This window comes from Phragmites australis, chromosome 3 (assembly GCF_958298935.1).
Source record: "Phragmites australis chromosome 3, lpPhrAust1.1, whole genome shotgun sequence".
In the NCBI taxonomy this organism is placed as follows: Eukaryota; Viridiplantae; Streptophyta; class Magnoliopsida; order Poales; family Poaceae; genus Phragmites; species Phragmites australis.
Window position 1 is genome coordinate 24,164,975 of NC_084923.1, and position 72,089 is coordinate 24,237,063.

The window sequence follows — 72,089 nt, forward strand, 5'->3', positions numbered from 1 at the left end:
CGCCACTCCACACCAAGTCGGTGGGTCAACAAGTATGAGTCACTAAGGCTCATGGTGCTAGCGAGTCACAAAGACTCTAAGGTCCTGGTGTACCACTTGGTACAATGTAGGATCACTCCTTGATCCTCTCACGCTACTACAAAAATGATTTAATAGGATGCCCCCCTATACAGACACCTATTTGGAGCCATTTGTGCAAAGGGTATCACAGTTCTAAACTAGAACCGTCTAAAAAATAGCGTAGAGTAGTTTCCATGAAGTGGGATATTTTAGTATAGACAATTCTTAAATAAGAACCGTCTATACTAGTTATGTAGATGGCTCCTAAATGTGTCCGTCTGTAGAAAATGATATAGTTTAGATGGTTCCAATACAACCAGAGCGTCCCGCTTTGCATCTCCCCACGCGTAGATAGTTCAGATGGTTCCAACACAACCAAGCATCCTGCTTTGCACGCATTCACTACGTCCCCAGAACCTTCTCCCATGAAAAGCTTATCCTTGTCTCCCACCTCTTCCTAGAGCACCCCTAAGATCTGGCCCCCTCCCTCCCCTTCCTCCACCTCTACATGGGGCCCTTAGGCCCCCCCCCCTTGCATGGAGGATGGCACGGAGGTCGTTGTGCTTGCTTCTCTGCCTTGCGACAGCCTTCACTGTTGTGTTCACCATCGGCCCTTCGGCATTGTAGGAGGAGCAGGTGAGTATAGTTGAAATAAATCTCCCTCTCCCTCCCCTTGTTTCCCTCTTTTGTGATGATGAGATCCAACCAGATGCTAGAGCTCCGCCCACCTCCACCATGAATTGGCTTCCTCCGCATCTTTACACTAAAAATCCATCCACCTCCTTTGCAGATCCACTCAACCCGCTCATCCCCTCTGCAGATCCGCCAACCCCACCGCGAATCCACCCACCTCCACCACATTTCAGCCATTGTGCCTTGGTGTCAGGTCGCAGGAGGCCTTCATGGTGTCTGGTCTATTTTTCGTATGTGTATGTGTTAGGTATGTGCTGGTCCCCACTGGCAAGCCAGCCGTCCGGCATCATGGGCTCTTCCACCATGGTACCGGTCCTCGTCGGTGGCACCTCTTCGTGGCCAATGGTGAAAATAGACATCATGATTCATCTATATGAATGACTAACCTGAGGACATGCTTTGTTGTTTTTTTTTGTCTTGCAGGATGAGGCATAACGTAACAAGACGGATTTGTGTGCCTCACCAGGCAACATTGTGCCTTGAGGCTCAGCTTTCCTGATTGGAGAATGGAGATCAATGGTGATGGATTAGCTGGACGACCTACAAAGGCTTGAGGCTCAGCAAGTTGCTGACTTGCATGGATCCCAGGAATTACTTAAAGCAAGGCTAATCACCAACTTGCAAAACTCCAATAGGTTTAGTATTTATAAAATACTTATTGTGCATATCTTGGTGAGTCAACTTAACAAAAAGGTTTTTGTTTGGTGACTAAGCTCTCCATTGATGTTTCAGGGCCCTCATAGGTGATTCTATCACAACCATGAGCCACAGGGACCTTAAGCAGCTGGAGGCTAGGTTGGACAAAGGCATGGAAAAGATTAGAGCTAGAAAGGTACCATGCATGTGTTATAATCACACATTGACTTTTGTGCTTCAAAGAACTATTTCGTTTGCCTAACGCATGAGCATTTCATTACCTGTAGAATGAATTGTTGTCTTCTGAAGTCGAGTATATGTAGAGAAGGGACCTTTTGATGAATCAGAATTTGTTGTAGCTCGTAGTGCCTGTTGAAGATACTTGTTCATTTCTCATGAACATACGATAGGTTTGCCAAATTTATATTGTCTGCATAGTATGGATTTGATGTAATCAGAGAGCAGATCAATGCAATCAATGTATGGGTCACACTTGTAATCAGAGAGCAGATCAATGCAATTGATGTAATCAGAGATCAAATTTATACCATCTGCATATTTATTTTGTTTTACTTTCTTGTCTTAGTACAGACGGTTCTGAATTGGAACCATCTGTACTAATCATTTGTACAAACGATTCTAAAACATTAGAAGAGTCTATACAAATGATTAGTACAGATGGTTCCAATTTAGAATCGTCTGTACTAATGATTTGTACAGAAGGTTCCATTTAGAACCATCTTTACTGATGATTTGTACAGACGGTTTAAAAACCATATGTACAAATCTGATTTGTACAGACTCTTTTCTACTGACGGTTTAAAAAAGTGTCTCATACTGGGTTTCCAAACCGTCTGTACCAATCATTTCTCTAGTAGTGTTTCTCTAGTAGTGTCTCTAGTAGTGCAACAACTCTCTTTGGGCCTAATAGCACTAATCACTCCCTTAATCTTGTGCTTAATTATCTTGGATGATCACTTTTAGCACTTTAGTGGCTTGATTGTCTTCTCAAGTGTCTATGAGCTTCTTTAGACTCTAGCCCACTCAAATGACCGAGTGTGTGTGGGGGGAGAGGGGTTATAGCCTCAAACCCACGAACTAGCCATTGCCCCAACAACTCTATAAGACACTAAATACAGGATGATCCGACATCAGCAGTAGTACAAACACCAGACCATCTGACGTGTATATCATAAAAAACTAGCCATTGGAGTTAGCTGTTGGACCCACACTCAAACTCATTGTGAACACCAGATGCTTTGGTGTAACCTTGTACTCCATCACTAGTCTATTCGGTATGTAGATTTCAGTCGACCGAGCCACATCTCACTGTGCATTTGTTTGGTATATAAACTTCTGTTCACTAGACCATCTGGTCTGTACAACTCATATCTTCACTAAAAACCTTCTAGAAAATTATAGCGAACATGACCCTTTTAGGGCATGTATGTGATTTTGGTGATTAATGACAACATAGTTAATGGGACTAATATATTTGTCAAGTATATGCCTTAGTAGGTCTCATGGATGCAATACATGAAGAAGCCACCGAGTCAAACTCAAGAATGGTTGAATTGGACGAGTTCAGAAGAAAATGTACTCATCGGATGGTCTGATGCTTAGAAAGAAGAACTCACAGGATGGTCTGGTGCTCAATGAAGTGTTTGTCTCAAAGAAGAAAAGTGAAGGTTATACACATCGGAGCATTTTTGTCTCAGAAGAGGTTCTGCAATTTAACACATCGGATGGTTCGGTGTGAAGGAGAAATGCACATTAGAGCATTTACCAGGAGCATGTTTTTCAGTGCAGAAGAGTTTTGAACTCACCGAATGATCCGACGATGAAGAGAAGAATACACCAAAGGCTTCACTAGAGGATTTTCTAGAAGGTTTTAAGAGGTTTGAGAAGTTGTACACACCGGATAGTCCGGTGATCAGAGGGATTATACACACCGGGCTAATGCATAGTGAGAAGTGGCTCGGCTAGGCTCAAGTCAACACACCAGATTGTTTGATGATCGAGTTAAAGGTTACACCAGAATATCTGGTCTTCATAAATGGATTTGAGTGGAGTTCTAATGGCAAGTTTCACCGTTGTACACACTGGATGGTCTAGTGTTGGTATTCCTATTGACACCAGATCATCTGGTGTTCACAATCTTTTGTGACCATTGGAGCAATGGCTAGTGCGCAGGTTTGAGGCTATAAATACCTACCACTCAGCTATTTGAGCGTGCTGCAGTCCATGAAAGCTCATAGACACTTGAGAAGTCATCCAAGCCACCAAAGTGCTAAAAGTGATCATCCAAGGCAATTAAGCATAAGATTAGAGAGTGATTAGTGCAAATAGGTCTAGGGAGAGTTGTGTTTAAGTGTTGCTGCGTAGAGAGGGGATCAAGGAGTGATCCTAGCTTGTACTGAGAGGTACGTCAACGCCTTGGAGTCTTGGTGACCCGTCGACACCTTGGTCCTTGGTGGCTCAAACTTGTTGACCCTCCGACTTGGTGTGGAGTGGCAGCAAGACTCTTGTACGGGGACACGGAGACCCTTACCTTGATGACTCAAGCTCTGAAGTGAAGACGGTGGATAGTGACCGAAATAGAGGCTTTGTCAGGGGTGAATCTCTGACAGTGATTCTGGGTTGTATCGGACGAATGACGTGTGATCTATGTTATGGGGCATGTGCTTGTGCTTATCTAAGAACACGAGTGTTTATCCAGGTTCAGACCCCCCTTGGGGTAATAGCCCTTGGGGTAAGGCACCAAGGAGTAAAAACTCTGATTGTAACTTTTGTTCTATAATATATTTGAATGAAGCCCCCATTCTGCTTTTTGCTCTCTGATGAGTTTGGGTCGTTTGTGGTTGTAGAGTTCCTAGAGTGTCCGAACCATCCACCTGTACCAAGCCCCCATCTATGCTGATCAGCCCCCAAGCTCTCGACGGACCCCCGACCATCCCCACCGACGATCCCACTGACCAGCGTATTTTGGAGGCGGCGGCCGAATGTAAGCTGGGGTCGCCGAGCGATCTTCAAGGTGTGTTATTCCGACCACCTGAGACACATGCTGGTCCCAAGTTACCCATGCAGAACTTGACTAGCTAACTCCTATGTGGCGACCTAGTCCTTGACCAACCTATTGGGAGGAGCTACTCGCGGTGCAGAGGGATCTAGAGTGGATGACCAGGGAAAGTGTCCTATAGAGAGAGGAATTTTTCGACCGCCTTCACCATTGTCAGGAGGATCCGTTCACGGCCCGGAAAGACCTAGAGCTGATGACCAAGGAGAGCGACAAGCGACGAGTGACATTCTATAACCAACTCAACCAAGCCTTTGCCTCCTTCGACTCATTTTTTTCGGTCCACCGGTGTTCAGGTCTGTCCGACACCCGGGAACACCATTACTGGTCATATCGAGTGGTTTCTGGTGGCCTCCGAGGAGGTAGGTGGCCTCGAGTAGAGGATGAGCGAGACCATCAGTAACCACCTTTTTAAGGTCGGGGTCTCCGACGCCTTCCTTGTCCTCGCCTGCATCTGCGACCACTTTCCCGACCTAGACCTCATGCCGACAGTCACTGCCGGTTTTGAAGGTACCTGGTTGACCACAGAGGAGCTCGATGCCCATGCTGACTTATTTTTGCATGCCGTTTGTTCCTACATTTGGACCATCTGGTTTGATCCGCTTAGGGGTATTTTTGGGTCCTAGGAGGAATGTCTTGAGGTCATTTGGAATCAGCCCCCGGGCTTTATCTGAGTGGTCATTTCATAATGAAAAATACTTGTATTCATGAGGAATTCTTTCATGTTTGGGCGATGAATAGCCTCAGAGTGTATGTAATGCTTCGGGAGGATCGCGTCGACCCACTCGACAAGCCTTTTAGCACCAAGGATGACCTTTTAGCATGATAAGCTTTTCTGTGGCGACCAGCACTCGATCCGAGTTGGGACTTGTGGCATCACAGTTGTTAACCCCTGGACATCATACGACCGGTCAACTTTTGGATCTCGATCCCAATCATCAAGAGCGAGTGGGCTAAACAGACCTGGCTGCAAGAAAACAAATCACATATCCTAGTAATTCTAGCCCCCGACTGTCTGGTCGGAGGAAAAACTACCGACCAGGCGGTCAAGTTCTTAAAACAGGAAATCTTACAATTCGGTGGGAGATTGTGTTTTCCTGTGAAATCCTGCAAAATAGAAAGCTTTGTTTCTTAGGCTTTAAATACATACAAGTTATGTTCCATGCTCATCTAGAAGGTCCTGCAAAATAGACAAACAGGCTCGTCGCCGAGCAGCCTTATACATAGAACTGGTGCTTCGCGAGTTGTGTAATTTGCGGCCAACCACTCTGGCAAAATCCGACCCTGTGAGGCTGGGAAACTGAAGGTCACCAATGACCCGCATTCAGTCTCGTGCTTGGTTGTCGCGGCCGCGGCTAAGGCCTTGTTAGGACCTAGCTACTCGAGCCATAGAGCACGCTTGCAAAACTCTTTGCTTGAGTTTTCATCGTTGTCTTTGCCAAGCCATCTGGTTAGGCTCGACTAGCTGGCCATCTGAGATGACCAGCATGCAACCACTGACTAGTGAATCAAGTTTCATTGTCCGTATTTATGCGACTTGGACTGCCAAGGTGCACTACTAGCGCTCGCATGGACTTTAATCATTGTTGTGACGGTGATCTCCCTAATAGGCTCGGTTTTGATCCACTACGTGAATTTGTTGATTGCCACGCGTAGGAATTTAAAACCGCCTGAGGCTTTTGGGAATGGTCCCATGATGTCAAGCCCCCAAACAGCGAAAGGCTGAGAGTGTGGTATGGGTTGCAGTGCCTGGGCTGGTTGGTCGGTATTTTGGCTGTGGTACTGGCACGACTCGCACCGTTTCACCTGCTCGCAAGCATCCTAGAGTGCGGTGTGAGGTTCAGCCTCCATGCATGCCTTCGAGGATGTTAGGGAACGTTGTGCTCGCCCCATCCTGAGCGATGTATTTTAGTAAAGAGTCATTGCTCCCTTGGTGGTAGATGCGTCCCTCTACCAAGGAGGAATCTCGCGGTCTACCCGCGTGACCCTTTCTACTGACACATCGTCATCAAGGGCTGCTTGATTCTGAAGGAAGTCCAAGATCTGATCCATCCAGGTCGTACCCGAATCAAGCAGGACGACCACATGATGACCACCCGAGGTCGATGGCACCGAGGGAGGCGTTGCCTCCAAAGGTGTTGCCTCTGGTGTTCTGTTTCCCAGTGGATCATCCCTTCCACGTTGGCCCGAGACCAATATGGGTGTTCGTGTGAATCTTTTTTCAAAGACTACAACCGGGGCAGGTTCGCAAGAAGAGGCTAGATAGACTAGCGAATCGGCCAAGGAGGTAGTCCTTGCGAGGGACGTGTGTGACTTCCTGCTCGATGGCGCGTCGCTCTAGCTTTCTCGCTTTGGAGCGGTATGTCGCCATCGTCTGGTCCGAGCACTAGAAAATCCTTTTGGCACTAGGATCACACTCAGTAGCGAGTCCCTCATCCCTAGTAGCTGTTTCTCACTTCGCGCGGGTGCTGCTGGCGTTCCAGATAAGAGGCCCTCATACTCTGCAATGCTATTATTAATTGGAAAAAACATAATTGAACCATGTACGTGATGATGCAGGGTCCTATGCTCATTCGTTCTTGGTCGGAGGAAGCGTGCCTCGCTTAGCGACCAGTACCTTGCCCATGGTGCCTTGAAATCCTGCAAGGTATGACAAGGATTCCCTCTTCCTACCGATGGGTGGTCAGTACCGGGGGAGGAGACGGTTATCTTTTTGAGATCCTGGTATCTAACTGGAAGTGGTTGTTACCCATGTCAGAAGTGCAAAGTGTCGACCCTTTTGTTTGTCCTCGGGTTGAACCTGCTCGAAGAAACAACACATCCAATTAGTTTCTCGGTACTCTTTTACCTAATTAGATCATACCTGGCTAATGGTTTCAGTTTGCGCCACAAGGCTGGGTGTTGGCCATCCCGACGTGGTGAGCACTCTTCCGGGTGGGGCTACTGTTGATGAGGCTGGTTCCCCGGGGCTTGCGGTCTATGAGCCCACGTCAGCGTCGGGAACATAGATGCCTCTGCTGCTCTTCGTCGAATACTGAAGCCTTCGGATCCTGATCCAATGTCCAGAATCTGGAACACATCAGGTTCGTCTGGGTTGTGTCTAATGAAGAACGCCTCTCCATGACTCCGATCCTTGGGATGTGATTCATCAGCCATTAGGGATTCGAGTATGGATCGCCTAGAACGATTAACAGCACTTACCAAAATGCTAAAATGCACCCCCTACTTGGTGTGCCAAATGTCAGGGGTGGATCCCTGACAATGATTCCGGGGTGTATCAAACAATGGGCATGTGATCTTGTTCTGGGGCATGTGCTTGTGCTAATCTAAGAACACTAGAGTTTATCCAGGTTCAGGCCCCCCTTGGGATAATAGCCCTACATCATGTGTATTCAAAACACTTTTACATCCATAAAGTAAGCAAAACCGGTGGTCACTCCATACTCTTTCAATTTTCAACAATTCAGAGTGGAAACTTACGCTCTAATGGCCCTAATGGCCATTAAGGCCATGCCCACTTTCTGCTTCCGAAGATGCCCCGCCATAAACCCAAGCCACCAGTGCTTATTCCCTTATCTTCTCTCTCTCTCTCTCTCTCTCTCTCTCTCTCTCTCTCTCTCTCTCTCTCCCCACATAGCCGCCACATCACCCATTTAGCTTATGTGTCAGTGCAGTCAACAGTGCCCAGTCGGTGCCATCTCTTAGCCTCATCTTCCCATGCAGTTTCGTTGTTCAAAACGGCCTCAAATATAAATCTTGACAATACCAAAGTTGTAGGTATTGTTAAGAGCTTTGATGTGCACCTATGGAAGTCTGCATTTGGATAATGGATGTAGGAGTTATTACCCCTGAGATCAGTGCTGTGCAGATAAGGCTGAATTCAAACAGTTTATCTTGTGACGCATTTTTGAAAATCAAGATGTCATTTTTAGAAGTACCAATGAATACCAAAGTTGTAGATCTTTTTGAGTAATACAATATAGAGTCAAAAAAAAAATCCAATTTGGAGTTCAGATAGTGGAGAAATCATCCTCAAACCTGATCTATCCGTTTTGTCTTCCACTCGTTCATTTCGTCTTCCACCTCTAGCCGTTTCCTCTCCTCACTTCGTAGCCAGCCACACCTAGCCCTATAAATAGGAGTTTCACACCCTCCCCTACCCCTTCCCATTCCCCCCAATCCATAGCCACATCTACCATCCTGCCTGCGCGCCGTTCGTCGTCGTAGACAGCCATGTCATCGCCGGTTGGCATCCGTATTACCGACGATCCGTCTAGCCAAATACCTTGATCTTTTGCCCCATGTTTTCCATTACCATGTCCCAATACAGTTTGTCCAGAGGAGTACAAATGACGCCAGGATCTACGTCACCGTCTGTGTTGCTCTACGTATGCTTGCATCTAGGGCACGAATCAAAGAATCCATCAGCATTCCTGATGATTCAGCTAAGATCCAACCGTGCCACCCACGTCAAAGTGTGTCCCATCATCTCTTCTATAAGACCATAGGAGGGCTTTCTCGGATCAGCAGCGATGCAATGGGAACATGAGGCGGACCTCCAACACTGTAGTTGCCACTGATGTTGCTATTCGAAACCGTGATAATCACCTCCCCGACAATCACAACAACGTGAGTACCAGCCCCTTCCCCTCCTCCTTTCCCTTGTGTTGTTTTACCATGTGATCGCTAGCCAAACCCCCATCCCCACGGATCCATCGTCGCACTGCCATGGTCTTCGCCGTCATTGACAGGCGCACTATCGCGAATGGCATTGATCTTCCTCGGCCGATCAGAGGTTGGATCGCCATGCCCTTTGACCAGAACATGCCCCTAGATGTTTTCCATGCCCTCACCAACCATATCAGCTATTAGAGCCCTGACAATACTAGAATTCACGTTGGTGTTGTTGTTGCCCCTGTGTGGATGAGTTCTACGAGTGCATTGTAGGTTAAGTTCATGTTCCCCATTTATCTAGTGACCATATGGGTACACTGACCATTCATGGTGTGTCCCATAAAGCCCTCTATCTGGCCCTAGGGCCACTTCTCCTTTCGTGCAGTGAGGTAGCCGGATCATGGATGCCAATCGCAGCATGCCGCATCTGTCATCTAGGGTGTGTTTGGTTGCCTGCATGCCCTCAGTCTGACTGTATGAGTCATACAGGCTGAGTTGAGACAGGCTGGTGAGATGCAGTAGGGTCTGTTTGGTTGGCTGCATGTGTTCAGTCTGGTTGAGAAGAGATTGTGTTTGGTTGTCTGCATGAGTATATGTTGCATTACAAAAGAACTCATTTTTTTATCAAATAACCTATTTTGAAAATATTTTTATAAATTAGTACATCACTGGATAAGAATATTAGTGAATTTTTTATAATTTTTAGAGAATTTTAATTAAATATTGACTTAGGCTTTTTAGATCAAACTAATTAAAATGGGTTGCTAGTGAGCTCTAGTTTGCTCACGAAAATATTTAGAATTTTTGAATCACTCTTGTACCCCTAAATAAAATCTAAAGTTAAATAAAAAAAACAGTGTTTTTGCATCCAGCCAGCAGGCCCGGCGCGTACGCCCGATTCCGACGTACGCGCGGAGCCCGGCTCGCTGGATGCATTTGCACGGGAGGGTGCAGGCTAGAGAGCAGGTCCAGGCAACCAAACGAGCGGCTGAGCACTAGCAACTGCATCGACGGATGCTTGCACGCGCGGAGCGGAGCAACCAAACACGTCCCTATCTTGTCTCCTCAGACCAATCTCCTTCTGAGGAGATGTTCTATCCAAACCTATGTGATATCATTGTGTTCCTAAGAAATATGAACATTTCTATTCAGTTGGTTTCTCAAAGTTCTAAGCCAATCTCTGGGAACACACGCGTCTTCTTTGTTATGTCTGTGCATGATCACCATCGAAGCTGAGAACGTTCATCTCTATTTTGCCGTTGCCTCGGAACTTCTCCAACAAGACCAACCATAAAACCGATCTTGTCTTCTCGCATTCTACACCCGTGCTCTACTTGATTTGTTGAAACAGCATTGCTGCCCAACGTCAACATCAGTGATCGCTGTCGTCGTCGCCATCTAATCGTGCACTTCTTTGCCTTCAGCTCGCCGGTGTGTGTGTCCTTTTGTACCCCGGATCAAGCTAAGCCCTCCCTTAGTTCATGGCTGCACGGTGACCCCGTTTGCGCCATCTCTGTCAACCCCATGCCTTTCCCCCACAGACGACGCCAAGAGCCCACCACCGGCCAACTCCTCCACACCGAACTCCCCTGCTCTACTCTCTGATCTCTCTCTTGGTGAGAATCCCAAACAACCCCTCAATAAATCCTTTATTTCTATCTTTACTTTCCTATTTAGGATGTTCAAATCTTATTTAGTGAATTTCATTCAAATCCAAGCAGCACTCCATGAATTCGTCTAATCTCGTATCCTATCCAACCATAGAGTTTTTATGATGTGATGCCTTTGTTTGATGTACTATTCTTAGTTGTTTGTGTTTTCTCTTTTGTCGGTTGTTCTTGTGAGTAGACGACTACGTTTCGAAGTAGTATGAGGATCTCCAGGAGCAACAGTTCAAGATTCGATGAGCTATAAGGCTGAGGCTTCGAGATATGCAAGAACTAAGTTTATAAACATCACTAAGCAGCCGGCAGGCAAGTGTCCTTGAACATCTTGCACCTATTTTATGATTTATATGTTAGTTGTTTATCCTTCATTCATGCTTGTCTAAATTGGAACTTATGATTAGGGTTTACTAGCATTTGTATGATTATCCTTGTCGCTATTGAATGTGTCATGGGAAATGAAGGGTAGATATGCTAGTTACTGTCATTGGTTGGGTTATGAGTTAAACTTGACTAATGATTATGTAATATGAACCGGGAATGGTAATATTTGGTAGCAACATGGTAAAGGGATCCTAACAGGATGGATGTTTGATGATGGTGCGGGAATGCACATGTGCGAGGAATGCTTAGTTGGTTTGTGGTTGTTTCTGTGTGGGATCCTAAGGACCTGTTCTTGAAGCCTGTAACCTGGCTAAATAGCGCAACCACGAGACCTATATGGGTATGGCTTGGTCTATCAATTAGCCACCCCTCTGATTCTGTGAGCACCATTAGTCTGTTGAGTGGCACAAGAGGGTCTTCTGCAGCAATGGAATCACTGTTAGCGGTGAAACCTTAGTGGGTGTTTGCTGGTTGACGGGAGCTTTGTAAAGGCCCTGTAGTGATCTCCTGGTGACACACCATAGGAAGTGTGTAAGTGTTTGGCCAGCACAACAACATGGAGACTATCACCTGGTAATGCGGGTGATGAAATCATGACTCGTGTGTAAAGTGTGCAAACTCTGCAGAGTATCAAACTAATCGATTAGCCGTGCTCATAGTCAATATCTGCTTGGACTTCTTCTTAGGTTTTGAGAGTCGGATGGTATCTGATGAGTTGTTCTTCTTGTTTAAGTGGTATCTTCAAACTTAGTAATTAGGATGCCTGTTATTGGAGTTATAGGTTAAGGTAGCTTAGTGCAGTAAACCAGTGTCTAACATTTACTTGATGTTGGAGCAGAAGATCATCTTGCCCCAGGAAGTACAGTGAGAGTTTCTTCTAAGGAGAAGACTCAAGCTTGGAGACGAAGTTTGAGAGGAAGGAACACCACAAATGTATTGATAGTAAAAATATGGACCAGACTAGGGGGAGTATCACAAGAAGGTTTGTGATTGTGCTCCTTCGGGCTGTGTTGAGCGTTCTCTCCTGCTCAGATGACCATGGCCCCTTATTTATAGGGTTAGGCGTAGCTTAGCGTACAAGTTACCGCTATGTGCAGAATATCCAAAATCTAGCCGAGTTACATGGCCTATCCTGGATAACTACTTTTTACCCTACATAGAAGATAAATATCTACTATGGTAACTATTAGGATGCCTGTAGCCAGAGGGGTGAGCTTTTCACCAATTGTGGCCTGACGCCGTGATGTTAGGGGTGTCAGGATAACCTCCATTGTACCAGGGTGTCAGGACGGTGCCCAGTAGTCTAGGTAATTAATGCAAGTCACTTCCTTGCAAGCAAAGGATGACTGGCATTCCTCTCCTGGCAGATCTTTCTTGAGACCTGATGGCTTGCCCCATAGCCTTCGGGAAGCCTACCCGAGCCCCGGAGATAGGGGCTCCGAGGGGAGGCATGGCTCCGGGAGATGAAGGCTTCGGGAGGCATGGCTCTGGGAAATGGAGGCTTCGGGAGGCATGGCTTCAGGAGATGGAGGCTTCGGGAGTCATGGCTCTGGGAGGTGGTTACTCCGAAGCCTGAAAGTCAAAAAGCGGCCTTCAACGGGCGTGGGCCCATGGGCATGGGCTAGCGAAGCCAAGGGGCCATCGGGGGTCCTTAACAATGACCCCCAATAGTAGCCCCTCGCGAGGGCGTCCAGCGGAGCTATCGGGCTAGCGGTTCTTTTAGAGCAGGGCCTCTGGCGGTCCCTGGCTTGCTGTTGATGGCTCATGGTCCCTAATATCGCTTGGCTTGCTTGGGATAATTCGACCCACTTGATCTGAACGGTCCGTTCGATGACGCTGGTGACAAGGGGCATTGAATGCGCCCTGTGAGAAAGGTGAGATTACGCCTTGTCAGGCGGATGTGGGACGCATGGCGTCCAGTGGTTAGGGGGTCACGGGGGGGGGGGGGGTTTGCTTCCCCATGATCGTGGCCTGGCAGGCGAAGGGATATGGCATACGCTCATTTTTCTAGGTGGGGGGGGGGGGGCTAATCTCTCCCTTACCTTTATAAGGGAGGGATTACCCTGAGCGGCCTTTTCGCTCGCGCCTTGTTCTCGTCTGCCCTTTGCCTCCAGTTGTCATTGCTTTGCGCGTGTGTCTGTCGATTGCTACTCTTCTTTCTTCTCTGTTGTCCAGTGCCTTTTGCTGTCTTCCTGTCTGTATGGCTGGCTCGGGTGCCCTGGGTGGAGTAGGAACTCAGGCGGCGTACAAAACCGTCGATGCGACCGCGATGGGGTCCCTCAAGTGGTGCTGGTTCACCCGTTGTTGATGGGGCTGCCACCTCGAGTGGAGCTCCGCCGCGCCAGCAGGAGTCATCCCCAGCAGACCATCGTGCTGGGGGTGTCTACCATCAATGATGAGGAGCTTGATCGGATGGTTAGAGAGGGGAAGATTCTCTCAAGAGCCGTTGTTCGGCCTCCGCTAGACGAGGAGGTCCCGGATCCTCGAGGAGGTGCTCCACCACTACTATGTGGAGCTTCCACAGCTCCATGCCAACGCCATTGCCCTCTTGGCCACCTTTGAGTGGGGCATACGGGTGGAGGGATGCGAAGGGAGGGCGGACTTCTTTGCGGCCCTCCATTTTGCTAGCTTTTAGGCGAAGATGATCAAGGGTGAGGGGACGAAGAGGTCCCTCAGCTTTGGTAGTGTTAATTTCTAGATACGGTCGCATTATCGTGATGCCTTCACAACGAAGGCTATTAACGATCGGTGGTATATCGGCTGGTTGCAACGGTGGTTTTATTACAACGTTGGCCTTGCATCCCCCCTTCACTCCACAAACTAAGATATCACATATGTCCCGGAGCCAGAGACGGGGATCACAGACGGATGAGCATGCGTGATCTCGTGGAGGAGTTCACCATGTTGTGCATTCGGCCCCTTCAAATGGGCTGGGACTGCGCCTTCGAGCAAGGTGCGGAAGAGTGGCCGCGGGTGTACTCCAGCCCACCCGTCAGCTCTGGTGAGTCCTCTTTGTTGTCTTGTTTTTGATTTGCAGATGTGAGCTGCATTTTTCTTTCAGAGAGGTGTCTTCCCCTGGAGCGCGTGGTGGAGATTGCCAAGGTGATCCTGGGTCGACCTACTCACAAGGAGGGGGAGTGGCGGGTGGCTCTGACACAGAGTTGGGAGCAGTACAACCGCGTCTGCTTTTATCTCGGAGTGGGGGATCTGGCGTGGTGGGATCTGCTGGAGCCTAAGGCTGCAAGGAAACAAATGAGTGCCACTCCCGCGATCCGTGCGAAGCCGCTCCGTGCCCAGCAGCCTTCTGTCTCTGGAGGTTCATGATTTATTGGGTCCGGTGTCTGGTTCTGAGTAGCTTATTTTTTCCTTTTCCTTCTTCTGTTGTGCCTTGTAGCAAGTAATTTTGACGAGGCCATTTGGAGACAGGGGGCGCCAGGCCTTTTCCACGGCCCGTGATGAGGTTGACGGCCTTCGTCAAGCCTTGGAGGAGGCCTGAAAGTAGGTGGAGTCTTTGGAGGGTCGTCTTCAGGAGGACATGGCGCTTCATGAGCGTGAGGAGGGTCTCTGATGGGAGGAGGCTTTGAAGTGGGAGCACATGGAGGCTGAGGTGCAAAAGGTTATCGAAGGCCTTCGGGAGGCCAGGGAGTTCGCTGATGCGGCCCGGGTGTTAGCCGAAGGTGATGTTGGACACGTCGGGTTGTAGTGAGCGAGGTGCGGTGAGAGCTGGAGGCGGCTTAGGCATCGGAGGGAGTACTGCGCTCGGAGTGCCAGCTGTTAGCTGTACTTGCGTTGGAGGTTGCCCGGATCACCTCCGATGCCCTAAGCGGCCTTGGGGCCAGGTGTCCACCACTACCTTCCGACTCGGAGGCGTCGGTGATGCCGCTCTTCTGGATTCAGTCTGCCGTGAAGGTAATGGTTAGGGCTGCGGAGAAATCCGCGAAGTCTAGCGCATGCATAGCCGTGGTGCTACAGCTGACCCTGCTGCACCAAGCGAGGGTTTGTCCTCTCGAAGTACTGGAGCAGCCAGTGCTAGACTCCGTGATTGTGAGTTTTCAGCCCGAGGCACCTTCGGTGGAGATCCGCGCGACTTTGGAGAACTTCTGTCATAACTTGTGGGTAAGGCATGGCTGGGGCGTGACGCTGCACTACATGACAGGTCAGGTGACTCTAGGTGCCCCAAAAGGTCTTCGTCTGGGTTCTTCGTCGGGAGGTCTGACCCCTCATCCGGAGCCTGCAGGCGCGCCGTGGCCCTTTGCAGGCCCCTCGCTTCGCGTCGTTGCCTCGCATGAGCAGTCTTTATGTATGGATGCCCTGGAGGTGTAGTTCTTTCTTTCCAAAGGGGGTCAAAGTCTTAGTATGTTGACTACCCCCTTCTGCTTTATGTATTCGGGCTTTTTTCTTATCTAAATGGAGTCATGTCTGCCTTCTTGTGGTTCGCCTGTGTTGTTCTGGAGTGTTCGTGCCTTTGAGGCTAACTGGAGTTCGATCTGTGTGTATAGATGCGGTGGCCCAAAGCCGGAGGAGGCCTCGCTCGTATCTGAGATGGTGCCTCTAAGGAGGGATCAAGTGTGTCCAGAGCGTCCGGGGCCACTACGTTTGTCCGACGGCAAAGTCACTTTGTTATGCCCCGTGATTCTGAGGGACATGTGGATTTGAAGGTGGCCACCGATGTCTTGGTCAAGGTCGAGCCAGAGGACCCCCTTGTGTCCAGATCGGATGTATGTTTTGTTGTGAAGGATGACTTTGTGCAACTCAAACAGCCCGGGACGTTGCTGGTTTGTGCTTCTTCCAATGCCTTGTCTTCCCTTGAGATTCTGATGGAAGGGTGCCTTTGGAAATTCTTGAGCCTATCCTGGCCGAGGTGAAGGTGGAGGAGGTGCAGGCTACGGAGTCCCCACCGGAAGAGCAGGAGGAGGATAAGCTGGATTTCTCAGCCTTCGACTCGTATCCCTTCCCAGCGGGCCCGTCGTCTTCCTGAGGCCGAGGGGGCTTTGCTTTAGGCAGTGGTTCCCTCCGTGGAGGGGATTCGTGTCGACCCTAGGTCCCGTGGTGTTTCTAGGAGATGTGGCGGTCGAGTGCCCTCGTCCTCCCATAGTGTTCCAGGGAGGCGTAATAGGTTAGCAAGTTTTCTAGGCATAGATTCGATGTACAGTGGTTAGCTGAGTGCAGACTCTTCGTATGCCGTTTTTGAATAAATATGCGTTGTGTTAGCTTTGTTTTTATAATTTATTGCATCAATGCTTTGTTATCGTATCAAAGTTTCACCGATGCCCCCTATCCCATCCCTTCAGATTTTACGGCTTGTTAGTGGCTACGGGGCGCGAGATTTGAGGGGTACATTGTAGCGTTAGGTGTGATCAGGGAAGATACCGTAAGGGTGAGACGATTTTGGCAAAAAGACTTTTAGTCTTCAAGGTGCTGGAGGATCAATACTTTGTATGGATCCTTTTTGGCACGGAGGCTAGGCCTTCAAGATGCTGGGGAGGTTATCTCTTTGCCATGTAGGTCAGCTAGGTCTTAAAGATGACAGAGGGTCTTATGCCTATCTGGCACAGAGGCAATGCCTTCAATATGTTGGAGCGGTCTTTGCCTCTCCACAACGTAGGTTAGCTAGACCTTAAAGATGGCAGAGGGATATATGCCTGTCTAGCACGAAGACTTAAGCCTTCAAGATGCTGGAGCAGTCTTTGCCTCTCCACCACGTAGATCAGCCAGGCCTTAAAGATGGTGGAGGGATATACTTCTCTGGCACGAAGGCACTGCCTTCAAGATGCTGGAGGGATTTTTTTCTCTTGTCACGGAGGCAATGCCTTCAAGATATCAGAGGGTTTTACCCCTTCAGCACGGAGGCAGTGTGTCGGTGACATGGGAACCAGGGGTCTCCGAGTCCCGAGGCCAGGACAGAGAATGCCACGTAGCGCCATCCCTCGGGAACCATCTCCCCAAGGGCCGAGAAGAGCCAGTTCCGGGAGGGGTGCTCGGGGCCATGAACAGTGGTCCCCGAGTGCCCAGAGTTCCCCGAGGACCCAAGAAAAGCCAGTTCCGAGAGGGGTGATCGGGGCCATGAACAGTAGTCCCCGAGTACCCGGAGTTCCCCGAGGACCCGAGAAGAACTAGTTCTGGGAGGGGTGCTCAGGGCCATGAACAGTGGTCCCCAAGTACCCGGAGTTCCCCGAGGACCCGAGAGAAGACAAATCCGGGAGAGGGTGCTCGGGGCCAAGAACAGTTGGTCTCCGAGTACCCAGAGTTCCCCGAGGACCTGAGAAGCCCCTTGCTGGTGGACCCCACGAAGGCTCCACGGTGAGGTGTCAATCGATGGGAGGCCCGATGCTGCATTTAAGAGGGAGCGTAGCCAGTCACATCCAACCACTCCCCCCATGCATGTTGTACTAAGTATGTCAGTCCCTGCCACCGCCTGGCAGGAAGGCATGGGGACATTTAATGCGAGGGGTCCCATCGTGCGTCACCCTGCGGGGCCCATAAGGGAAACGGCTTGGAGATATCCTCACTGGGGTTGAGGCATATCATCTACCCCCCTGTTGTGTCAGATCTACTCCGACCGAGCGAGCATGCGGGGCAGTTCGGCGGTTGCCCGGTGGGCCCCCCTACACCTGCTAAAAGTTGGGCGTAATGGGCGACGGGACTAGCTGAAGGTGCATTTTCAACCCCTGTAACATCAAACTGTAGCCCCATGACGGTTGCTTTCCATTTATGGCTCATGGGAACTCGTGCCCCCGTTTATGGGCACACCGAGCCTCCCCTGACACGATAAAGGGGGGTGCACTTCGTAGAAAGGCAGGCTTTGAAGAGCAAGAAGACTGATAGAGGTCAAGTTTGAGACAGGGCAACTCGAAGCAAGACCGAAGCTCAAGACTTAGACAAAAAACCTTGTAACAGAGAGGTCCAGAGAAAGGCATTCCAAGAGCATTAATAACACATCATACACACAGGGGTAGGGTATTACGCTCCGTGCGGCCTGAACCTATCTAAAATCCCTTGAGCATTTACTCTTACTAGCCGACAATCATCTGTCCCGCCTAGATCTCATATATTCGCATTAAATCCACGTACGAGGTAGATCCAGAATCAGCCCCCCGGCCGAATCTCAAAGGGGGTCCCTCAGGATCCCTGCTTACGATGTTCATCCACCGACAGCTGGCGTGCCAGGTAGGGGGTTGCGTCCCTGAATCCGCCTTGTTTTCTGCATGAAAAATGGCGGGCAGACATTGCCTTCAGCGCACTAGCTCAAACTCGAGCGAAGAAGTGGAGCACGTGGCCCAGGAGGCCCTGGCTCCTGCTGTTCCTCGGCAGCAGTAGTCGGCCCGTACAGCGCCTCCCTCCCTTGGGGACAATGGCGCTGGGCCAGCAGAGCCGCCGCCGCCGTAGGTGGGCCCGCAAGAGGCAAACGTCCCTGCCGCAAGATCGATGTTCGGAAAGCACCGGGCACCGTTACGGCGCAGGCTCACCTTCGGTAACGCCAGCCCTGGGAGTGCTTTGCTTGCGGCGCAAGCACTCCTTAGCCACCCGCCTGTCCAGGCAGTGGGGGAAACCCCGGAGGGCCGTTGGCTGCAGGAGGTGGCCGCTTTAGTGGGCAAGCTCACCGGCAAGTACTTGCCAAAAGTTCCCGCGTCACCTCCCACCACGGTGCAACAAGAGCCGGACCATCTTCGGGTGGTGGCAGAACTGGTCGGGGGTCTCCAGATGAAGTGCCGCCCCTTGGTCATAACAAGAGCTCAGGACCTCCGCTTGCAAGTCAATGAGCGGAGGGCTGTCGAGGATGCGCACGTTACTCTTGAGCGCCACCGGGAGTCCCAGCGTGAGGCCGAAGCAGAGGACCAGGCTTCCTCTATGCCAGCCCGCGACCGTCGGGGTTCCCCGACGCGCCGGCGTTCGCCCCCCAAGGGGATTGCTGGTGCCATGGGATACGGCACGGGCTGCCGTGCATTCACCAGTAAGCTCCGCTGGGTCAACTGGCCCACGAAGTTCCAGCCAGAGCTACGGCAGAAGTACGACGGGTCCATCGACCCCATCGAGTTCCTCCAAATCTACACCACCGTCGTCCAAGCGGCGGGCGGGAATGAAAAGGTGATGGCCAACTACTTCCACGTGGCCTTGAGGGGCTCTGCCCGCCCTTGGCTTATGAACTTACCCCTAGGATCTATTAGCTCCTGGGATGATCTGTGCCACCAATTTGTGGCTAATTTTCAGGGCACTTTCACACGCCCTGGCTTGGAGTGTGACCTCCATGCCATTAAGCAGCAAGAGGGGGAGACGCTGAGACGCTTCATATAGTGTTTCAGCCAGGTCCGCAACACCATCCCGTGGATCACCCCCCATGCCATTATTGTTGCCTTCCGGCAGGGCGTCCGTGATGAGTGGATGCTCGAGAAGCTAGGTACTCACGAGTTCGAGACCACCGCAGAGCTCTTCGTTTTGGACAACAAGTGCGCCATGGTGGTGGAAGCTCAAGCGTAGCATGTCCCGCGCCCTGAGCAACCCGCTGCCGAAAAGGCAGGTCCTTCTCGCTCCGACAAGTGGGAAAAGAAAAAGAGGAAGAAGCGCGATGGCAAAATGGTGTGAAATCCACCAAACTGACTGGCACAACCTCACTGAGTGCCGGTCAGTCAAGGGCCTCATCGAGCGGAACCAGAAGGAGCGCGAGGAACACCGCAGGGGCGGCAATGACAAGGCCGCCCGTGAAAATCAAGAGCTCGGGTTCCAAGAGCCCAAGCACACCGTCGCTTTCATTGACGGAGGCGCATACACGCCCTCCTCTCGTCGCTATGTCAAGACAATGCGGCGTGAGGTGTGCTCGGTGACCCCGGGTGCTATGGCCGCAAGGCCCCCCAAGTGGTCAGAGATTCCGATAACCTTCAGTCAGGCGGACCACCCCGCGAGTACTACAGGGGTGGGGCGATTGCCTCTCGTAGTGTCCCCCACCATCTGCAATGTGAAGGTCAGCTGGGTGCTAATCGACGGGGGTGCAGGCCTGAACCTCCTGTTCCAGGAGGCATTCAAGAAGCTGCAGGTGCCCTCAAGGCGCCTAAAGCCGTCCCTCCCCTTTTATGGGGTGATGCCGGGACACATACTACCCCTTGGGCAGGTCGAGCTACCCGTCACCTTTGGGAGCCGGGATAATTTTCGGACGGAGAACGTCGTCTTCGATGTCGCGGAAGTCCCTCTCCCCTACAACGCAATTCTCGGGCGCCTGACGCTCGCCCGGTTCATGGTGGTGACACACTACGCCTACCTCACGGTCAAGATGTCGGGTGTTGCCGGCCCCATCTCTGTGCCCACCGAGATCAGCAGTGCCGTCTCCCGGGCCAAGCTACTCGACCTTGATCTCTGCTCGGGCCGAGGTCGAAGGACACCTAGGGGGCCCGGGACCCTCTTCATCCAAACCCTGACTCGCCGCCGACGCCTCCATCCCCACGAAGGAGGTCGTGGTGGGCGAAGACTCGTCCTAGGTCATCCGAATCGGTGGTGACCTGGGCGACAAATAGGAAAGCGCGCTCTTCGCCTTCCTCCGGGCTAACGCTGACGTGCTTGCATGGCGGCGGTCAGATATGCCCAGGATCCCTAGGGAGGTGATCGAGCACCACCTTGTTGTGCGACCAGACGCACGGCCGGTGAGGCAAAAGATTCGCCGGCAGGTGCCTAAGCACTAGGAGTTCATCCGGGAGCAAGTCAACAAGATCCTCGATGCCGGCTTCATCCGAGAAGTCCTCCATTCGGAGTGGCTAGCAAATCCCGTCGTCGTCCCGAAGGCCAACGGCAATCTGCGGATGTGTGTCGACTACACTGACCTTAACAAGGCATGTCCAAAAGATCCTTTTACTTTACCCCACATAGACCAGATAGTCGATTCCACCGCGGGGTGTGATCTTTTGTATTTTCTAGATGCAAATTCGGGTTATCACCAAAGCTGCATGGCCAAGCAGGATGAAGAAAAAACATCTTTTATTTCTCCGGTGGGGACTTTTTGCTATGTGTCAATGCCTTTTGGTTTACGTAATGCTGTATCTTCATTCCAGCGGGCCGTGCGCGTTACCCTTAATACACAGGTTGGTCGCAACGTCGAAGCTTATGTCGACGACCTCGTGGTCAAGTCCCAAGACCGGGCCACCCTGTTGGAAGACTTAGCCGAGACTTTCAATAGTCTCCGCACCACCCGCCTGAAGCTCAACCCTGAGAAGTGCGTTTTTGGGGTACCCGCGGGCAAGCTCCTCGGTTTCTTGGTTTCCAGCCGAGGAATCAAGGCCAATCTGGAGAAGATCCGGGCCATCGAGCAGATGTGTCCCCCTGCTCGACTCAAAGAGGTGCAACGCCTCGTTGGCTGCATGGTGGCCCTAACAGTATTGTATCACAGTCTAATGACACTATTTAAAGGACAATCTTTGAACCAGCTAATAATTTTCAAGCGACAGGTGTAAGTGAGATGCCAAATGACAGCATAGTGCGACGGTCTATAAGACAGAAAAGACCGGCTTCCGATGACTATGTGGTTTACTCACTTGAGCAAGAATGTGACTTGAGTATCGAAAATGATCAAGTCTCATTTAATCAAGCAATGGAATGTGATAATTTTGAAAAGTGGTTCAATGTCATGAAAGAAGAGTTGAAACCAATGGATGACAATGAAGTTTGGGAATTAGTTGAATTGCAAAAGGGTTCAAAATGAGTCGGGTGTAAATGGGTCTTTAAGACCAAAGATGAATCAAAAGGCAATATTGAAAGATACAAAGTCAGATTTGTTGCCAAAGGTTTTACACAAAAGGACGGTGTTGACTATACAGGGACCTTGTCTCCAGTTTCAAAGAAGGACTCCTTGAGAATCATTTTGGCTTTGGTGGCACATTATGACTTAGAGCTCCACCAGATGGATGTAAAGATCGCCTTTTTGAATAGTGACTTGGACGAAGAAGTTTATATGAACCAACCGGAAGGATTTTCTGCTCTAGGAAAAGAAAATTTGGTGTGTAAATTAAAGAAATCAATATATGGGCTAAAACAAGCATCCAGACAATGGTATATTAAGCTCAACAATACCATCACAACGTATGGTTTTGTAGAAAATCCCATTGATCGGTGTATCTACATGAAGGTCAGTGGGAGCAAGTTCGTTATCTTAGTCCTTTATGTTAATGATAATTCTTTGTTGCATGATGTAAAGGAGTTTCTCTCCAATAATTTTGAAATGAAAGATATGGGAGAGGCATCCTATGTTGTTGGAATAGAAATATTCCATGATAGAAAACTAGGATTGTTGGGATTGTCTTAAAAATGTTACATTAACAAAGTGTTGGAGAGGTTCATAATGAAAAATTGCTCCGCAGGATTGGTTCCAATTCAAAAAGGGGAGAAATTTAGCCAAATGCCATGTACAAAAAATTATTTGGAACGTAAAGAAATAGAATAGATTCCATATGCATTGCTTGTTGGGAGCTTAATGTATGCTTCAACATGTACTCGACTAGATATCAGCTTTGTTGTTGGGATGTCAGGTCGTTATCAAAGTCATCCGGGGAAAGTTCATTGGATAGCTAGAAAGAAGACACTTCGGTATTTATAAAAGAACCAAGGATCATATGCTCACGTATCGGAAATCAAACCATTTGGAGCTAGTAGGCTATACAGATTCAGGCTATGCCGGATGTGTGGACTCAAGAAAATCCACATTCGGCTATGTGTTCCTATTGGCTACAAGAACGGTTTCATGGAAGAGTGGGAAGCAGTCCGTAATTGCTACTTCAACTATAGAGGCAGAATTTGTCGTGTGCTTTGAGGCTACTATTCAATCACTGTGGTTGTGGAATTTTGTGTCTGGTCTTCATATTCTTGACAATATTGAGAGACCATTAAAGATATATTGTGATAATTCCGCTACGGTCTTCTTTTCTAAAAATGACAAGTACTCGAAGGGTGCAAAACATATTGATTTGAAATACTTGTCAGTCAAAGAAGAAGTACAGAAGAGAAAGGTATCAATTGAGCATATTGGTATAGATCTGATGATTGCAGATCCATTGACAAAGGGATTGATGCTCAAGACTTTCATTGGCCGTGTAGAAAGGATGGGCATTATAGATAAAACCTTATTAGTATGATGTATACACATGAATATTGTTGCTCCAACTGTTACATGAATTCAATAAAAGTTTGTTTTGCATGTTATCCACATAAATGTGTATAGAATTATGGTGAGGTGTGATAACAATATTAGCTTCCCTATAAAAGTTGGTTTGAATTGGATCGATTTGTAATACATGAAAGGAATCTTGTTGATCACTTGTGACCGCCATGATTCAATCGCCCATTTTCACCTTAATGCCGACATGATAAATTCGATGAAAAGTGTGCACTTAAGGTTTATCGAATTATTCAAGTCATCACATCAGCCAAGTGGGAGAATGTTAGAAAATGTCTCATGTAACTAATGAAGAAAAATGGTTCTTATATGAAAAGATCTTAGTGTGATGGTTACTAGACTTAAAGAATGAGAATCATGGGGTTGAAATACCCTCTCCTCTCTCTTCAAAAGAATTAACAGTATGTTGTGTTCTAAGTAAATATATGAGTGCACGTTTCTTAAAGAAAACTAAATGCATTAAACATTTGTAATGGAAATTGATCGCTTGCATGTGGTTACTAGTGGCCAGTTAATAAATTAATCCATGGTCTCATACACTCTTGCTAACATATGTGTACGTGAGCTTCCATGCATTGGAAAAGTTGGCTAGTAAATGCTTTGATCTGGCCACATGCATGCTTGAATGCTGTAACGTGTGAATGAGTTTAATGGCCCTTTGAATGGTCTAATCACTTCTACTTGAAAAACTTTGACGGTTTGGCTAAAGGGCAGTTGAATAGATGCGCTCCACAGCTATATATAATTGCCTCTTGCAAAGCGTAGATTACAGAGAAAAAAAAGGAAAATGCTTATAGCACATAAAAGAGTACTTTTTCTATGATCATCGAGAGAACATGAAAGGAAGAAGGAAGAGAGGAGAGAAATACTTCTAAGATGTAAGGAGCTAATTTGCAAGCGGGTAAGTTTGTGCAGTATAGCACATGAATGGTTGATCTGTGCGATGCACACATAAAGGTTGTTTTATTTTATTCGGCTAAATCAATTTATGCTAATACAATCTTGTATAGGTTCCGCGAATTCTACTTACATTGATTACTTGTGTAATTCTTGGACAGTCAGTAAATATTAAGGTAGAGATTGAGTTCATTGGAGGGAATATTTTCATACTGATTTTTATGTGTTCTATATAACTTTTGATTGTTCCCCTTTTCATGTTGGAGGTCAATCAATGGGCATAGTATAATAATTGAAAAAATAAGTTCGTTTCAAGCACTTGAGAAATATTAACTGATAAAGCTGATTGTTGTTATATTTTAGATTTAATTCACTTGCACCTTCACTAATGGTTGCTTACTGGCTTATAAGTTTACTGCTATTGAAATTAATGTTCGTATGTTGCTCATACTTGTAATACCCTATTATTTGTGAAAATAGGGTGTTGACCACAGGACTACAAGAGTGCAAAATTTTAACTTTTAGATCCATTGCTCAGATGGACGATATACTACCTAGAATCAGTATTTATAGATGGATTTTAAAATCTATCATAGACAGTTATAGGTTCCGTCTCTACAACAGTATCTGTGATATCAAGCTTGTTACAGACGGTTTTAGAACCGTCTGCAATACACTTACACATAGGCGGATTTTTCAGATAACCGTTTGTGCGTAGTAAGAGACACAGACAATATTAATTTAAACTCATCTGTGATTACCGAGAGTCACATACGGGTTTTGTTTGCACCTGTCTGTGTTAATTGTCACGAACGGATTTTTTTAAACCCATTTGTGTCTCCTTTCCTCCCTATAAGTAAATTTTCTTCCTGGCTAGGAGAAAATGTTACATAGATATATACTTTATGATTATCAAATTAAACATATTGACACATTTGAGTCTCGCCCACACATTATTCATAATATCAATCACACATTGTTCAAAACACAAAACACATGCATTTACATATATATATATATATATATATATATATATATATATATATATATATATATATATATATATAGGACACCTATTCTATACTCCTAGGAGTATGTACTCCCACATGCAATATACCACCTAAACAAACACTTTATACTCTTTTATCATTTTTAGTATACTCTAATACTAATTCTAAGATACTTCAATATAAGTTGTATGAAAAAAAATTCAATGTTAGCCTTTCATTTTTGCTATATACTCTTTTTTATACATAAAAGAAGTATATACGCAAATTATGATAAAAATCATGGAATTTCATAAAAAAAATTCGTGGGATTTGTATTGTAGTATCTTGTAATTACTAATGAAGTATATTTAAAGTGATAAAGAAGTATAACACACGTGTAAAAGTGGTATATCAGAGGTGGGAGTACATACACCCAGGAGTACATACTAGTTTTCCTATATATATATATATATATATATATATATATATATATATATATCACAAATGTTAAGAATATCACACATATGCAAATCGCACATTATTTAGAACACATAAAACTAGCTAGATATATGATGCGCGTTTGCCCAATCTTTCGAAGGTAATATGATAAGTCGATTAGTGGAGTTTCGACGTTGATGATCTAAAGGCTCCGATCAAAACAGATCAAGAACTCTCGCAACCACTACACCACTACTCTGTGGTTATCTACTGTGCTAAGACGCGGTTGACCTCACCAAGAAGGATTTTTCTGTAAGCGAATCGAGAACACAAGCAAGAACAGGTAGATGCAATCTGAATATTGCTAATTACCAATGAAACACTCGAGTTTGGGGTTCAACAAACTGATAAACAGCGAAACTGTATTAAACAGAATAATCTAAGCTAAACCCAAGCCTAAAATACGATGGCTACTGTGTATATATAGGGGGACGTGAGGAGGTCGACGTAGGGTTGGGCAACTGTGGAGAGAGACGTGCACAACCTGGACTCCAACTCCAACATGATTACAAACCCAGCAGGGTTCAAAACGGTGATGCATCACCTTATTCCTTTGACTTTGACTAAACAATAAGGAATATCTAGTCGAGCTAATATCCATTGGAAAGGGTTCATCGTAAGCTTTCCAGAATATCCAAGATTGCCTAAAATTGACTTCGTATGAGAGAGTTATGCCCGTTTTACTGACGTGCTATTCTAGAAATCGACTTCGACCACAACTAGAGCTCAGCCTTGAGTCTGAGTAGACTTGGCTTTCGAGGAGTGACATTCGAGTAAGATTGTGGTGCTTCTCCCATATTCCTATGCAATAAAACATCCCAAGAATTTAGTAGTAATCCATCAAAGAATTATGAACAGCAAGGAACGAGTTCACATGGTAGTCTAATTGTCGTGCATGTGCTCTTGTAATTGGACCTTGCATGATTTGAGGATTATTGGTGGTATTGATCGTATCCGAAAGAGCCATGGGCTCATCACTATACATCATTATTGGTTGATCGACACCGTATTCCAAAAGAATGAAATGATTGACATCATGGCGACGCTGTCTTCCAAAAGACAAAAAGCAATCAAAAAAATTGGGTCAATCGATGCCGTCTTTCAAAAAGATGATATGACAGATATCATCTCAGCTTCCTGCCTTTTAGCACAATGTCAACCCAATAATCACCTTCAATTAGCAGCTCACAATCATCCGGATATGCTTGCACCTTGACGATCTCATGCATTAGCCAAAACTAGACTGCGTTGCTACCAAACCACTTGTCACACCTTGATTTTCAGATTTCTTAAATTTCTAAAAAATTTCAAGATTTGATTATAGGTTGAATAATTAGAGTAGGAAAAAGCCTATTTTCTAAATCAAATTCAAATTTGAGTTAGGATGTTAATGTATGCATTCATGTTGAAAATAGGCATATAGGCTTTCCTTGAATTTTTATTTTATTTGGGATCTTTTGGATTTAATATAATTTATTTGAGTTAAATCTAATTTTCAAAGGTTTCAAAATGATTTCACGATTTCAAATATTTTAATTAGCTTCCAAAGGTTTACTTAAACTCAAAATAATGTCATTGGCTTATAAATGTTTTCTAATTTTTTGTAGAATTCCTTCTTTAGAATCTTTGTACTTTATTTGAATTTATTTTGCTATCTCTTTCTTTTGATAATCTCTCAAATAAAGGAAGTCCAAAATCTTATTCGGGCCAACCCATTCCCTTTCCTTCCTTCTTTTCGGCCTGGCCTAGCCCACCGGCCTTCCCTCTCTCCTTCACCTCCTCCTCCCACCTGGGCTCGGTTGCCCGGCCCGTTCCCGCGCCTCCTCTTCGCCATGAGCCGCATCCCAGCCCATCTGCCATCGCTTTTCCCACTCCGGTTACAAGCTAGCATGCACCTGCTGCCGCCTACTCTCTGGGCTACACCGTAGCCAGCCTCACTAGCCATCGCTTTGCCGCTGACCACACGGACCCGCACGATAGCATCGTCCCTCACCTCTGGCCCAATCCGTTCTCCTCACGCTTGAGCCAGCCAAGCTGACCAAATCCGGATGGGGGAAATCATCTAGAAGCTTACCATGTCAAGTTCGCATGATTTCCGCATCCTGTTGCCGTCCTATCTCCAACCAATCTTGTTTAAATGTGGAAACCAAGTTGAAATTTGGTCGCCGCCGCCTCGGTCTCCAACTTTCATACGCCTACTCTCTGCCCTATAAATCGCAGACCCAACCATGCCCCTTCCTCGTTTTGCCACTGAGCCGTCGCCTCTCATCTCAAATTTTGCCGAGATCCGAGTGCCTTGGAAGCCAGAGCTGCTGCCATTGTTGTTCCATCACCGAGCTCAACGCCCCGCCGCTTAGGTGTCGTTTCGCCGTTGCTGGCCCACCTCTAAGCTTCACTGACAACCGCTGACCACGCAGGAGTCCTCGCTTTCGCATCGTGGCTACCGAAGCTTCACCGCCGACGAAGAACCGAAGGTCTACGCCACGCCTCTCACCGCCACCTCGTCTCATCGCAACTCCAAGTCCCCTGAGACCCTAGGTGAGTTCGCCGACTCCCTCTCTTGCCTTTCTGCCACTCTCTTCCCCACCGTTAGATCTAAAACCAAGGGGCTAGATTAGATCCAGTCTTACCTCTTCAGCAAACTAACCAGAGAACGCCACATGTTCACTTTAATCCAGTCATCATATGTGACATGTCAACATGCCACATCATAGTCTTTGCTCAAGTAACCTAAGGATCAGTTCGTGTAGCGATAATCCAAGAAGTAACATACCAACTACGAGGCTGATATTGGTAAGACGTGACATACTAGTTAGAGTTCTATCCAGTGCATAACGGGTCAGCACAAAAGGGGGCTTCTGGGTTGGAAATGTTGCGGCCTTTCCGTAATCCCTGGTGGTAAAACCTAGTGGGCAGATGCATACTGGAGTAGGCTCTAGTTAGTGGTAATGTCATACAATGATCTCCGGGTGGCACACCACTGACATGTGTTAAGTGTCTTGCAAACACAGCAACAAGGAATTCACTGACTCGTGGGGAAGGCTGAACAACCTCTGCAGAGTGTAAAATCTTATATATCATCCGTGCTCACGATCATTAGATGGTTTGGTGTTGGATATAGTGGTGGAATGGTTATGGTTATGGTATGGTAGTATTGGTGGTACTAGATGGTTATGGTTTGCAAAGCGGGGAGCCTTGTATGTTAGTTGTTGGGTCGTTTGGGTTACATTCACTCAATAAGTAGTCAATGCTTTTAAATTCAAATGCTTTCTTTACTTGTATTTATACAAATAAACCCTTGTGTTAGCCAGTCATTGTTATAAGTCTGCATATCATTATTCCCTTATATACTTATTTAGCGCATCATGTGCTCACACTTGCTATTTTCCATATACCATGCGACATGTATGGTGCTGCTCAGTGAGTGAAGATGTCAAAGACTATCAAGATGAGGTTGTGACATTCTAGCGCGTGTGGCCCGGTCAGTTGCTTGCGGTGTTCTTGGACACCAGTGCTTATGTTCCGCTGCAGATATCTTCATAGAAAATAATATATCTCAATTGCTGTAAGAGTTAAATGTTTATTCTATAAAAATATTGCTTTTGTTACTTCACATATGGCGTCCTTATATGTGTTGAATATTCTAGACACACATAAGTCGCATCTGGTTTTGTCCGTTAAACCGGGTGTGACACCAACTTACAGGGAGGAGCTGCTAGCAGCGCAAAGTGGCCTGGAGTGGATGATGAGGAAAATGACCAGTGGCAGGCGTATTTCTATGATTGCCTTAGTCGGACGTTTTCTCCCTTTGACTCACTGCTTTGGTCCGCCGGTGTTCAAGTTTGTCTAACTCCTGGGAGCATCGTGACTGGTCTTATTGACTGGCTCTTGGTGGCCTCCAAGGAGGCAGATGAACTCGAGCAGAGGCTTCGCGAGACCGTTGGCGATCACCTTTTTTAGGTCAGAGTCTATGGTGAGTGCCTTGATCTTGCCTGCGTCAGCGAGCATCTCTTTGACCTCTACCTTGCTTCGGCAGTCTCCGAAGGCTTCGCAAGTGCCCAAAAGACCACGATGGAGCTTCATAACCTTGTTGACTCATTTCTATTCCCAGTTCGCTCTCTTCTTTGGACCGTCCAATTCGAACCACAGAGAAGCATCTTCGGATCTTGAGGACGCTGAACAAATTGCTAGAACAATCCCCCGGGAGTTACCCGGGTCATTTTGTAACCTAAGGACTTGTTCCTAAATAGATTTTCCCTGCGCTCTTGTGGTGAGTAGGCTCTGATTACTCATTATTCCTAGAGGGGGCCAAGGTTTTCCGTACCACTCATTAGTTAGTTTTGTGGTGCCTAGGACATCTTTTAGCACGACAAACCCTTCGGTGGCGACCAGCACTCGACCTGAATTGGGACTTTTGACCTCTTTGCCTTTTTTTTCCTTCAGCCACCTACATCCCTGACATTGTGCGAGCAACAATTTTCTTTTTTCCCAAAAGCGACTTTGTACTCACATTATGCGCAAACATGCAAAATAATCTAGGAGCGTAAAATAATCTATGAGCATAAAAGGTACACAAATTCAACATTATTCTAGTCCTTGACCATCTGGTCGGTAGAAGGGCTGCCAATCGAGCGGTCTAACCTTTGAATAGGAAAGACTTACAAGCTGAGTGTAGTGAAAATGTCCTTATTAGATCATGATTATGATTTTGGTGATTAATAACAATAGAGTTATTGGGACTAACATGTTTGTCAAGAATATATGTTAGTAGGTCTTATGGATGCATTACATGAAGAAGCCACCACAGTCGGGACAAAGTTTAATTGAATTAGAGAAGTCCTAGGAGAATTGACCTCACTGGAAGGTCCGGTGCTAATGAGTTTGCACTCACCGGAGCATTGTGCACAGAGGCTGATAGCCTCACCGGATGGTCTGGTGCTCTCTATGTTGAACTCATTGGAGTATTTCTGACAAAGGGGAGAAGGCTGAGGACCTCACAGGATAGTCCTGTGATCTACACTTGATAGCATCGGATTGCAGAGAAGAGCGCAAGTGTAAAGACTGAAGATCAACCCATCGGAAGGTCTGATGCTTGGTATTACGAACATGAGTCACTCATGTTGATGCCTCAGTTAACCTTTTCTATCATTTCATGTGAACCCTTTCTTATCATTTCATGTGAACATGAGTTTATTTGTAATTTGTAGTTTATTTGGTGTTTATTCGATGTTGCTTTTGTTTGTCGGTAGAATTCACGATTAGTCAATAACACTTCGGATCTATTCGAGGGATTTCAAGACCAAGATTTCTATAACACTGAGCAGCATTCGGTAAAAGGAAAGTGTACTCCTTGATCATCTATAGCCTATGTTTTTAAATATTTTGTTTTACAAATTGCATGCAGTGTCTATTAATATGATGGGTAGTCACTTATGTTAGGGTTTACCTAGTTCTTCCCTTACAGTCCTTGAAGCCTAAGGGATAGTTGATATGAGTCTCTTGGGTAGATTTGCTTAGCTATATTTTTGGGATGTTGGGAAGTGTCATATACATGTTTAGTGGATATATGCAATGGCGATGATGAACTTGTTCGTAGCATGGAACCCTAGGACTTGGGTAAGCAGTTGGTTTGATAATGGTGGTTCATGTGGTGGGTTTGTGGATACGTTCCAAGAAATTTGTTGGTTATTTTCCTATTGGTTTGATAATGGTGGTTCATGTGGTGGGCTTGTGGATACGTTCCAAGAAAAGGAGTTAGGTTTTGTTGGTTATTTCCCTGTTGGATAGTCGTTGCCCAAGTGTCACAAGTAAGGACCGGTTCATGAAGCGACAACCCAAGAAATACCGTACCAAACATGAGGCCGATATGGGTAAGGCTTAATATATCGATTAGACACCCGGCTGGCATTCGTTAGAGTAACAGGACCTAATTGATGGACAATGCTTCGTAGTGATTCCCCTGACGGCACACCACTGGCGTGTGTTAAGTGTCTTGCAAACATGGCAACAAGAATATCACGATTTGTGGCTAAAAGTTGGACAACCTCTGCAGAGTGTAAAACTGTTATAACAGCCGTGCTCGCGGTTATGAGAGACATGGATCCTCACATGATTAGATGGGTTTGGTTCAGTCGTGGTTATGCTTATGGTTTGCACGATGGTTAGTTTTGGGTGAAGTCTAACGGTTGGATTAATTGGGATACATTCACTTAATAATTGTTCAATGCTTTTAAACTTCAATTGTTTTCTTTACTCGTATTTACACAAATATACATTGTGCTAGTCTATTCTTGATATAAGCTTGCATCATTATTCTCCCGTATACTTGCTGAGCGCGTCATGTGCTCACACTTGCTATTTTCCCTATGCCATGCGACATGTGCGGTGTTGCTCAGTGAGTAAAGATGATGAAGACTATCAATACGAGGTTGTGACATTCTCGGCACGTGTCTCTCGGTCGGTTGCCTACAATATTGTTGGGCACTAGTGTTTCTGTTCTGCTGCAGATATCTTCATAGAAGACAATATATGTCAATTGCTATAAGAGTTAAAGTTTATTTAATAAAAGTATTGCTTTTGTTACTTCACCTGTGACGTCCTTATATGTGTTGGACATGCTAGGCACACATAAGCCGCATCTGATTTTGTCCGTTAAAACCGGTCCGTTAAAACTGAGTGTGACACCACTAGTCATGGTTCAGCAAGAAATGGACATTCAAGCCTATCTTGCAGTTAACGAAAATGTCTCCATTCTGACGAACAGCAATGGAGAAATTTCCATCTGGTAGTACAAAATAGAGAACGCGGTTGATTGTATACACAATGTCGATAGAGGGGGCCTTCACAGTAGCAAATAAGACAAACTCCACCAGACCAAAGTCAACGCCAAGCATCCGTGTAGTCAAAGCCACCATAGGGACAACCCCATCCTAATTGTCGTGAATTGCGCTATTGCAAATCTATGACGGAAACAAGGTTGTGCAATCAGTTGCACAGATCAAAGCAATAAAAACCTTGAAGCAGTGAAAGGAGCCATATGATACTCACGTCGTTGCTGTGAAAGGGAATGTGTAAGTACCCCTATCCCGTGTTCCCCTGTGCCTCCTGTATCAGTCCCTAGATCAAGTAGCTGATACGCACAGAATTCAATAGAATGATATCAAATGCATACTTCCAATAAAATAATTCTCAGAATAGAGTAAACGATGATATTCTAGACTAGCATCCATGATAGACCAGCTAGGAAGAAGAGACTATAGCGGAACGAAACGGCACAAAGCGGAACAACCCAATACCGCATGCAACTCGAGTGCAGACGCGACCTTAGACTTCTTCTCTTTAACTTCATCTGGGTTGAGGTTGATCTCCATCTCAACAATCTGAAAGCAGCAAGAATGAGTACAGAATGTACTCAACAAGTCCTAACACTACTTCAAGAGGTTGTGTAGATGCATAAGGGAGGTAACCAAGGATAAATTCATAGGGCTATAGTTTGGGTATAAAGCTAGTTTTTAAATGCAATGTGTATTAAGGTGTAACACTTAGTTTAAACTGGTAAAACAAAAGTCATGTTTGATTGATAGAAGTTGTTGGTCGTGGAGGAAAGCTATCTGTTTCCCTGCAGTTCCCATCTTTTAGCTCGTTGATACCTAGTCTAACCAGTTTCAACAGCATATAGTCAGCTTTCTCCAAACCACGGGCACACTGCCCACTCACACATCAGGGGGTATGCACACCACAAAACTAACCATTGTAAATCTGAAACTTCATATGTCCATGACCATGGAGATGGCTATTCAAATAGGTTTAAATTATACAGAGGTTGTACACTGTACCCACGCGATATTCTCAGCCTCTAACTGTTGCAAGCAAAGGAGCGAGTCATACCGATATCCCGTATCCATACATCATGTTGCTACCCGATCCACCAACAGGAAAAATAGGGGTCTGGAGCATTGGACTAATCACGGATCGACGACCATTGCAATGTCACTAGTCAACCCTCATACTACACACAGTAACAAGTCTTTTCCTGAGATCCCATTGCACCCCTACCTCCAGGGTGGGTACCGAGCTCAGCTAATGAGGTGTGAGATCAAGTCCTGGCCATTCAGGACGCATGGTTGCATGAGATGTCTTAACACAACATCAACGATTTGGTCCTTATACGACCGGGGCAAGCGTCTTCATATCAGCAATCCTCCCCTGAGGACTTGCTTACCAAGAGGCATCCATCTCCAAAGGAATACCCACATGGGATAGCCTCCAACTTGTAGAGGAATACCCCACTCATCCCCGCCAAAGCAGTTTTCAGGGTTTTCTCAACAGTGCACCATTTTTCACCACTCACACCATCAACCACCTCAACACATATCACTCATTTGCAAACAAAGTAATCATAATAAAGAATAATTGAGTATTATCTGTGGAGAGAGCAAGCGTCTCTGAAGAGAGCAGGGTAACCAGCCATAAGCATGCTAGTTGACAAGGTTTCATTCAACACCATTATATCAGGTGTTATGAGTATTATAGGGTTATTATTTGAATATTGTGAGTAGTGGTTGTAGTATGGCTCAATAAATAGGTTATAACTAATATCAGCATTTAAAGAGAAACCATTATATAGCATGCATACATAACTATCAGGTTTTAGTTTGCCATTTTATTATATTGCAAACATAGGATCGATATGATCAAGGAGTTAAGACTTGCCTTGACGAAGGTCAAATCTTGATTGATCCTATCGTTCGAGTCTCCTGGGTTCTTTATCATCTGGCCTCGTCTTCAGTTCCTTTTTTGCGTCCTTTCTTATATTCTTGACTTCGAGCCTACGCAGATTAACGACAAAAAACACAAAACAACTAAGCAAAGGAACACCAGAGCAAAATGAGGGGAACACCAAAGTGAAAGAAGAACGACTGGGAAACGATGAAAGCTAACCTAGCGAGAAGATAATCGGCTACTCTTAGCTATGCGAAACTGACGTATAAAGTCTAGCGGGGTTATCTAGTGAAGCTAAGTCAAGTTGTTCACCTAGTTGTTTCATTAACTTATGAGAAAGCCAACACAAGATATGATTAACTAGGTAAGCTTCTAATAGCTTAACTGTGAGAAAGCGACAGTTACGGCTTCTACATGTAGGTGAGTGCATGTGTACTGGTGTATAAGTACATGTGATACTTATGTTTATATGTGTGTGAGAATGTACACACAAATATGTAAGTATAACTCTAGGTGATTATATGTACTTAAGTGTTAGATTAATTATTCTAAGCTATATAGCTAAACCAAGGTTATCTAGTAACCATTCTTAATTACCAAGTGTTACTTAATTGCCATTCTAATTAAGTTATAAATTATTGCTATTGCAAAAGCATACATGTAATTAATTAACTAGGTTAAATTACTGTATTAAACTAATTAATTAATTATTAAAAGGGTATTCAATTATTTAATTACTAACATTAAACTATTCTATTATATTTTAATGAACGGTATTTATTTATCTAGCAGCTACACTGGTTACTACATTAATTATACTAAGATTAATCTATAGCCTATAGCATAAAATAACAATCTATTCTAAACATTAATTAAAAGCAATCCTTAGTTTATTCTAAAAACTATTCTAATTAGCAAAAGGATTATTCTATACTCAAGCTAGGTTAACATAAGTGACTAATCTATGATTATAACCTAAACATGGTTATTGAATTAACTAACTTAACTTCATTTATTAAAAGACGAAATCTATGTCACTGAGCTCCAATCACAGTTGTCATCATTGCAGCCATTGCCTTCCTTGTGGTTCCAATTCTCATATTTGTGACCAAACAAACCTTGGAGAGGAAGAAAGACAAACACAAGGATTACATAGATATATCTACATTAAGACTACTTTCCAATCTACGCTACATGAGGGGAAGTACTCATACATTACCATAATAGATGAATGATAAGGGATTGCAAGGAAGAACACCATCATTATAGTAATATGATGTAAACACAATGACGGATGTAAACACAATAACTTCCTTGATAAGATGATGGAGTAAACTAAGACACAATCATTTATGGAGGAATCCAAGGATTCTAATGGGGAGATGGAAACGATGTGGATGAACCATAGTTATGGTATTGTGGCGGCGTGGTGGCATATGTCTCTCCTTGCCGGCTCTTGTTGATTATTACATTGATGCCTTCTCATTATTGTCCATCGCAAAGTAGAGTTTTGCACTTCCTTAGGAAGATATTCCACTTCTATACCTTCACAATAGTTGTACAGTTTGACGCATCCATCATGACGATGACTGGTAGCCCCTTCAAACCTATTGGTATAGTTTCACGATTGATCTCCATTTTGCGGGATCTTTACACTTGTGCTTCTTGATCTATGCACTTACCCCTTTTCCTACAGGTTTGATAATTAAACACAAATCTTGTGATTAATTAGGGGTTGGTCAAGAAATAATTAGTCACAATACATCTTAAAATATAAGGAAATATGATGCATATTTTGGACACTTCAAATTAATATATAATTGTGAGCTAATTTAATTTGTGTTTTCAATCGAATTTATGACCTTTTGATCTGCCTTGAGATTCGCATATGTGTGGTGGCCTTTGTCTGGTGCACTTTATGGTCAGGGGCCGGGGGAACGGGGATCCTCTGATGTACTGCACGGCCACTGGCATATGGGTCCTAGGCCCGCAAGGCAACGAGCGTGCTATAGCCGTGCAGTACGTCAGAGGATCCGTGTCAGCGGGGGGTGCCCTCATTATATATAAAGCCTTTTGTTTAGTTGCCCTCATTCTAACATTGTCACATCCTAATTCTATAAGCATGTCATCAAGCGTAATCATGCATCATAAGTATCATGTTTATTTGTTAAGCATTGATGAGTGCTTGTTATTTCTAATAGTGGTTTAATAATTTCTTTGTGTTTTGAAATTACCTGATGTTAGAGTTTTTGTTAAGTTTAAGGCTCGCTTAGGCATGATGGATGAATCCATTTAAATCGGGTTCGCATCTGTTTGTTACCGCTGCACAAGAATTCTTAGAATTTTTGAAGCTCTAGAGCATCTTTTGGGGTAAATACAAGAGAGAAGGGAAATGGGAGAGAAGGAATAGAATTTCAGTTGAAAATCTTATCTCTCTTGTAAGTGGGACCCACTAGCTGGCCCCACCACCTCTCCCTCTCTCTCGTCTGCACAACCAGCAGTCCCACCTCACTCTCCCTCTCCCCCTCACTCCAACCGAGCAGCATAAGGCAGCAGAGCTGCTGCTCTCCCTCTCTCAAGCTCTCTCATTTCTTCCCCAAAATCCCACTCAAGAAACAAGAAGCGAGGTATGCATGTCACACCATGGTGTTCTCTAGCTCATTAGCTTCCCATCCATCTAATTCTTGTTCGCATGCATGAAGACTTCGAAGGGTTCAATCCATTTTCGTCACTTGTTCTTCACTGCAAATTCAGCGGCTTGTTCAACTCTTCTCCGAGCTTCTTTCATTGATTTCTTCTCCAACCGAAGGTCACCAACCTCCAACAGGACCTTGGGTAAGTCCCTAGGGTTCCTATAGTGACAATGCATGCTTTTATCTCGGTTTTAGATGGAATTGTGGCCTGCAATCGAGGAATGGCGAAGCACATCATGTTCTTGAGGTGTAGGGCTAGAGAGATGTTTGAATGAGCAAGAACAAGTGTCATGTTGTAGAGTGAGTGTATTAGGTTTAGAACCAATGTATTAGTGCCATTGCATATTTATGTGGTTTAGATTTCAACATGCAAATGAAATTGATTTTAAATCGGTGCGAACACATATTCCACAATAACCCAAAGGTTCTGGGTTAAACTCGGAAGTTCCAGGTGAGCTAATTTCAAATCTATCGAAGATTTCTTGTTGTTTAGCATGTAAGTTGGGTTTAGAATCCTTACATTAGTGCTTATACATGTTTAGGTGGGATAGGTTTTTGCATGCACGCTGAATCGACCGAGGAAATCGCCGCATAGTTCTAGTCTGCCAGAACCCAGACTTTCCAGGTACTACCCAGAGGTTCCGAGTAATTCGTTTTAGAATTAACTGAACACCCTTGCTCGGAGTAACACTCGGAAGTTCCAGCCCAACCCGGAGGTTCTAGCCTAGCCCGGAAGATCCAGATTGGTTTGAGTTAGGATTTAACCAAGAACCCCCACTCGAAACCCAGCCCAGAGGTTCCAGCCCAACCCGGAGGTTCCGACCAGACCCGGAACTTCTAAATGCCTATTAGTTTTTCCAATGAAGTTTAGTTTGTGAACTTTCTTTGTTCCTTCTCATATCTTGTACTCTTAGCTTTTTTTATGATGCATCCTTTATAGCTATGCATCATGTAGCATATTTCATGGCATCTCTTTCACGCTTATCATTGCACGTGTTCTTCTTTAGTGAACGATGGACCGAAGGGTAACGTGGGCATAATCAAGGGTGAACCAGATTTTGTTGTTGTTGATTTTGATCAAGCTGAGCACCAAGGCAAGCATCTAAGAATACTCTACCCATTATTTTGGATCATATGTAATCATATGTAGTCTTTAATTTGATAAAGTATGATATATGTATGCCATTCATGATAGTTAGTCAAGGTCGGGTTTTTGGGAGTAGATACTAATTGTTGCATTACCCTTCCTTGGTATTGTTATCCTTTGATCCATTGTAACCCAGGGTACAATACTCAATGGTTTAACATAAAAATAAATATGTTATGCTTAGCAAGGCTTAGATCATTGGTAGAAGTCGAGCGGTGGTTCGACCATCGTTCGTGAGCTTAGGGCTTATTTTTATTCACAAAGACAATGATGATGGGATGCGTATTTTCGTGATGATGAGACTAGATTTGGACAGGCAATAGGGATGACTCGAGAAGGGAGTCTCAGATGCTATAAGCCCACTTGAATCATTTAAGGACCAACCATTGTTGTAGTTGGCTTTGGCACTTTCCATACTTACCACATGTCGATACAATGGTAAGACAAGTCGAATACATTTTGTAGTTGTAATCTTTTGGCTTGTTGGCCTATGGTGTTGTATGCATAATAAGCTTGTAGAGGTAATGTCGTAAAGGTGTTATGGGCATAATAGACTTGTAGAGGTATCTAGTTTACTCGAGAAGTAGTTTTAGTTACCTCCACACCGATAGGTGCATGTTCAAATGGTCAGGGCTCAATTGGAAAAGGTTGACATGGGTACCCCCTTGTGTGCACTTTAGCGGGTGACACAAGCCGAATGGTCCTCATGTCATGTGGGTAAAGATGTACCCCCTAGGGTGTAAAAATAATTCGAATTGCCGCGCTCTAGGTTATGAGCATGCTTCTATCCATTTACATCAATCGTAGAGTTTCGTTATTGGGATGTTGTGATGGATTGTCGCTGCATAGATGATGATGTTGATGAAGAGTGGATATGGTACAAGTTACAGTTAAGATATGTTGATAATATCTAGATATCATGGTGTTTTGGTTATGTGTAGATGCTTACACTTGAGTCCAAATTGCATTTGCGTTATAAGTTCATTTAACCCCTTTTGGCAGAGTCCTTGCTAATTTATCCAATTGCATTCTCCTTGGAGTCGGGCTATTTATAAGTACCCATTATAGATTAAGTCTTACTAGTACCTTCGTACTCACGTGCTTTATTTGCTTTTCAGGTGAAGAAGATTTAGTTTTTGGCTACTTTACGCCCCCCCCGATGGCGACGGGGAGTAGTGCCAACTACTTGTATGTGGATATTTTGGGGTGTCACCTTTGGGCAATGGCACTACCCATCTTTTGTCGTTAGATTTATTCCACTGCGTAGCTACCCTAGCAATGTTCGAGTTATGTATTTTGATGTAAAGTTTAATCTACTTAAAGACTTGTAACTCAATCTAATTTCTCGCTCTTTATTATGTCTTGTGATGATGTGCTTATTGTAAAGACGTGTGTTTCGATCCTGAAAGTAAACACATGCCGGGACTACCGAGGTGGTATTCAGGTTAAACACTGCAGTCGTGGTCATGTTAATAATCGACTTAGTGATTAATTAGATTACTATCTAGACGGTTCCCTGCAGCTTGGTATCAGAGCCAAGCTTATTAAAGTAGCCTAAAAATTCTTAGGATGGGTTAATTAAACTTGTCAACTTCACACTAAGACAACTCACTAAAGTAATATTAAGTCTTAAGTGTATGTTCTATTTTATTCCTCATCTTATCTTAGAGTTAATCGTGCCGCTTTTTGTTTTTAACATGCTTAAACATGATCTCTAACTCATCTCTTTCTTAATGGGTTAAGGATGGCTGAGCTTACATTTGTGATGGCTACTCATGCCGAGGGTGTGGAAGGTTTTTCTGCACTCCTCCGTGAGATGCTTTGGCACGTGAACTTCACCTATGTGTCAGAGTACGCAGTGTATGCTTGAGGAGTCGGGCCAAATTTAGTGGACTATTTGGCGACCATGGACATTCAAGCGAGAATTATCGAAGGTGGGGCCAATCCCCACTACTCTAAGGCAGTTGGAACATCGGAAGAAATGGTGGTCCAAGTTGTGGCATACAAGGCAATGACTGCCCTTCGTGATGAGCTGCATGTTCTACATGGATGGCCGTTCATCTACTTTTCAATTTGGGGCAACAATGTCAATAACTTCAAAGATGTCCCGAATGCAGCCCCTCTAAATGAGCACTATATGATAGAGTTTGTTCGCTCCTTGGATCAATCCTACCGTTGTGTAGTGGCTGAGTTTTGGGAGACGCTAAGATGTTACAACAGGATGTAGCACACAATGGAACCACAAGTGCAATGCGGATTGGTGAACCGTGAGGTGTTATATGGAGAGCGTCATATGACGTCGTATGGCATGGCACCTCAGACTCATCGCTTTCTGGTGGTGCAAGGCACACGAGTACCTCGTCCTGAGGTGTGAGAGAATCCAATGGATTACAGATGCTACAGTTCCACAATTCGGGTGTCATGAGGGAAATGTTGTTAGGTGAGTCGCAACCTCTCACCCACCCCGATGCCATTGACGACACGGGCTCCCTCCAACATCATCTCACGGATGAATTTTTGGAGAACTTTGTTCGGGATCCATATCATGGGTTGTTTTAAGTCGATGGATTTAAGAATTATGTAATAGGTCGTAGTTTCTTTTGGTGAAACTTTTGGATGATTAAAAATTAGTTATACAATGCCCTATTTATGAGACTTGTATGAGGTACCTTTGTGTTGTATGAGTATTATGACTGTTTAATATATCTTTCAATTCTGTCAATTGCTATTTATTACGCTGTCATTTTACTCATGTTGCATCGACACAATCGATGAAAAAGGTAAGAAGGTAAGGGACGCATCCCGATAGCGATTAATATTAGGGGCTCAATCAGTGCAAGGCAGGAGCCTGGTGTGTCCTGTACGGTGATGGTACGGGAAGTGAATACATTAGCAATAACATATGAACATCCACCATATGATGGTAGTTATGACTGTCTACCCATGTGGCGATTACATGGGGTGTCCCTTAAGGTGAAGGTATGCGAAGTGAATACGTTGGCAACAACATATGAAACATCGCTTGTGCGGCGAGTTGCACAAGCACCATTCGCGTGAAAAACATTTCTTTCTCACGTGAAGGGTGATGATTGTAATTTTTATGTTTTTTTGGGAGTGATGCACTCGAGAAAGAAACACGTAGATAAGGATCAAGTATACTTCATTTCGTACCTCTCATTTTGCACGCAACTAGTTATCATGGGCTTTAAGGAGCCCGACCGCATTCATGCTCTTTATCTTTTCCTTGTTGTCCTAATTCCTACTCGTATCTCCCTTGTCCACATCTTGTAGTCACTAATCTTGGAAAAATGACGACAGGATGAGAACCGGCAACTCGGGTGATCTTCCTAAAGGGTCCAACGAGAACAATCCCGCACTGCCGCCAACGCCGAGCATGGCAGATGTGCCCTTGAAGATCAAGTAGAATCATGAAGCGCATACCACTTTGCTCAAAGCACTCGTGCACAACACGGCACCTCAAGGAGGAGGAGTCATGCATCGTGATAACTACTTGCATTTTCTCTGCACTAGTCCTCCCACCTTCATACACGTCGAGGACCATCTTGATGTGGACCCATGGCTTCATACCATCGAGTAGAAGCTCGCTCTCCTTCAGTGCGAGGACCACGAGAAAGCCCTCTTTACCGCACATCAACTCCAAGGCATGACCGATGTGTGGTGGACAAACTATCTTGCCATGCATGCCGCCGATCATCGCATTTCATGGGTGGAGTTCCGCCAAGCCTTCCGCGATTATCACATTCCCAAAGGGATGATGAAAATCAAGAAGCAGGAATTCCTAGACCTCCAATAGAGGGGCATGTCAGTCATGGAGTATGTGCAGGTGTTCAACCACCTTGCCCAATATGCACGGGAAGAAGTCAACATTGATGAGGGGAAGCAATATCATTTCGTGAGTGATCTCTCATCCAAGATGCAAGACCGACTCTCCACGCACGAGTTTGCCGACTTCAACAAGTTGGTGAGTACCTCCCTCACAGTTGAACACAAGCTGAAGAACCACCAGGAGGAGAAAAGGCGTAAGAGGGCCCCGTCACCCTATGTGGACGGAAGTTATCAACACCTGCGAGCAGGGAGTCAACCTCATCCTTCTCAGACGGCGACTTTGGTGGCTCCACAACCAAAGTGGGTGGCGCGATGTCCATACCCCTCCTTGCAAGGATAGACTACAAGACATGCCAGGTCATAGGGAAGTGTGACTGGTGGTCCTGGCGGCCCATGTTACAACTACAGGTGTGTCGGACATTTCACTCCGGATTGCCAATTCCTGAAGCCAGGAGTCGTGGTGGCTGCTCCAAGACCACCACTACCTCAGCAACCCTCTCAGTAGACATCTAGGGCTACACAAGTTCCTAAGCATGGTCGAGTGAACCACATCACCTCTGAGGGAGCTCAAGAGGACGATGGTGTGCTTATGGGTACGCTACTTGTAAACTCTCAACCTACCATCGTACTTTTTGATTCCAGAGCATCTCATTCTTTCATCAAGGGAGATTATGTCTTGCGTCATGATCTTGTCACTCAGCCTCTTTCCACCACTTTCCACATAGATGTGCCCGGTGCAGAAATGCATGCCGACCAAATAGTTCCGATGGTAAAAATTCTCATCGATGAGGTTCAATTTCTCACAAACTTGATCTTGACTGACACCAGAGGGATAGATGTCATCTTAGGGATGAATTGGTTAACAAAAAATGGTGCTCTTATCGATTGTGCACGAAGGATCATCTCTCTCAAGAATTAGGCCAGTGTTCGAATCCCCCTCCATCTTGGAGAGGGTGGTTCCTATCTTTATGCTTTGGAGGGTTCCGCAACCATAGACCTTTGGAGTATCCCAGTGGTGTGCAAGTACCCGAATGTTTTTCCTGAGGAATTATTGGGGATGCCACCCAACCGGGATGTTGAATTTGTCATCGAACTCGCACCCGGAACGGCCCCAGTGTTTAAAAGGCCCTATCATATGCCTCCCAGTGAATTAATGGAGTTCAAGAAACAACTAAAGGAATTACTGGAGAAGGGTTTTATTCATCCGAGCTCCTCACCTTGGGGTGCCCGGCTATCTTTGTCAAGAAGAAGGACAACACCTTAAGGATATGCGTTGATTATCATCCTCTCAACGCGGTCACTATCAAAAATAAATATCCCCTTCCCCGCATTGATATATTGTTTGATCAATTGACCATTGCTTATTTCTTTCCTAAGATTGATCTAATGTTGGGTTATCACCAAATAAAAATCTGATCGGAGAACGTTCCCAAAACAGCTTTCTCTACTCGCTATAGACTCAATGAGTATATCGTCATGTCCTTTGGCCTAACCAATGCACTAGCCTACTTCATGTATTTAATGAACACCGTTTTCATGGAGGAGTTGGATTCGTTCATTGTAATCTTCATCAAAGATATCCTTGTTTAATCCAAGACCGAAGAAGAACATGCCCAACATCTTTGAGTTGTTCTTGAAAGGCTCCGTGAACATCGTCTCTATACCAAGTTTAGCAAATGCGAATTCTGGCTCAAAGAAGTTGCCTTTCTTAGCCACGCCCTATCCAAAAATGGTGTCACTATTGACCCAAGCAAGGTTCAAGATCTGCTCAGTTGGAGGCAACCACAGAACATCACCGACAAAAAGAGTTTTCTTGGACTTACGGGATACTACCACCGGTTCATTGAGAACTTCCCCAGAATTGCCAAGCCCATGACTGAACTCTTGCAGAAGGGCATGAAGTTTGTATGGTCTAATTCTTGTGAGCGAGCTTACCAAACCTTGAAGAGTCTTCTCACTACTGTGCCCGTCCTTGCTCAACCAACTATGGATAAGAGTTTTCACGTTTATTGCAATGTTTCCCGCATAGCCCTCAGTTGTGTTCTCATGCAAGAGGGTCAAGTCATCGCCTATGCTTCTCGCAAATTAAAGTGCCATGAAGAAAATTATCCTACTCACAGTTTAGAGCTTGCAGCTGTCGTGCATGCTCTAAAAATCTAGCGCCACAACCTCCTTGGAAATCTTTGCAATATCTATACTGATCACAAGAGTCTCAAGTATATCTTCACTCAAGCCGACCTCAACATGAGGCTAAGGAGATGGCTTGAATTGATCAAGGACTATGAGTTGGAGGTTCATTATCATCCTGGCAAAGCAAACATCATTGCCAATGCCCTGAGCTGAAAGTTTTGGTGCAATTGTCTTAGGTTCAAGCCTGAAAAGCCACATTTTGTGATGATTTTCAGAGGCTTGGACTCAATATGTTCTTCGAGGGATTTCTTGCAAATCTAGGGGTCCAACCCACCCTCCTCGATCAAATCAAGGAAACACAGAAGAATGACAAGGGTATGGTCCAAATAAGTGACAAGATGAAAGAGGGCAATGATGTGGACTTTTTGGAGGATAGTCATGGCATCTTGTGGTTTAGGAAGCAACTCGTGGTCCCTAGGTCCATGAGTTGAGGAAGAAGATCTTGGATGAAGCTCATGACCCGTTGTTGTCTATTCATCCCGGGAGCACCAAAATGTATCAAGACCTCAAGCAAAGATTTTGGTGGACGTGCATGAAGCGTGAGATCGCTGGGTATGTCACCAAGTATGATGTTTGTAGGAGAGTGAAAGCCGAACATCTCAAGTCGGCTGGTACACTCCAACCCTTGCCTATTCCTTCTTTGAAGTGGGAGGAAATCTGTATGGATTTTGATTACCAGACTACCTAAGTCCTCTTGAGGGTATGACTCAATTTGGATCATTGTGGACCGATTGACCAAATCTGCTCATTTTCTTCCCGTCAAAACCACGTATTCTTCTAAGCAATATGTGGAGCTATACCTCGCTAGAATAGTTTGTCTCCATGGTATTCCTACGAAGATAGTTTCCGACCGTGGATCCATCTTTGTCTCCAATTTTTGGAAGAGCCTTCATGAAGCTATGGGAACTGAGTTGTTTCAGCACTGCCTACCATCCTCAGACCGATGGTCAAATGAAGAGAGTGAATCAAATACTTGAAGATGTGTTGCGAGCTTGTGCTCTCATGTATGGAAAGAAATGGGAGATTTGCTTGCCATTTGCCGAATTCTCCTATAATAATAGTTTCCAATCGAGCATCGAGATGTCTCCGTTCGAAGCGCTTTATGGAAGGAGGTGTCGAACAGCTCTAAATTTGTCCAAGTCCGGCAAAAGGGCTTTTCTAGGTATGGATTTGGTCAAGGAGTCGGAAGAACATGTCCTGACCATTCGCAAGCATCTTCTCACAGCTCAATCTCATCAGAAGAGTTATGTGGATTGTTGCCGCCATGAGCTTGTGTTCAAGATTGGAGGCTTCGGTGATCTCAAGGTCTCTCCCTCAGAGGAACATGACGTTTCCAAATAAAAGGAAAGTTAGCGTCACAATATGTTGGTCCTTTCCAAATTATTGCTCGGCAAAGTGAGGTGGCCTATCAACTGGAGCTACCCCCATCCCTCTCCGTCGTGCACAACATCTTCCATGTCTCACAATTAAAGAAATGTCTTCGTGTTCCAACTAAAGTTGTGACAGTGGATGACCAAGAACTTCAACCCGATCTTTCTTATTGCGAGCATCATGTTCGCATTCTTGATGAAGCCAAACAGAAAACGCGGTGCAAATCAACTAAGTTCTTCAAGGTTCAATGAAGCAATCATATCGAAGACGAAGTGACGTGGGAACGTGAAGATTAGCTTCATGCCGATTATCCTGAGTTTTTCTCCAACCTATGAGTGATGCATTCATTTCCATTCTCATAGCATGTTATTTTTCCTTTACCGCAAAAGACTTGAAGCTCTTAGTTTCCCTTTACTCTCCCCTAAACTCACCTGAATCTTAGAACAAGATTCTTTTAAGAGGGGAGTTTTGCCACATCCCAATTCCATAAGCATGTCATCAAGCGTAATCATGCATCATAAGCATCATCTTTATTTGTTAAGCATTGATGGGTGCTTGTTGCTTCTAATAGTGGTTTAATAATTTCTATGTGTTTTGAAATTACCTGATGTTAGAGTTTTTGTTAAGTTTAAGCCTCACTTAGGCATGATGGGTGAATCCATTTAAATCGGGTTCGCCTCGGTTTGTTATCGCTGCACAAGAATTCTTAGAAATTTTGAAGCTCTAGAGCATCCTTTGGGGTAAATAGAAGAGAGCAGGAATAGAATTTCAGTTGAAAATCTCTTGCAAGTCGGACCCACTAGTTGGCCCCACGACCTCTCTCTCTCTCTCTCTCTCTCTCTCTCTCTCTCTCTCTCTCTCTCTCTCTCTCTCTCTCTCTCTCTCTCTCTCTCTCTCTCTCTCTCGTCTGCACAACCAGCAGCCCCACCTCACTCTCCCTCTTCCCCACATGTTCACTATCTCCCCCCTCACTCCAACCGAGTAGCACAAGGCAGCAGAGCTGCTACTCTCCCTCTCTCAAGCTCTCTCATTTCTCCCCCAAAATCCCACTCAAGGAGCAAGAAGCGAGGAATGCATGTCACACCATGGTTTTCTCAAGAGGATTTAGGAGGTTTTAAAAATATCTATAGATCATAGTTATTGTTTTCTAAGCTCACCAATGAGTTTTTCCTATTTAGGTTTCTCATATGAGCTTACAATGAGATAATAACCAATATGTGTTATATCATTTTCTCCTTACAATTTTTCACTGAATTTTAAAGGAGTTTTAATAGCATATCAATATATTATTCTATCCTCATATTTTTCATAGGGTTTTAGAAGAGTTTTTCAATAAGGAGTTTATAACCACTACTACACAACACTACTACACAGGCGGGTGGAAACACCTTTTCACAGGCGTTTAGCGCACCCGCTTGGGAATGAAGGCATGTGGAAATGAATGATTTCCACAAGCGCAAAATTGACCGCCTGTGAAAATAGATTCCACAAGCGGTTGGCATAAGGAACCGCCTGTGAAAATGTATTTCCACAGGCGGCAGGCGGTTTCTTAAGTCAACTGCATGTGGAAATGTATTTCCACAGGCGGTTTGTTAAGTCAACCGTCTGTGAAAATGGATTTCCACGGGCCTTAAGCCAACCGCCTGTAGTATGTATTTCTTTCAAAAAAATAATTAGAATATATTTTATTCCCTACAGTTTCAATAACATCACAGATATCAATAGCATCGCATGGCATCACAGATTTCACAAATTTCAATATTTAACACAAGTACAATAATATTCACAACATCACAAGCCTATATTGCTAAAAGTCCTTCTTCTCCCACTCACAAAGCCTAGGATGGCTAACTAATTCGCCTCCGCGATCAAAGAATCTACGTTCTTGTGGATGACTTCGTGCATAATAAATCGGCACATGTCACATTGGACGTTTTGGATATGTTTGTCTGTGAGAGATTGGTCAGTTTTATTTTGGACCATCCGTACCTGGATTCAAAACACAACTAAAAGAGTTAAAACACTACTGACAACGAAAACATAACCAAATAAGAATGTGCATGCGCAATGACGACTTACATCCTCAGGGTTTGTTGTGTACCTCCCGTTTACCCTAAGAAACTTGCAAACATAATATCCACAAAGAACGCTATTGAAATCTTGCTTGTGGCACTTCAAATAAAAACGCAACATATTCGTTAATTCAATAAGACTCTTCATCATAAATAGCGAGATACAAGCATTAGAAGTGTGTTATTACCGGAAAGTGTGTACGGACCGCCATCGCATCCAACTTGGCCGTATCGTGTATCCCACCTTTCGTTACGTACCACTTGTAGGCCCTATTCAAATGCCAATAATTAATTATCAATTCATAAATGATTTCTAAGAATTTTATGTATGGGGATTTCTTTTACCTCTGTATAACGTCAATGAAATCTTGGTAGGATTTTTGTTGAAAATCGGCTGAGTCAAGGACCACGAGTCTGCTCGACTTCGGCATCAGCATAATACAAATATAGTGGTCGCTACATGAATACTTATGTTAGATTATTGATCGATCAACTAAGTTGAATACTTATGTTAGATTCATGACGTATCACAATTACTTAAAGTTGTAGGGAGCCAAGATGCAGTTCTTGTCCTGCATTTCTAGCATAGCCCTTCCTATGTAGACTGACATTTTGAGCCTTTTTGATTTGGTCAAGTCTTAGGACCCTTGCTTTATCCTTTTTACTCTTCCCCTTAATCTGGGGGTCATCAGTCCTCAAGTTCACGATCATGTTGGGCTGAGAAATTCGTTGCGGATTAATGAATCCAATGGGCCTCTTCAACTTTTCCATATCGTTAAATTGCATCCTACAGATCAAGTCACTAGTCATTAGCTTCTATAGCATACATTGGTAGATATATGAATGTAGGGGTAGATTGTAGGCAATTACAGGCACCACACACTTATGAGATTGATGTCGAGTTTTTCGCGGCGGAACAAAGCGCGCATGTCCTTAAAATCCAACATGAGATAGGAGTCTTTGCTTAGATAAACGTTAGCGGGGACAAAAATAGTGATTATATAGAACCCTGCGCGACATGCCCTCATATACCATTCGTGGAATTTTCTCATCTCCCATGGACCTTTTTGGAGTTGAAACAATGGCAGAAATGGCTTTCCATGCTCATATTTCTCAGGAACATCCAGTGTAGGCAAGAAATTCATGTGAGGGGTACTTAATGTTTTGTCAGTCTCTTTCGCAAGATCGCCCTTCGCTAGAGATTCTTGAGCGGATGATGCCTTTTCTTTTGAGGACAAAAGCCACCTCTTCACCGGAACAGGTAGAGTCTTCTTGTATGGGGTAATCATTTTAGGGACTCTCTGATGCTTAGGTGATGGATGTGCTGGAGGTGCAGATGCTGGAGGTGGAGATGCCGGAGTCAGAGACGCTAGAGGCGGAGGTACCGGAGTTGTAGACGGTGAAGCACGATGCGAAGTTGCATGAGGCGGAGATACCGGGCGCGGGGGCGATGGTGCTTGAGGCAGAGAGGCTTGGCTCTGGGGCTGAGGTGCCTGAAGCAGAGAGACTTGGCTCTGAGGCTGAGGTGCCTGAGGCGGAGAGGGTTGGCTCTGGGGCGGAGGTGCCTGAGGCAGAGATGCTGTGCGCTGGGACAACCATGACGCTGGCGATTGTGACTTCTGACGGCTGAAGATGATATCCCGTCTGGGCCACAGAATGAAGTTGCCAACAGCCTCATCGAGAATCTTGAGACCCTCAGGTGTGCTGATGTCAAGCTTGTACTTCATGAAAACCGGTTGCACCGAGTCGACTTGTACCTTGGCGTAACCGGCCGGAATATCTTGAGTGTGAAACACACGGCCTGGAATGGCCTAGCCAGTGGTAGCCTCAACAGTGAAGTCTCCCTTGCCGACCGGAACATGTAGAATGCAAGGGGTAGCCTCCGTGATATCATCTACAGGATATCTCTGGCTATCGACATGCGTGGACCCAACATTGCTCCGAAAGCCTGGGCTGGTTGGTTGCTCTATCAGCATTAATGCCACCCTTTCCTTTTCCTTTTCATTCCACATCTTCATGAATTGGACCTTAACCTGTTCTTGTATCTGTTCCTCTAGGTTCTTCTTATATCTATTACGGGTCTTGTACTGGCCCGCGGCGTCTGGGAACCCATGCTTCCAGCCCACTTTTGATCCGATGCCTCGAGTGCGACCCGAGTGTTTCTTGTTCCCTAGGGCCCTGGTAAGCAGGTCATTCTCCCTTTCATGCTCTAGAGACCCTTCATTAGCAATTCCTTGGATGGTCTGGGTCACCTCTATGGTCTCGGGGCTATTAAAGGCTAAGTCCCCAGACTCGGTTCGTTGTGACCGAGCGTAGACCTAGTTCCTGCTTCGCTCGTCACAATTTTCCAAAGGGTTGGGTTTCCTAGCCCGTGCAGCCTCTTCTTCTTGCCTCCTCCAATCAAGAATTTTGGGGGCGTACCCAGACAAACCGAGGTGATGGTGGTGCTTATTCTTCTTCACAAGGTGCTTGAACGATTCACCCAGTTTGATGGCCTCAGGTGTGGTCTTCTGCCTAACAAACTCTGCCCATTGGTCTGGCGTAATCTTTCCGTATTTATTAAAGGGTACCAGGTTCTTCTTCACGAATTCCTTATTCAGCTCACTCTTCCAGCCCCAGAAGCTCTTTCCCATAGTTTTCAATGCATTCTGTTTGGCTGCTTCCTCTGTTCCCGAGGGGAATCGGATGGTTCTCTCCAATGTTGCCCACAGGAACTCCTTCGTCTCATCCGACAGCAACCGTCAATCAGTTATAGTGATTGCGACATACTCCTTGATAAGAAATCCGTAACTGTTGCGGAATTTGGCGCAAGCCTCATGAGGTGCAACAGGCTCCCCTTCAACACCGACCTGTGTTATTGTGTAAATATCGGACGGCAACTTGTTTCTGCTACACTCGCCCCTTCTTCGTTTCAGCGTAGGCCCAGAGGGACTCGAAGTTTTAGGCATAGAGGTAGTGGTGGGTTGTGGCGCAGATGATCTACGCGAAGATCTTTGCACCCTCATCCTCTAGAGAAAAAAAAAGGAGAGTTGACATAAACAAAAGATATTCCTCCATTTAAGAAGTATAAAATGCATTGACTTAACTAAATACCTCTTCAGCGGGATCGTAGTCGATGTCACTTTCCCGACGTCAGATCTTCCGATCGCACGGAACAGGGCTCGGGCTGTGATACGAGCCCGAGCTTTCGTTGCTGTTGGAGGACGGGTGGTGCGGGTTTGGGCTCCTATCCAACCTCCTGCTTGCATCCGCTCCATCTTGTGCCGGGGTGTCCTCTATTGGGAGTGGCCTCTGTGCCGGGTTGCCCTCTATTGGGAGCGGCCTCTGTGCCGGGGCGTCCTCTATTGGGAGCGACCTACTTGCTTCTGGTTTCTTAGGCTCCATAATACTTACTCGACAACTGGATTATTGTTACATAGAAATATGCAATAATATTATTTTAGAGGAAAGAAAAGGAATCAATGTATGTGTAAAGGAACAAGTTATGAACACACCAGAATAAGAATCATCAATTTTATAGTTAAATTGCTCAAGTTCAAGGATTCAATTCCATGCTCATGTGATTTATTGCCTTGGGTACTTAGACCTTGGATGGTTTTTGGTAATCAGATTATATGGAATTTCTTCCCCCTGATTCTAAACATCTCAAGGTATAGCATATAATTTCTGCTATCAGTTCTTCACTGATCATAAGTACAATCGTAAACTAATTCACAGTATCTAACTCAAAACATGTCCTTTAATAGAACTAAAACAAAAGGTCAAAATACCTATGTACAATGCAGCATGTTTCGATAACTCAAAACATCGGTATGAACTATGGGATATAGAGAGGATATGCAATTTTGTTAAACATACATGTGGGTTTGCAATAAGTTTTTAACTGCACAGATCACAAATATGTTGAAGAGAGATATTTGGATCTAAAATCAAATGAATTTTCCCTGATATTATGCAGCTGAATAAAGTTCTACGTGCAAGTGCATATACTTCAAAATCTGTTTAAGTCAAGTATTCTCAAAGAAAACAAGAAAATAAAATGCAATAGAAAATAAAATGCAATATGATTATCCCACGTTTAAGTTATCCATAATGACTAACTCCTGAAATTTCTCATCTGGAAGTCTATAAATACATCTACCATACATAAATTGTGCCATCCTAATCGTCCTTGGTGGATTTCAATTGTTTTAATCCTTGCCTTGAAGAGAGTCGAAATATGGAGATAGAAAAATACATCCAGCCACCAACTTATGGCAACCTTGTAACAATTCTTTCTATCGACGGTGGAGGGATTCGAGGAATCATTCCAGCAATGGAGTTTCAAATATTGTAAGATTTCCAAGGCAACACTAGCCTTTCTTTTCTTTTTTTTAAACTAAGGCAACACTAACTTGGTGAGAGATATGATATTGTACATTGTAGAGTCAGAAATTTATTGTTTGATGTGCTAGTCTAAAGTTCAAACTATATCCCTTCGTGGGATAACTTTGGAGATGCATTGTTATCTTAACCATAAATAAATTATGACTTTCATATCCGAGTAAATATTGAAAGCGTATTGCAAACATGCTAAATGTGTTCTTGATTGCTTCTCATGAAAAGCTGTTCTGTTTAATTTCTAAAGAAGCTTGATGGAGAGGAAGCCCGCTTAGTAGATTACTTTGATGTCATTTCTGGGACCAGCACAGGGGGACTTGTGACTTCAATGCTGACTGCACCAAACAAGAAGAACATACCACTTTTTGCAGCCAAGGATATTCAAGCATTTTATACGAACCATGCTCCCAAGATTTTCCAACAGCACAGGTGAATATGTGTATTATGGTTTTCGTTGGTTGGATTGCAAACTTTTTTGTTCAATAATTTTTTTTGCCTTTCTTCAGGGGTGCATTTGGTAGGATAATTAGGATATTTCGATCGTTGTTAGGACCTTCTTATGATGGCAAGTACCTTCATGAAGTTGTGAGGAAGAATTTGGGAACCACCAGACTGCATCAGACTTTAATACATGTGGTAATACCAACTTTCGACATCAAACGGCTACAACCAATTAATTTCTTTTCCTATGAGGTCTGGCTCTCCATCCTTCCTTCCCATACTAGTATAATTTGGCAGATTTGCAAATATATGCTACTCAAATCAAATTACCTCAACTTGTTGTGTAAAAGAGAATCAAAAGGAAAAGATGTATGAACCAATAACAAGGACTTCTATTGATCCACCATCCTTGCAATTTATGTAACATTTTTTTTTATATCATAGGTTAAGAACAACAAGTACAGCACAATGGATGCTCTGCTATCAGATATTTGCATCAGCACATCCGCTGTTCCAACCTATCTACCTGCACACTACTTCAAGACAGAACACTGCCGTGGGAACATCAAGGAGTTCCATCTTATTGATCTTGCAAAATAACAAATTCACTTGATTCAGAAATTGAAGCAGGGAATCACACGGCCGGCCGAAGAACCGACTATGACGGCTCGGCCAGGAGGGGGATATGGAGCTACTAACCATGTACGGCTTCGGCGGCGGTCGTCGTCGGGGTCCTCCTCGGCGGCGTGCTCCTCCTTGGAGGCGTCGGTGCGGTCCTCCTCAGTGGCGGCGGCTCCTCCTCGGCGTCGGCGCGGTCCTCCTCCGTGGGGGGACAAGGCGCGGGGTGGCCACATCTCATCGGGGGCGGCGGCGTCATGGGGTGGCCCTCCTCGTCGGGGGCGGCGGACGGAGGGAGAGTGCGGGCAGCGGCGGAAAGGGAGAGCGCGGGCGGCAATGATTCACTCGGACAGCCTGACGGCGCGGTCGAAACTTCGTCAAAGCGCTAGGGTTTTCGAGGCCGCACACGCTTATATAGAAACTATTTCCATATGAGGTTAACGTAAGAAACCGCCTGTGAAAATGATTTTCCACAGGCGGTTGACCTAATAAACTGCCTATGGAAATTATTTCCACAGGCGGTTTCTTACGTTAACCGCATGTGGAAATAATTTTCACAGGCGGTTTCTTAGGTCAACCACCTGTGAAATGATTTTTTTCCTTGTTTGGGAAATATTCTTCTATTACATATTAAAGCATTTTAAATTAAAGCATATAATTGCCCTAAATATAAATTAAAGTATATTATTACTCTATGCCCTTGATATAAATTAAAGCATAATCTCTCTTACATCATGCATACAAGTCCTCGATACTTTAAATTAAGTTGGTTCTATCATTGTTGATTTGACCATGATGATAGCATATTTGTTGTTTAATTTAAGTTTTGTTTCTCTATTTTGAATATGGGAATCGAATTGATAATAAGCAATTTGATAAAAATAGAGAAACAAAAGGAGGGGCAGTTGGTTGCCCATGGCTACCGCAGGACTATCGGGTTGAGCCAGTAGAGCGTGCTTGTTGCCTTAGGGCAAGCTCCGGTGAGGGTTTCCCTTTTCCAAGGTGAGAGAGAACAAGAAATGACAGCCTGTAGTGTGACCTTTGGTGAGAGGTGGATGTGGCACCACCGTGCATGAGTTGGCGAAGAGTGATGGGTAGGGTCAGTGGTGGAGGCGCCAAATCTGTCGAAGAGGGTAAAAAAGGGAGCAAGGTGATGGATTATAGAAAAGAGGGAGCATGATAACACGAGGTCAGGGAGGCGGTCGGGGAAAGAGCTGGCATAGCTGATCAAGGACGTGGAGGTCGCAGAGGGGAGGTTGATGCTAAGTAGGTGTGCACAACCCAAGGGAGCTGAATGCCAAAAAAATTGGCAAAAAAGTAAGAAAAAAGTAATTTTTACCTCCCTCAACTCTTACCCTAATTTTATTTCCCAACGCAACCGGAACACCAGATATTGGACACAACTATAAAAAAATTGGATAATGACGTTACCTATCTTTTATCGTTATGTGACTTATTCTACTGCGTAGCTACTCTAGCAATGTTTGGGTTGCTGTGAGCAGGTCACTACAAATAAACATACGAAGACAACAAATATCGATGCAACTTCTGGTTTTCACGCCAATCTAAGGCGTCGGAACGTAAATTCAGGGAATCGAACTATCTTCTATGAAATGCATGAACTAACATGCTCTAAAATAAGACCAGCGTGTTCTCTAGGGAATTACAAAATAAAGGCTAGTGTATTACAGTGTATATTTCATTGGAACTTAACATAGAGTAGCCCATTGAATTAACGTTTGGATTAAAAGCTCATATTGGTGAATACTAACACGCGATACATAAGCTGAAACGTTATGGCGCTACTGCACCAACACGGCAACACTATATATATATGTAACCAAAACCCAGCAAAATCAGCGGAGTGGATGCCGTCGGGCCAGGTAAGCCTAGAAATGCCTGGCGGCAGCGGCGACGTCGTCAGCAGTCGGCGAGAAAACTTCGAGACATATGCCCGCCGCTGCTGCTATGACGGCAATGGAGGACCTGGCCACCGTAGGAATGCTGGCGCCCAGCTTGGCTTCCAGGGGCACGAAGGTCTCAAGGAGCGCCATCATTTTATCAGTGCTTGTGAACGCGAGCCTGGCCGCGTCAGATACAGATTCCGTCAAGGCCAACGCTCCGGGTGGCGGTGACGAGCACCCAAGCGACCATGACCACACCAGGGAAGGGGCGACGAGCGCCGAAGCCTTGGTGAACACGTCGGACCCAGCATGTTCAGCAGCACTGTCCATCTTGCGCTTCGCCGCGGCAGCTCTCCGGCGGCCGAATGAACGCACGAGCTTGAGGACTCTGTCCTTGAGAGTCATCGCAGCTTTCACGACTTTCTCGTAGGCCCAAGCGGCGGCCTTCTTAGCACCCTCGTAAGCCGAGGCAGCGGCGCTCTTGGCGCTTGCCGAGGAGGCGGATCTCTTGACGCCCTCGTAGAACGAGGCGGCGGCGCTCTTGGTGCCCTCGTATGCCGAGGAGGCGGATCTCTTGACGCCCTCATAGGCCGAGCAGGCGGCGTCCTTGACCTTGCGCAAGTACTCGATCACAGCCTCAGCTGCGTCGTAGACCGCGTCAAGAGCATTGGAAGCAGCAGCAGAGGTTCCGCCCCACGCCGCCCCGAGAGCCCACCCCGCATTGAAGGACAGACTGATCGCGGCGCCCATTGCCTGATCCGCTCGCTCGATAAGCTTTTGCTCTCTTGATTGATAGCTTCCTGGTGGTGTGAGACGGCAAAACGTGGGAGATGGAGCGGGTGATTTATAGTGAGAGAGACTCACGTGCATTACTCCTTGCAACGTCCGTCGGATGGGAAGCCGTGCAGAAACCTTGGGTAGACCGAAGGTGCATTGCATGGTAACTAGGCGTCGGCGTACGTTACTCCATTTATTTGTTTCGGCTCATGTGACTCACGAGGAGTCGCCAGGCGCTTCCGTTTCCATGCATAGCAACGGAGAGTGTTATCCTAGCGCTAGCCACTAGGTCGTGGTCGTGTTGGCTGTGTCATACTCGTCGTCGTGAAAGCTTAGCGCGTACCGCCAAGACGGTCGAACTTGCTGAATTTTTTATTTTATATTTTTAAAATCTAAAAATTATAAATATATATATGTTTATTTTTAAATTTTATAATTTTATACTCTCTTCATCAAAGCAGTACATGGGCGGAAGGTCGCAGCCCTTGTCACAGTCGAAGGAGGTCGCCAATAGCAGCAGTGAACGCGGTGGACAGCAGGGACAGGCGGAACAATGGACGGCGGGGAGGATCGAGGGCAGGGCATGGGTGGGAAGGAAGATTTGGGATGAAGAGATTGTGCGGTACGTTTGGAACAGCAGCTTAGGTTTGGGATTAGTTATGTGATTATAGGAGGGGAACGATGGATCTAGAAGGGGTGAACCACAGATCAGGATGCCGCAAATCATTGGATGAGACGGCAGACTATCAAATCAATAATTATGGGGTTGTCAAGAAATAATTAGTCATGATACATCTGAAAATATAATAAAATATGATGCATATTTGGGACGTTTCAAATTGATATATAATTGATAGCTAATTTTATTTGTGTTTTCAATCGAATGTATGACCTTTTGGTCTGCCTTGAGATTCGCATATGTGTTGTGACCTTTGTCTGGTGCACTTCATGGTCGGAGGGATGAGGATCCTCTAATATACTGTGCAACCGTATAGTAGTTATACAGTACATCAGAGGATCTGTGTCAGGAGGGTGTTGCCCTCGTTATAAAACCTTGTTTTAGTCGCCCTCACTATAAAACCTATAGGTGCTAGCTATCTAATATTGAGAAAGGTGCTGGACTTTGACATTATGCACATCAGTGGTGCTGACAGCAGAGAGGAGGAAGGGAAAGCACCCCAACGTTGGAGTCAGCCGATGATGGTGGCGGTGGAGGGGTGCAGAAATGTGGGAGGGTGGACGTGGTGCTGGATTGCCTGGAGGATAGGTAAAGCGCGCACCTGTGCATGTAGAGTTGTAGTTAACCAACGAAATGCGCCTCAAATGCCACCAAAAGGAGCGTGTACATTGTGCCTGTTGAGGACCATCCAATCCTAGTCAAACTCAACATGGGCTTAAAATTTGAAAAAGAAATAGGTTGGGATTATTGGATTATCCAAACGAGGCCTAAAGGGATTTGGAGCACCACTCGCCCCACCAATAGAGGGCGTTCAATTTTTAAACCGTGTTAAGTCGTCATGTTTTGTTTGTTGTCAATCCAGTACTCTTATTCTGCTCGATAGCATCACCACGTGACTATGTTAGATGGCAGTGCACCTAGCGAATGCGTAGATTGCGGGACATGCAGCGTCGCAGACCGTGGAAGAACTATCGCCGTTCAAGGCAAGTATATTGGTACACCAACCGTCTTATAGGTTGCCCATGTAATACTAAGTAAGACTTTTGGTGACGTCGAGGAAAGGAAGGAAGGTGAGAATTAAAAAGATATAGTTATTTTGTGAAGTAACAGTCTCATAAGCTAAAATTTACGATTATAAGACTATTTTCACATCATTATATGAGTTGTCATTACCATATAACTCACAATATTAATTTGTTCTATGCACAAATTAAGAAATTATGAGTTAATATGAGACATCTGAAAATATAATCTATTGTAGGAGTCGTCTATAAAACTGGCTCAATACTACGTGCCAATACATGAGACGGCCTATAAGACAACACCAATATACTTGCACTTAGCATGAAGCTTGTCAAGCGTAGGGATGAAAACAGACCGAATAAATCCCGTTGTTCCGACCCATTTTCTATATTTATTCCGACTATTTTCGGATCTTACGAGGAAACGGGACAAAAATGAGAAAAATTCATTTCAAAACAGGGTCAAAAATGGTTTAGGACTCATCCCGCGCGTATTGTAGCAATCCCGTTTTTAGCCGGATACTACCCTTTTTAGCCCATTTCTAGAGCCACCGGATTCCCCTCGCCTCCCTCCCCCCATCTTTCTCTCTGCTCTCTGATTCGAATCCATGGCCATTGGTGGTGGTGCCCCTGCACGACCAGGTGTATCTTCCCGAGTGGTGCTGCGCGTTCGACCACCTGGTAAAGATGTTGTGCCAGACGCACGCGTGGCCCTAGGCGCTCACGATTGAGCGTGCACACCTCTGGACCGAGCTTGAGCTCCATTGCCACGGTTGGCGCGAGCGTGAGGACATCTTATAGGCCCGCATCCAGAAGGTAGGGTATTGGCTTCAGGGTTCCTCTTTGGGATTTAGCTCTCCTCCGCCGCTAACGCTACTAGATTTGGAGGAGATAGGCGTGCAGGAAGAGTGCCGAGAAGGTTGAGGCGGCATACCATCTTGAGAAGAAGGAAATGAAGCTGCTACCAGAAGTTCGCAGGTAAGAAGAGGAACTAAGTTTCATGGGGCTTGCTTTGCCTGTTCCTGTGGGGGGAAATATGGGGTGAGCAAGGGCTCTGCACTCACTCTGGAAGACTCAGTTAGGGCCTACTTGTTTTAGCTATGGATTATGAAAAATAGTTTCTAGATTATGGATTATAAAAAGCTAGATTGTATAATCTGACTTCTAGATTGTAACAATCTAGCAATCTGGTTTCCACCCGTTTCTGTAGATTGTACAATACATCCTGTTTGTTTCAACTTACAGATTGTATAATACATCATGTTTATTTCAGCTTACAGATTATATATGATTCAGATAAAATAATATATATTAGATCTGTTGAAACTCCATCATTATAATTATGACCCATCTAATCAACGCATAGAATTCTCTATTTCTTATGAGTAACATGGTAGTTTCTAGACCTTGGGAGTGAAGTTGCTTCTTTTTTTACCAATTACTAAGATAATACTAGTAGAAGATACTAAGGTCATTCCTAATATTTTATTTCTTAGGTAATACATTAGCAGAGATAGTAAGAAATTGATGTTAAGAAAATAAGCTTTCAATGCATACATGTATGTTGCTTATTTCTTGAAGTCTTCTAAAGTAATTTATTTTCTCACAATTATTTAGGATTGCTCAAAGAGCTAGTTTCTTCCTTAAGAAACAAGCTTCATCTCTCTCCTCTTTAAATAGCTTTGCATACACTACTATAGAATCCATCATGAATGACAGCTCATCAGTGTCGGTTCGGCTAAAACTGCCACCGATGCATCATAAGTGCTAATTCATACCAAACTAGCATCATCAATGCATCACTGTCGGTTCATAATAAAAACCAGTAGTTATACTAATAATATCGGTTTTTAATACTAACTAGCAGTGAAACCATGTCCAGATCCGAAATTCCATTCCAATCGATTTTTGGCTCGCAAGCTCTCACATCTGGCTCCCTCTCTGCCTTGATCTCTTCGCGTCTAGCCGGCTCTCTCTCTCACTTATTTGTTCCTTCTCTCCCCACATCTGGTGCCTCTCTCGCCACTCCCCATGTCTGGCGCCTCTCTCACCCCTCCCCACCAACCAACTCCCCTCACGAGATCCACGGTAAGATCCAACGGGGATCCAGTCATGGATCTCACTAGGGTGGCGGGCATGAGGAGGAGGCAGATGTGAGTGGTGTGGATCTCGCGAGGAGGAGAAAGCTTGTGGCGATAGGCGGATGACGAGCAGTGCGGACGAGGGTGTTGCGACGGCGAGGGTCCACATCTTGGGTGGAAGAGAGGCATGGCGGGGAAGGTAAAGGGTGAGCGCGTGCAGGCATGGCGGGGAAGGTAAAGGGTGAGCGCGTGCTGCGGTCGGAGCACGCGCGGCGGCGGTTGAGCACGAGCAGGGGTGACCGCCGCTCGTCTCCCCCTGATGGCGACGACGATGCAATACGTCGAGGTCCGAATCTCGCGTGGCGTCATAGTCTGGATCTCACACGTGCGGAAGCACATGTGTCGGAGGTTGAGCACAAGCAAGGGCAGCCGCCACTCGTCCCCCCCCCCCCCCGACGGTGATGGTGGCGCGGATGTGAGCTTCAAGGTTCAGATCTCGCGTGGCGAGGAGCAATTCGGCGCGTTTGTGCATGTGCCATGGCGACAGCCTTAGATCCACCGCATATCTTGTTGCGCAGGTGTTCGCCGCCATCTTGCGGCCGTCCGATGCAAAGCTCGTCGCTGGCCAAGCGCTCTGGGTGGCTCTGGAGCCCAACGACGGGGGCTGGAGCACAGGCATGATGTTGGCTTCCTCTCCGGTGGTGACGGTGCTTGGCGGGAGCTATGATGGAAGCATCATCTAAGCTACTCGGAATTGAGCTGGCTTACTTTTTCCCTCCTCAAAACACCTATCACTATCAATTCTACACCCGATAGTGATAGGTAGGTATGATTTTCACTATCTAGTAAAGACTGCTAGTTCCAAAATCTGTAATGATAGGATTTTGGAACCAGCAGTGATCACTTTTCTTTTTAGTGAATAGGTCCGTCGAGTGGCAGGGGCAAGATATTAACTTTTTCTTACATAAACACCTAATTAATATTAAAAAATCAGTTATGTTGGAGCATTATGAGAGATCTAACAGTACCCTTTTTTTAAGGGAAAGTGAAAGACTAGTATTTGTGCAAGCATTCACAAATCACACCCGCTGCCTATTCAATGCTCCGCATGAACCACAAAAGCAGAAGAATCCACCAATGCAAACATTGTACTACCTCTGAGTCCATGTTTGATCACCAGTCTCTGGTAAACTTCATCGATATTATGTCTGTTCACTGAATGCAGATGCAACCATGAACGAGGCAGGCACAAAAAAATTTACACTGACAAAACGATAAGAATGCACCTCTAGCGGTGAGATATATGCATTTAACAAAATACTCAATCTAGCAACGTTTCTTGTCATTTTCAATAAGCAGAAACTCTTGAGAATACATTTCTTCAGGCAAACTCTTCATAATACAATGAGAAATTGATTGTTGAGAAAATTAATCACACTTCAAAAAGGAACAGTTCTGCAACTTTTCAGCCGAAGTGATGGCAGTGCTTGTGTTTGGAGAAGTTCATCTTGAAAATTAGAAGAGCTACAAGTAGTGAGTAATAGCACCTTAGAATCTGACTACAAGTCTTGCCGCCGCTGCAAGTGTCCTGACAAATCAAGGAAGACATCGCAATGCGAAGGATTGCATGTGGGCAGCCCGAGATAGATTAGTTTCTCCATGTATTGGACGGAGGCGTTTTTTCAGTTTCATATGTAATTTCACAATTTGTACTAAAATTAACTTTCGCTATGAAAGAGCAGTGCTCCTGCTCATGGTTAAAAAAAAAAAGATGTAAGTACAAGTCAAATTATCACGCATAGATCATAAACATAACGTTCTTTATCCGGCTAAACTGCAGGACTTCTGGAGTGCCTAGGAGAACCTGTTATTTCAGGGATAAGGGACCCCTGTTTCATACAAAACCACACTGCAGCAATGGGGCTTCACATTGTTAAGTAGCCTCTTTTTAAAGAAAAACAATACTATTTCACGTCCACAAATTGTACTGCCTTGATCCCCTAATTCTTCCGGTGCTACGAAATTCTCTTTTCCAGTGTTATTTCGCCCTGGTTAGATATATCACACTTAACATAATACAAAAATGCAGGTGATCTCTCTTACATCTGTGCTAGCAGAGCTATACCACAGAGTAACAACCTAGCTCAAGCAGGACCCAGACTGCCAGGAATGTGCATTATATGGATGTTAGTGAGTAATATTACCAGGAATTTCCAACATGTAAAAGAAGAAGCAACTGAGATGCCTTCATGCCTATGAACTATGAGTCCATGACTTGGCTTCTAAAATTTGCAATAAAAGTTAGAAAGACAATATGTCCACTGTATCTGCTCTATTGCTGAACCTTATAACATGTCGATCTTCTAAACAGAACCTCTAATGAACTAATATAACAATGGCAGCTGAAATTCATCGAATCAATTAAAAAGCTCAAATGCAGAGTTGCCTGATAAATTAGCTCAGATTTAGCATAGAACTGCAATAAAGTACTTATTTAGTGTGGAACAAAACAATGTGATAGCTTTATTGCCTTCATTTCCAACTGATCTGCAGGATTCAAGTCTCCAAACAGAATAGAAAAGAAAACCTGATCTGTAGGGCTCCAGTTTAATTACAATTAACCAAGAAAAGGCATCATGGACTCATCGTCCAAAAAAAAAGGGAAACTGGCCTTACTTGTGCCGACAACATCTGAGGAAACACTTTGACTTTGGCATTAACATATTTTGAAATAATATGTTCTTTGAAAAGAACATATGGAATTTCAGCAAAGTACTAGCGATGATGGTCCCGAAAGATCACAGTTGTGTATTTCTAAATTTAACAACTCGCTGGAAATATTCTACCCACTATCTCAATGCAGTAGATATCAACATGCTTGCTCTCATTGGACATAACGGTTTGTAATCTATAATGATAAAAAAAGAAATATGCTTTTATTCCTATCAAGTTGTAAAAGAGATACACATATTGAAACTCACAGTATATAACTGAACATCAAGATGAAATCATGAAAAAGAAAAACAAGACTGCATTTGACTTGTAGTATCACCAATTTGTTGATAAAGCGGAAAAATTTATGAGCATAAATGAGAACCGAATATTTCCTTGCACCATTACAATTGAAGGGTCATGCACTCTTCGAGCACTCTGGACACAAGAGACGGCCTTGGGATCTGCACTTTGTGCAAGGAACCAGATTATCAGTCTTGCCTTCAGCTCCAAGTGATTCATAAAGATCATCTAGCACGCCCAAGTTGAGTATTCCTCCTTTCCTAACTGAGCCTATTCCTTTGCACTGTGAACATGCTACTATTCGAAGATTACCACACCTCTTACACATACCAAGTGACCTGCAGTCAGGAAAGATGAATTCAGTTTCACGCACCTCTTACACATACCAACTGACCTGCAGTCAATTTGCTCTTTGGTCATGGATTTTCTGAACTTAAGGTCATCCACCCCTATCACCTATCGTGTACATATTTTCCTCTGGTACTGTGCCAAGGAAAATTAGGCCCGTTCAATAGCCTCAACTAGTCACCTGTCGTCCGGGGCCAGGCAACCAATAGGGGTAAACTACATATGAATTCAGAATATTTTAGATTTAAAATGTCCATGTATGTGTGCCTATTTTCCATGGAAATGTGTACATACTTTTCTGAATCCCGAATTATTATATTCCAAATCGCCTTTCAATATATTCTAAGTTAATTTGCCAACAAGCAAAGAAGAAGAAGAACTTGCGTGCAGACCTTGTCAATTGTCAATTTGTCATTACGATTTCCAAAGCATCATTAACTCGCGAACACCGTTACCTTCTTTGGGAGGAAGCGATGAAGCCGTCGACCCTGGGCGCGGCGATGGTGGCGCCGAGCAGCAGCGCGCCCACAACGAAGCCGGCGATCTCGCTGCCCGTAAGCCCCTCCATTCTGCTCCCCTCTCTCTCTCTCTCTCCCTCGCCCTCGGGCAGCTGCTGATGCACTGTCCAAGGTAAGCGTGACGATAGATGTGAGCATCAAGAAACGGTTTATTACTAATCGCAACAAATTCTCTCACTGGAGATGAATGAGGCTTGGAGCTTTAGAGGGTCGTGACCGTCGGACCTCGTCGAGGTAATCCTTGGTGGCAAGTGGCGACGGGCGTCGGCCGTGGAGCTGCTTGGAGGAGAGGCGGCGCGCGGCGGTAAGTGCCCTCGCTGCGCGTCGTCGTCGGCGGAGGTCCAGCCGGGCGGCCCTGCCAAAGCCGCGGTGGTGGCGCAGTGGCGACTGGTGAGGATGAGGATGTGGATGTGGAGAAGTGGAGGTGGGAGGGGGGTGGGGGGAGTCGAGCGCGGTTGATGGGCCGAGTCCTGTCTGTCATCCCGTGGGGTGGGTGGGCCAGGGGAACGTGGGCCGGGCCATGAAAAATTGAAGAATATTTTAAATATATTTATTTATTATTAATATGACAAAATAGGTGCACGTTTTCAAATTTTACAAAAGTAGTCTCTGGGCGACTTTTAAAAATCTCCTAAATAGTGGGAAATCACCAAAACTAGGGGCAACAAGAATATCTCGCACAACCTACGAACGATGTATTTAGGTAGTGTTTGGTTACATCTACGAGCGCTAGCTTGCACGATCGTTACAGGACAGCGTTTGGTACCCGTGTTTGGATGCTTGAATCAACCATGGTGTAAGATGAGCCCTCCTACAGCATATTATCTTAAGATGCTACACCAGCTGATACGATGAAATCGGTCACACCGTGCTCGGTCTAGGATGTGAATAGTACTCAAAATTTTCCTCAGTTCAAAACAATGGTTTATATTGCTCCACAAATTTTAGAACTTTTTTTATATATTCTATAATTCATGTGTAACCTATTCTAATTGGTTTGTGTAGAATTGAAACTAAAATTCTCTAAAAAAAAAACTACTTTATAACTTCTAACAATTGTTAGGGTCTCAAATTTATTTTCAAAAATCTAGAAAAATTCTCTTGTTGTTTTTATGTGAATTTCTAAAATTATTTTCTCTAAAATTATTTTCTCTAAAATTATTTTCAGCCCTAGATTATACGGTGAAAAAGTAAGTTTCTACTATATTTATATGTATTTTTATCATTTCATATGATAATAATAAATATAAAAATTATTTTTTAAAAAATATTTAAGTTATACATGAATATAATAAATAGTTTTAAAACCTAACACATTATGTACCATCTCAAATATCCAACCAAACATATTTTCATACCATCATATACATGTAACTAAACAATCTACTTGTATCATTTTATCTAACATCATTTCTCCTAGACGATTCCAAGATAATTATATTCTATTCAATTTTATTCCATCAATCAACCTACTTATAAAATAGTTTACCTCAATCAAACGCGTTAGGACTCATAGGCGACAAGGTATCACATAGATTGGTGGGAGTAGCAAGGTTCACGAAGCAGCAGGTGGCTGCCAGCGTGTCCTGTCGCCCGGCCGTTGCGCTACAACATCCTATCACGGAGGTGGTTGGCCCAGTCACCCGAATGGCGGGTGAGATTTACAAAAATCTCCTGACCGTTGGGTGACAAGATCAGCGCCAGCCCTTATCGTCTGCTGGTTGGGCGAGGAGCCCAATGCCAGATTAATTAAAAAAAAGAGAGAGAAAGAGAGCGAGAGAGGAGATAAGAGGGAAGAAGAGGAGTGAAGGGGTCCTAAGCAGGGTTCAGCTTATCGACCGGGCTCCGACGGTAACGGGTGAAAATTAAAAAAATTAGATAAAATTTATTTGGTAATATTTGAAGTTTGGAGAAAAAATTGTGATTTTAGAGCGGTTTTCTCAAATTTTTCGTATTGTCAGTAACCGTTCGGTTTTTTCGATTTATGGAGCGATTTTCTCAATTTTCAATGAAGTTCAACAAAAAAAAACTCAAAAATTATCTCAATAACTAATTCATCTGAGCTTTATATCGAGTGAAACAAATTTTATTGGTTTCCTTGTAACATGATCTACATGATAAAAGTATTTATACTCATAAAAAAGTTCAAAATTTTATGTGAGAAAATGTATTTGTTAAACCAAGTTAAATGCATAGTTTACTCTTTGCTAATTAAAAATCATGAAACTAATTTTGTTAGTATTCTTACATGATCCTATGTCTTTTAAAAATACATGAACTCATGAACTAGTTATTGTAACATGCAGGATTACGTAAATGTGTTGCGACTAGATTAATTCATAAGTGATCCATCACATCTCAAAAATTAGTGAAACCACTTTTATTAGTTAATTTATACTATGATTTACGTAGGAAAAATAATAGTCCACATGAAAAAGTTAATTACAGTGTTTTTTTTAACATATTCACTTTATGCTTGTAAACATTGTAAAAATCATAGAGAAATTAATAAAACTCTAAATAAAGTGAAATCAATTTTAAAGATCCTCTTAAGATACATTTTACACAAGAAAAATAAGTTTTTGCATGTTAAACTTTTCCTTAACATGAGTTAATAACTAAGCCGCACGCTTCAATTTTTTTCATTTTTTTCAAACTTCCTCCCTATAGAATATGATGCAAACGATATTATTTTTGAAAAAAAAAATTTACAGAAGGTCTTAGAATTGTGTCTAGTTTTTTTTTAAGATTTGTTTTGAATATTTTTATTTTTATTTTCTCAAATTTTTGAATTCAAATTCGGTTACCGTTCGGTTTCTGAAACCGAACCGGACTGAGATGGTTGGTTATCGCAATTTTTGCTCGGTTACTGTTGGTTTTTTGAACCCTGGTCCTAAGCCTAACGCATTTGCGTGCCGTGTTGTCTTTATAGTGAGCTTTCAAGTTTATGATACTTTTTGTTAAACTTGGCAGGTTAGCCATTTCATTTAGGATTAGATGAGTAGACACTACTATAAAAATTATTTTTAAAGACCGGTGGTAAACTATTTTATAGGCATTTAGCACACCTAACTGTGATCGAATGTCTGTAAAAATAAATGATTTTTACATGTGTAAAAGAGACCGTATGTGGAAATTGATTTTCACATGTGGTTTCTTAAGCAAACCGTTTGTGATAATCGGTCTCCGAATCGACATATTTTGGCTCGCAAAAAGCAAAATTTGTTTTTGCACCAACCAAGCACCCCCGCTGTCGTGACGTCGCAAGTCATAAATCAAACATTTTTTTCACGTTAAATACGCGCGCGTGCGGTTCTTAGCACTCGAACTCGAAACCTCTCAGCTCGCGTGAATCCTCCATCCCACTATAGAAATACTACTGATCATAACAACATATGCATTCCTTTTGCTATTTTCTATCTGAAACTTCAAATAATTATTTGGGTTATCTAAATAACTTCAAATGAAAATAATTTTTAACTATAAAGTTGTAGATCTCGTCGAGGGCTACAAGTTTTATATAAAGTTTATCCTAATCCGAGTTCGTGTAAAAAAGTTATAGATTTTTTAAAATAAATTGTTATCCCATGCTACACGCGGTTTACCTAAGGAACCGTATGTGAAAATAAAAAGTCATTTTCAAATGCGATTCACATAAAGAATCCCTCTAAAACTAGATGATACCTTATCTTAAAAAATCATAATGTTTTCATACGAACTCGGATAAGGACTAGCTTTATATAAAAATTATAAACCTCGATGAAATCTACAACTTTGTAATTTTTTTTTTTCATTTGAAGTCATTTAAAAACTTCAACCAATTATTTGGACATGTTAATGACTTCAAAAAAAAAAGTTTTCAGCTAAAAATTGTAGATCTCGTCGATATCTATAATTTATATATAAAGTTTATCCCCATATGAATTTGTATGAAAAAGTTATGAAGTTTTTAAGATAACCTATTATCCAATTTTACGGTTGTTTCCTTATACGAACTGTCTGTATTAATCATCATATTTTTAGATACGGTTCATATAAGGAATCGCATCTGAAAATGATCATTTCTATCAACGGTTTCTTATGTGAACCGCTTATAATAATGGTACGATTTCTACTAAGCGGTTCACGTAATGAAGCACATGTGGAAATGACTTTTACACATGCGGTTTATTATGTCGTCCATCTCTGAAAATAGTTCAGCCAATTTATCATATGACCCACCTGTGAAAAGACACTTTGAGTGTATCAAAAAATAGTTTTTTATAGTGAGAGTTGTGCTTACTATATATTTAAATATAGATTAGGGTAGGATATCCATGTCAACTAGGATTAGATGAGTAGTGTAATGTTTAGTGTAGATCTAAAATAGAATTTGTATTTGAATAGGGTAATGCTGTAGTCGTAGTATTGATACGAGAATTGGATGCAAATTGGTAATGCGTAAGTTATCCACAGTTTCTAGGCAAGAATAATGGTAGATGCTATGTTGGATTTTCAGCAAGTATATCAGAAAAGTTAGTGTTTTAAATATTCCATGTAAAAGGGAAGATTGTTCAGGGTTCAAAAGGGGTTGATCTGTCTGGATTTTAATAAGTTTTTAAAGGGATAATAAAAGCAAATGAGAGGACACAAAAGGGGTTGCACAACTGGATGATGCAAACATTCCAACTTGATGCCTAACATCATGAGTTGAAACTGAGGGTTATGGATTATGTGTTCTATCCTTATTCTACTATTCTAAATCATGTACCACAGTCTTTATATTAACCTAAAATTCTTGTATCCATATCTATTGGTGAATAAAAATGTCAGCTTCTACTATCCAATGAAATGCCTCCTGCAAAAATCTTTTTAAAAAATGCCTTGTCTTATATAAAATTTGTTGAAGTGCCTTAAAAAATGTATTGTCCCTGCAAATGTTTTTAAGAAAATCCCTTGTCGCCCACTGGCCAAGATACAGAGGCTGGTGGCCCAGTGGTCGGACGACTGGGCCACAAACCACCTTCGCCCCAAAAGTGCCATCTCGGAACCTAGTCAACCTGTCACCCCACCGTTGGGCTACAGTGATAAATCACCCATTGTTTGCGCGATTATTAGTAGTCGTCCAAACATGAGGCGATAGGAGACTAGTTATGTAAAATTTGAAAATAGGCACCTATTTTTGTCATATTAATAAAAAATGAATATATTTAAAAAACAAAAAATTGAATCAGTCAGACGTCGAGACTATTATATGCAGCAGCCTAGCCCAAGTTCAGGTAAGTTTACATCTCAAAAAAAAAAGTTTCAGCTAAGTTTGTGTCAGTTTCATGTTTCATGTAAATTTCAGATCCAGATATACAGCACAAGTTTTCAAGAAGTTTCAACGAGTTTCAAGTTTTGAAAATTAAAGTCTTAAGGGAGCTTCAATGTTTGGATTATCAGTGTGAATTTCAGAGTTTTGATCGGTTACATTCTTGTTTAGTGAGCTGCAATGAAAGCTCCATTCACATCTGGAAAGTTGTAAAGAAGTTACATTCATGTTTGAAAAAGCTTGAGGGGATGGAACTTCAAAACAAATGTCAACAGATTTCCCAGAAAATAAGAACACAGATTGGATGGAGCCTCACACAAACAAACATGATTGAACCAAAAGTTCCCACAGATGTCACCCGTACCCTGTTGCAATATCGTGCCCCACTAGGGCCACTTCCATTGAGTCGTACTTTAATTTAAGTTGCTATCATTGTTGATTTGACGATGATGATAGCATATTTGTTGTAATTTAAGTTTTGTTTCTCTATTTTGAATATGGGAATCGAATTGAAAATAAGCAATTTGATAAAAATAGAGAAACAAAAGGAGGGGCAGTTGGTTGCCCATGGCTAGCACAGGACTTTCGGGTTGAGCCAGTCGAGCGTGCGTGTTGCCTTGGGGCAAGCTCCAGTGAGGGTTTCCCTTTTCCAAGGTGAGAGAGAACAGGAAATGGCAGCCGGTAGTGTGACCTTTGGTGAGAGGTGGATGTGGTACCACCGTTCATGAGTTGGCGAAGAGCGATGGGCAGGGAGGGTGAAATAAAGGGAGCACGGTGATGGATTATAGAAAAGAGGAGCAGGATAACACGAGGTTAAGGAGGTTGTTGGGGAAAGAACTGGCATAGCTGATCAAGGATGTAGAGATCGCAGGGGGGAGGTTGCTGCTGTAAGTGGGTGTGCACAACCTGAGGGAGCTGAATGCCCAAAAAAAATTGGCAAAAAAGTTAGGAAAAAGTAATTTTTACCTCCCTCAACTCTTACCCCAGTTTGATTTCCCATCGCAACCAGAAAACCAGATATTAGACACCATAAACTATAAAAAAACAGGACATTTTACCTCTGACTCCATTTGAAGGAGATTTTGGCTAATGTGGTGCAAACTTGGTAGCAGTTTTGCCACAATTTATTTTTTAATTAGCATGGACATTGGTTTGATATGTGGGCCTACATAGACGGCATGATGCACCATCTTCGCGGTGCCTCACTTAGGCCACATCGCTGTAGACGTGCACACCATCATGCCACACAGGTCTATGTCACCCTCCTTGCCTCTTCTCCCCAACCTCCCTCCTCTCCACCTCCCGCCCCACCCCGACCTCCTCCTCCCGCAAGCCATGCCTTGGCCGCCCACTCGACCCCTCCCGTAGCAATGATGGGTAGTCGTGGAACCTACCGCCGTCCAGTGGCAGATCCAAAGCAAAAAACTAAGGGGGCTCTTCCTCTTCTTCATCCTCCTCCCTCTCCTCTTCTTCTCTTCTTCCTCCTCCATGCCCAAAAATTGAAAAGGGGATTGGGAGGTTCCCAAGTTTGCCTAGGGGTAAGGGCTTGAGCCCCCCAGCCTCCCCGGTGGATCTACCACTGCCGTTGTCCTCCCTTCCCGCTCACCTCGTGCTCCTCGCCCTCACTGATCTGAACCACGCTGTCCTGCTCGATATCCTCTCCGCAGTCTCCCGCGTAAGCCAGTTCAGGGACATAGTCGTCGTATTTCACTGCATGGTGGATGGCATCGTCTCCTGTACGGAAGTGGAAGAAGCCGAGTGCAAAAATGAAGAGGTCCAAGCAGAGGCGTGCGATGGCAGATCAAGGAGGCGTTGGTAGAGATGAGGTGATGCGAATAAAGATGTGGTGCTTGTTTGGAAAGGTAAGGAAATGAAAGTTGGATCAGACCCGCCTAGTTGAGCTGCACTCTAAATTCAATCGGGCGTCGGGCCATTGCTTGTAATGCTAAAACATTGCTTGGTAAATTACATGCCACTCAAATCCATCCAAACAAGAATCAAGCAAGAATTTAGGGAGCAATCAATTTCTCAGCAGCATTCTCAATTTCGTCCTTGTAGCAGTGTTACTGAGACATGGGTGCAGGAGTCAGTGTTCGACTCAGGTGTGGGTGTCCAACTCGGCAAACTCGAGAATATATGATTTAGAGATTCTTCTAGTGTATATTATTATTTTTATTTTTTATATTTTAAACCTAAGTATATACATAAAATATATGTATAACACAGAGATCTACCTCTTCTTTAATACACTAGAAGGGGAAATAAAATTGTAGTTCACATCTACAATCAGATCCACTAGATTCGTCAAGGCTAAAAAGAAAAAGGAAATGGAAAAAGAATAAAGGTTGAAGTGGCCATAATTTGCTGACCTGTCCAGCCCATGTCGGCCTAACTCCCCTTCCTTTTCTTCATGTCTGCTCTCCTCTCGTCTCTCTCTCTCTCTCTCACTCTCTCTCTCTCTCTCTCTCTCTCTCTCTCTCTCTCTCTCATGTTCACAATAGGATTTCAGGAGGCGACAGAGGCGGTGTTAGGGTTTGCGACAGCGGCTACCTACTGGAGCAGGGAGGGGAAGGTGGTGGCAAAAATGGGCGGTGGCAGAGGCTTGGATATGGGCGTGTAGATTTTTGTGATGACGTGCTCGACACCTCAACGTGGTTTCTTCGATGTTGCCGGTTTGCTACCTCCTCCTCTCCCCAATCGCTGCCTCCCCTCTCCCCCCATCACCCCCCCCCCCCTCGTCGTCATCTCCTCCTCCTCTCCCCAACTTTGGACATGCTGTGAGGAACGGTGACGTTCTAAGAGGGGGAGTGAATTAGGACACTTAAAAACTAATGACTTCAAAAAATTCATAAGATAAACCTATCTCAATTTCTATCTAAATGTGTTCTATATTTATCTAGTATGTCTACTCTACCATGCAAAAGGATTACAACCTACTCTGACAAGGTAAATTGCAAGTATGTAAATGCAGAAACATAAATAAGGTAGAGAGGCAAACTCTGCACAAGGAATTTTTATCCCGTGGTATCGGTGGCACACAAACCACCTTTAGTCCACATTGGAGCTCCACAAAGAATATGATCCCAGTCGTCTAGTCTCTTCCGGTCACGGCTCTTGAGCTACCAAGTCATCAAGACAAGGCCTCAAGCACGATGAGCTACCAAACCACCAAGGCGAGGTCTCACCACTAACCTCTCTTCCGATCACTTGTATGTCGTCTACATTTTGAAGCTTTAGTCACAAAGACAATGACC

The 72,089-nt window shown here is 44.4% G+C and overlaps 1 protein-coding gene and 1 pseudogene across 1 annotated transcript; one reads left to right on the plus strand and one right to left on the minus strand.

The window, feature by feature from the left end:
• The first annotated feature begins 18,538 nt into the window (after window positions 1-18,538).
• Window positions 18,539-53,180, plus strand: LOC133910606 (patatin-like protein 2; annotated as a pseudogene).
• A 9,395-nt stretch (window positions 53,181-62,575) lies between these two features.
• Window positions 62,576-63,958, minus strand: LOC133912693 (uncharacterized). Its single transcript, XM_062355553.1, has 3 exons — window positions 63,768-63,958; window positions 63,480-63,645; window positions 62,576-63,014 (listed from the first exon to the last, which is right to left on the minus strand). The coding sequence occupies exons 2-3, from the start codon at window positions 63,590-63,592 to the stop codon at window positions 62,792-62,794; spliced, it is 336 nt and encodes a 111-aa protein (XP_062211537.1). The 5' UTR covers window positions 63,593-63,645; window positions 63,768-63,958; the 3' UTR covers window positions 62,576-62,791.
• Between the last annotated feature and the right edge of the window lie 8,131 nt (window positions 63,959-72,089).

What these genes read in the sequence shown, in the direction of transcription:
- LOC133912693 (XM_062355553.1), bottom strand. Translation starts at nt 63,592, where the DNA reads ATGGAGGGGCTTACGGGCAGCGAGATCGCCGGCTTCGTTGTGGGCGCG. An exon ending in ATCGCTTCCTCCCAAAGAAG is followed by an intron (nt 63,015 to 63,479) that starts GTAACGGTGTTC and finishes TCCTGACTGCAG; the next exon opens with GTCACTTGGTATGTGTAAGA.